The sequence below is a fragment of the Trachurus trachurus genome, assembly GCF_905171665.1.
Source record: "Trachurus trachurus genome assembly, chromosome: 3".
NCBI classification, from domain to species: domain Eukaryota; kingdom Metazoa; phylum Chordata; class Actinopteri; order Carangiformes; family Carangidae; genus Trachurus; species Trachurus trachurus.
Window position 1 is genome coordinate 26900125 of NC_139893.1, and position 72089 is coordinate 26972213.

At 45.3% G+C, this 72089-nt stretch overlaps 2 protein-coding genes across 2 annotated transcripts; both read left to right on the forward strand.

The window, feature by feature from the left end:
- Positions 1-8431: 8431 nt before the first annotated feature.
- fhod1 (formin homology 2 domain containing 1) lies at positions 8432-42335 on the forward strand. Its single transcript, XM_083994718.1, has 26 exons — positions 8432-8652; positions 13693-13799; positions 15615-15679; positions 23350-23417; positions 23544-23649; positions 23738-23832; positions 24163-24274; positions 24359-24453; positions 24572-24715; positions 31211-31605; positions 31981-32091; positions 32373-32456; positions 34031-34197; positions 34280-34330; positions 34505-34594; positions 34682-34842; positions 34963-35562; positions 36230-36385; positions 36464-36646; positions 36740-36859; positions 38533-38694; positions 38774-38964; positions 39293-39485; positions 39728-39896; positions 40692-40868; positions 41672-42335. The coding sequence occupies exons 1-26, from the start codon at positions 8488-8490 to the stop codon at positions 41752-41754; spliced, it is 4050 nt and encodes a 1349-aa protein (XP_083850844.1). The 5' UTR covers positions 8432-8487; the 3' UTR covers positions 41755-42335.
- Positions 42336-43373: 1038 nt separating this feature from the next.
- slc9a5 (solute carrier family 9 member A5) lies at positions 43374-56651 on the forward strand (the record flags this gene model as incomplete). Its single annotated transcript, XM_083998636.1, has 16 exons — positions 43374-43737; positions 46887-47189; positions 47282-47445; positions 48706-48784; positions 48861-49038; positions 50926-51146; positions 51256-51458; positions 51834-51923; positions 52055-52125; positions 52274-52400; positions 52618-52709; positions 53838-53964; positions 54158-54307; positions 54531-54600; positions 54734-54862; positions 56062-56651. Exons 1-16 carry the CDS (start codon positions 43398-43400, stop codon positions 56649-56651), a joined length of 2934 nt encoding a protein of 977 aa, XP_083854762.1. The 5' UTR covers positions 43374-43397.
- Between the last annotated feature and the right edge of the window lie 15438 nt (positions 56652-72089).

Genomic DNA, 72089 nt, shown 5'->3' on the forward strand with positions numbered 1-72089 from the left:
TGGACACAGCCTCCTGTCTTTTCCATCTAATGTAAATATCCTCATGCTCAGTCTGAACCTGAAGATTCAACTCCTGTAAACTTTCAGTGAGTCACACAAGTACGAACTTTAGAGGTGAAAGGTGTGAATGTCTCATTCAAGCCCCGCCCCCTCTGCTGCAGACAGGTTCAGACAAACGTTGTGCTCCTGCTGCTTGTAGAGCTCTAATAAATCAAATCAGTGTTGCCCCCCCACCCACCCCACCACCACCACCACACACACTCTTGTTTTTAATCTGTGACTTCACATCTCAGTTTTCTGTTACACCAAAACCCACAATACAACACTGGATGCTGCTCTCTGATTGGCTGTCAGAGTGGACACCTCACAGTTGTCCTCCGGTGAACTGATGTCTCTGTACCCATGGCGACCACAGGTTTCCTGGACTCTCAGGGCGAATGTCACCTGACGAGTCACTTGATCAGTCAACTGTCTGTCACTGGTTCCCTCCTCTCATGGTCAGTGTGACCGTTACCTGCCTGGTTTCACCTGGTTTCACTGAGCCACTGTCACTGGTTCTGTGACTGTGTTGTTAGTTTTCTCAGGCTCAGGCGGAGCAGGGATCCTGGTTCGGGACCAGGTCCAGGTGTCAGACCCTGGGTTGGTGTTGGCCCGATGACACCAGGTGTTGTTCAGGCAGGAACCCAATTACCGAGAGTCTTTTTATTGTAATTACATCAATGTCTGATTTAATGTGCAAATGATTTATCAGATGTTTCTGAACAACAGAGCAGGACGACCTGCAGGCTCACCTGAGGCCAACCCACCTGTGTGAGCCTGGCCTGGTCTCTACCTGTTTGTGTTTTATCAGCAGTGCTGCTGATGGTGGAGTTCAGAGGATTTCTGGCCTCGGACCAGAGGCACGTTCACACTCATCATGACTCCCCCCCTCCCGCTCTCTCTCTTTCTCTCACACAGGTGTGAACACAGCATTTAACTGGAAAATGACTCTCTACGGTTCAATAGCAACATAGGGGATCAACAGAAAGAAAAAATTCAAGATGGCTGCCATCTTGTTTGTTTGTGTAATTTTTAGTTTGTGCACAGATTCCCTTACCTTAATCAGCTCCAGGTGTCAAATTGAACAGCACTAGAAAAAATTACTGCGCTGTTCAAACATTTAATGAAAGTGAATTACTCACAAACCCCCTCAGGAGTTAGCAGGTTTGCAGGCTATATGTTTAGTAACCAGGTGACTCTCACAGGTAAATGACAGACAGTTTATCACAGATCACATGACAGCTCCGTCTATCACAGTTATGCGTTAACATTTACCAGAGCTCAGCTGCTGGAGTGATGAGCCATACACCCCCCCCACACACACACACACACACACACACACACACACACTCCCCTAATCGTATCCCCCCCCCCCCCACACACACACACACACACACACACACACACACTCCCCTAATCGTACCCCCCCCCCCCCCCCGCCCCCTCCCACTTGGGGGGAGGTCGTGCAGCTGAGGGTCCGTCCAGACTTTGCAGACCGTCCATCACTCCTGTCCTGTCCTCCCCACACAGCTTTCAGCTTGCATAACGCCCCACCCACCCCCAGACTGAGAGGACTGCTGTCAGTTTATCTGATCACTGTGTATTTTTGTCTCTAGAAACCAGCGATACAGAGGTTGCGAAACAGCTGGAGCTGATGTGTAAATTGCTGCCTCAGCACCAAGAACCACAACACTGAGCCGTGACTGACAGCTGCACTCAGCCAATCACAGAGCAGAGAGACCTCCAGTCATCTGGCCTCCTGTGGAGCAGCAGGAGTCGGTTATGTCACGGGAACAGAAACTGAACATTTCCTAAGTGTTATATTTTAATAGATGTTTACATAGTAACCATAGTAACCTGTCTCCATTTTATTTTATTTTATTTTATCATTATCACCTTGTGGTTTTCTCCGTCCTGACGTGTTTCAGCTGTGCACGTCACTCTCCTGGACTGGAGGCAAAGCAAGGCAAGGCAATTTTATTTGTATAGCCCATTTTTACAAACAGTTTGTCTCAAAGGGCTTCACATGGCATCATAACAACATCCTCTGCCCTTAGACCCTCACATCGACTGAGGAAAAACTCCCCAGAAGACCCTTTTAACAGGGAAAAAACTGGAGAAACCTCAGGTTGAGCAACAGAGGAGGGATTCCTCACCCAAGACAGGCAGATAGATGTTGTATTATACAGACAAGAAAACTGTTTTATAGCATAGAATATGCAAAAGGAGGACTGTGAATCTGAAGCAGCGTGTCCATGCGAAGGTCAAAGTTCAGCAGGTGGAGGCGTTGGAGCGAAGCAGAAGGTAAAGAGCTTCATGTGAGTCTGTGGTCCTACTAGTTTGGTCCCAGTCGTGTCACCGGGAGGAGCTTCTAGAGTTAGCAGGGAGTGAGGGTGGCCAAACAAACAGCTGCAAACGTTCACGTTGATCAAACCCTGGGATGGAGTAAGAGCCAGTAACCGTGGCAACCATGGCTCTCTGCAGCCAGACCGAAGTGTCATGAATCATCCAGTCGCTGCTGGACCCATTAACACCACAGGGCCAAAACCCAGGTCCAGAGGTCAGAGGTCAGGGAGGGACCTACATCATGCGGTTCAGCAGTTTTCTGTCTATTCACCGTTTCTAACCGGTTGCACAAAAAGACAGCTCCATGCAGGTCGAACCAGGTCCGACAGGAAGCGTAGGTCTAAACCGGGAACTGGACCTCGGGAACTCCAGTCCTGTGATACAGTTTATAGGGTTTCAACCTCAGGTGGGTCCTCACCTCAGGTAACATGGGTATAAAAGTGTTTTCTGTTGTTGAAAATCTGGATTGGGTCTTTGAGGTCAAACGAGTTCACTGATGTGGTCGTCATGGTTACTGTCTGACTGACATTCAAATCCTGGAGGTTGTTTGATTGACAGCTGACCTACATTATCAGTCCAGTGTGTGTGTGTGTGTGTGTGTGTGTGTGGTGTGCATGCGTGCGTGTGTGTGTGTGTGTTTCGCCTTGTTTCATCACTCGTCTTACGCAATACCAGTGCAACTCCAATGCAGACGTGGAGGAATGGCTCCACCTGCTGGAGACATTGCATAACTACTGTCAGCGAAGAAGAGTTTTGAGTTTTGAGTCTGTTACAGGATTTATCAATTGATAAAACTCTATCTGACCCTCTAACCCTTTCATCTTGAGCAGATGTCCAGTTGCTGGCTCCCATTTGTTGAATCGGTCACTCTTTTGGCAAAACCATAAGCACTTTTTACCAAGACACAACTTGCAAACACATTTTCACTCACTAAAACTGATTTTGCGCTGTGATTGTGTTGCATAATGGAAAGCACAGATAGCAATGGTTAAACACAATTAAAGGGAAACTTAGTTTTTTTTCAACCTGGGCCCTGTTTTCATATGTTTTTCTGTATACGTGAGTGATAGATAATACAATTATTGAGGTTGCTCCAGTATTGAGCAGGGCAGGCAGCCCGCAGCCCAGCTAACGCTCTTCAACCGGGCAAGTGGCTCCCATCAAAGTTTGCCCTATAAACGTGCATTTTTTTCACACTGACAGGCTCAGATAGTTACAGTGAGTGTCCGACAACATACTAGAAAGAAGAAATTGTAATTATAGCTGCTGCGCAGCGATGGGTCGGGTCCGGGCTACTTTTGGGCAAATTTAGGCAATTCTGAGCAACAAACAGGAGAATAGGAAGACAAGACAGTTGACCTTATAATGTTCAATTTGCATCAGTTGAGGATTGAACCCACAACCTTGGGAACCAAAGACCATTGTCTTTCGCACTGAGCTAATTGACAAGTGGCAGATCAACAGTGGCTTCACAAATTGAGTAAGCCATTCACTGTCGTGTAGGCAGATTTGAAACCACAGTAAAAAGAAAAATCAGTTTTTGAGGTAAAATAATGATATTTGTCAAACATCTACTATGAGTCTAAGATGTTAGGAGCCTTCGCGCATGGACCAGTCCAAGCTATTTGTTTTTGTTTTTAATTTAGAGGCTTACTGTGATGCCACCATTAGGACAATTGTCTTGTGTTTCATATTGAGGTCAACTGACATTTTGATCTGTCATCATCACCATCACCCTTGCTGGGTCTCGAACTCACAACCTCTGACACCAAGAACCAGCTCCTAACTCGCTGAGCTAATTGGCTGGTAGTGAGACCTGCTGTGTAGCTTCATTTATCCACTCAGGTGAGCCAGTGCCCAGGCAGCTGTTGTCAAGGCAGATTTCAGAAAGTCAGAAATTCTGTTATCTAAACAAAAATCTGTTAATACATAAATTGCATTTAGACAGCAAAACAGCTTAAGGACATGTGACATTTTGATCCATCATCATCATCATCATCATCACCCTTGCTGGGTCTCGAACTCACAATCTCTGACACCAAGAACCAGCTCCTAACTCACTGAGCTAATTAGCTGGTAGTGAGATCTGCTGTGTAGCTTCATTTATCCACTCAGGTGAGTCAGTGCCTGGGCAGCTGTTGTGATGAAATGGTCAAAATGTCAATAATTCAGTCATCTAAACAAAAATCTGATAATACATAAATTGCATCTTGACAGCATGGAAATGTTGGTGATTTGTTTTTAATGATAAGTGTTTTGCTTCATAAGAGAAAATATGATGTTTATAAATTCCACTCTCACATTGACTGCAGTTGTTCCCATGAGAGCAGAATTCAAAATGTTCTCAAAAATTCAGTTTTTGAGTTAAAATTCTGATATTTGCCAAACTTCATCAACCATGACTCCAGAATATTGTCATTTTTTTTCAGGAAGATTGAAAATGTATTTATCAAGAATTTGATGGTATATGTTTACAGTACTGTTTACAGTCAAACGTTTTCATGCACTGTAGGCTCAATTTTTGCTTAATCAAAAATCCGAGAAACAAGTTTTGTGGAGGACGGTCTGGAGATGCTCTGTAGCAAGTTTGGTGTCAATTGAGCAAAAATTGTGGGAGGAGATACATTTTAAAAGTTTTACAGTTATTGAAAAAAACAGAGTGATGGACTTCATAATTTGTAATAAGTTTAAGTGGACAAAAGTTTCAGCAGTATTGAGGCTACATTGTGGTGAAGTTTCAACACTGTAGCATCTACCGTTGGTTTGGTAGGAATTTTTAAAGTTTTTAAATTTAAACGCTTATTGTGCCCCCCCTAGGAGGGGGGGGCACATGTCCTTGGAGTTGAGTGAATCTGGCATGGGACTGAACCTTTGTGCAAAGTTTGGTGAGTTTTCGCCCATGGGAAGTATGACTTCCTTGGAAGAAGAAAGAAAGAAAGAAAGAAAGAAAGAAAGAAGAAGAAGAAGAATTCCTAGGAATACAATAGTGTCCTGTCAGCTGCGCTGCCCGGACCCTAATAACTATCTGAGCCTCAGTGTGAAAAAAAATGCACATTTATATGGCGAACTTTGACGGTAGCCACTTGCCCGGTTGAAGAGCGTTGGCTGGGCTGCAGGCTGCCTGCCCTGCTCAATACTGGAGCTACCTCACGTATACAGAAAAACATAATTATGAAAACAGGGCCCAGGTTGAAAAAAAACCAAGTTTCCCTTTAAAGCACAGTTGTCACATCCTTAACACAACAACTAAAAATTGAACAAGCCACACGTTGCTAATGATGTGAAAAAAAAACAATACAATCCAATACAGATTGTTGAGGGTTGTTCAATGGACAAAAACAATCTGAGAGTTAGGCTAGAGGAAGGGAGCAAAATCAGTAACAGAATTTCTCATTTGCTGAAACACAGACAGTAATTTCTGATTAAATCTGAGCTCTTGTGGTGGACAGTGACAACAAAGACCCCCCACCCCTTCTAATAGCACAGCTCCGGTCCTGAGCACCCATGAGGTCCGGCTCTGCTTGCAGAACATCAGGAAACCAGCAGGATGGAACAGCACGACAAATCATATCATGAAATTTGCTGATGATACGACTGTACTGGATCTCATTACTGACAACAGTGGGATTGCATAGGAATGAGGTTGAACATCCAACAGCTTGGTGTAACAGCAACAACTTGGTTCTCAACATACAAAAACAAGGAATTAATAGTGGACTTTCCCTCACCCTAACCCTATTTGTGGAAGTTGTGATGGAAAAATACAATTTTTAGAAGATTTTATATAGTTTTGAATCAAGTGTTTGTTGTCCGAGAGATGTCTGAAGTTTTTTTATTTTGTGTATATGTTTTGGGGGGGGGTTTGTCAAGTTTTGACAAAAGGGCCATAGTTTTACCAAAAGCAAAAATTAAAAAGTAAGTAAAAGTAAAGTAAAACAGTGCTAAATTCACAGAGGATTTTTTTTTTCGGCAAAATGCATTTAGCCTACTTCCTACGGCTTCATGTCCTGAACATTGTGTTTTGCTCAATTAAATTGTTTTCCCTATAGGCTCGAACCTCCTTGCTGCCCACCCCCTTCCTGTATTTGTGTTTGGATGGTGAGGCAGCCTCAGATCGGTCTAGTACTGGACCCAATTCAGCCCAGGCACACAACACCACACTCTTGGAAATCTAAATCTGCTTCCATCATCATGGACCAGAAGATTGTTGTCGTCTGTACATTTTGCACCAGAGCCTAGTCTATTTGTATTTATTTTTGTTTAAATATGCACTGTGGCTCTTCACAGATGAAGCTAACGGGAAAATAAAGTTTTTTTAATTGAATTGAATTGAATCATCAGGGTTAGGTGTAATATACAGCATTAGACTGATTGATTAATTACTGGTCAAATTAATTGCAACAATCAGTGATCCTCCAAGGGATAAGATTTGAAACAATTTATTCACTCAATGCTCTGACAGCATGGTCGTATTTCACTACAGCGATCATACACACAACCAACCCTCGCTTGAGAAGTGGCATACACATCTCTCAGACCATGTTTTGTGTGTACTCATTACTCAATGGTAAGAAGTTAGGCCTGTGTCACACCGTGTAACACTGGAGAAGACTATGGTCCTGAAGGAGCTCTGTGTCTCCTCCAGGTGAGTATCTGCTCTGCAGGGAGATAGTGGAGTCGTCAACACCCCAGTCAGCAAGGTGCACGAGCTGAGGTGGAGTCCAGGTGTGTACCTATGGGGCCTCAGGTGCTGCATGATGTAAAAGCCACAGGTCTCAAGTTTCTTGGAGCACAGCCATCACAGATCTGATGGAGGAAGGACCTCATTCCTGACTATTCCTGACCAGACTGCTGCACCACAGTGGTTCACCACCAGAGGACGGCACAGGATCCTCTATAAGGCCCCTGCAGCCTTCAGAGAGACTCTCTACTCCATAGACTGCTCTTCTTCTTCTTCTTCTTCTTCTTCTTCTTCTTCTTCTTCTTCTTCTTCTTCTTCTTCTTCTTCTTCTTCTTCTCCAGACTCCTGTCAGTACGTCACAGTGTTTCCATACTGGACTCACATTACACTGCTGGACTGTATTCCGTGAAGTCTTCGTTAATCAACCCAGATGTTCTGTGATGTTGCCTTCAGAATAAAGGTTTATATTTAAGTGGTGGCATCATTATTCAATGCCAGACTGGGGTGGGAGGACACGTGTGTTCACGCCTCAGCAGGAGAACATTTGAGATGGTCCATCAAAACGATGCCATTACACAAAATAGGACAAATGTAGCATGTGATGTTGATGAAGAGCTGTGGTCTGACCCAGCTCAAAGACAAGCTCAATGTGATCAAACAGCCTTTTGATTTTTCTACACTTTACATTGCCTCATAGGCTGTAGACTTTATGTATTGATCAATTTCAGGATGATGATGAACTTTTTTTTTTCACAGTATACATTACTATAGTTTATGTTTGATGTAGGCTATGCAGAGTAGGCTAAATGCAAAACAAAATCCACAGAGTTGTGAACTTTTTTTTTCTTTAGTTTTGGAGATGGAAAATGCATGTAGGCTATACTAACCTACTGTAATGTGATCAGCAAACACTTCTCCATGAGCTACATGCCCTGAACACTGTGTTTTCCATTTTTTGGTGGAGTGTGTTATGACTGTTCAGCAGTGTTTCGACTTTGAACGATTAGTGCATTGTTTGGTTTCACAGGTAAAACTATTTTGAGGCAATGGTATGGATTTGCAAAAAGAATCTGAGGTTTTGTGATTGTAGTGTTAGAAAAGAGTTTTGTGTTTACAATTCTGAGAAAAGGACAGGAGGATTCAAAAAATGTAGGTAATATATAAATTATTATTATAATTATTCTTACTATTATTAGCCTATTATTAGTATTATTATTTTGAAAGGTAGGACCGGATGTAGTAGGCCTGTAGTAGGTGTGTGTCTGTGTTTCCCCGGCTTCAGTGGCAGAGCAGCTCGCAGCAGCAGCAGCAGCAACAGCAGGAGCACCAGCAGCTCCTCAGTCACAGCCTCAACTCCGCGAGGCTCGCACCAACACCGACGCCCTCTCTCGCGCCCGTTGTGGGTTTGCGGTTACATTGCAATGGCCGCCGTCACCTGCAGGGTCCAGTACCTGGAGGACTCGGATCCGTTCATCTGCACAAACTTCCCCGAGCCCCGGAGACCTCCGACGGTGGATGTGGAGGAGAACCTGCCGGTCAGCGAGCAGATCGCCGGGATACACAAGCTGCTGGAGGCGCCGCTGAAGGTGGGTGAGCGGGGAGGGAGGAGACACCTGCGGCACGCTGAGCAGTCACGTCGGCCACTGGTCCACCTCAGATCAGCCTGAGCTGCAGGGGTTCACTAGCTAATTATATGAAAACACAGTAGCCTAAAACATATGTACAACACAGAAACAACCAGAATAACTAGAACCAAGCAAACCCCTGTCGAAGTCAGGTTCCTCCAGCTGAAGATAAAACACCCAACTCCCTGGAAAAGCAGGGAATTTAATTTCTCACGCGGTTACGCGCTCAACCTGAAGAACAAAAGTGTCGCGGATTAATTAACAGTCACGTTTAGACAGATTTAACGTTGTCAATCAGCCAATGAACCGGCTGAATCACTCGAGGACTGGACTCCGTTGACTCTGTTAACGTTAAAGTGTTGTTTTTATTTTAATGGAGGTCCCAGGGTTTTTTTCAGTCTGTGTCAGTTTAAGAGACTTCTATAAGGAGACAATTCAAAGTTCAACAAGACAAAGAAGACTTTAAATCTAAAAAGCAGAGATAAACATTAAATAGCCTACAGCAGGAGATTTAAACATATTCAGCTTTACATTTAATTCAGTTTAACTGTGTCAGCCACAGCTGATGATCTGATCCATCTGAACAACACTACAGAAACACATCAAGCTGGTTCACGTCTGACGGTGCTGACAAAACACACTAACATTGTGATGCATTATCATGGGACTTGGATGTTGACCTACATTGAGATTAATTGTGCAGCACTAATATTAACAATCTGGTATTCAGTGACCCCTCTGCCAATCAGTCCCGTCCTCAGACGTCTACAAGCTGAGACAGACTCCGTCTCCTCCAGGTTTTGTCCCTGTTTGGACATGTTTTGTCCTCAGGGGTCCTGGTTCCTCCCAGGTGGGCTCCTCTGTGGTCTGAGGATGGAGACATGGTCTGACAGAGTGTTGGATGATGTTGAGACCTGGTGCTGCTGGTTTAGTCTCATCATGTTGATAACCAACAGGTTTTTACTGTGGTGCAGTGATGGAGCATTATTAGATGGGACAGCAAAGAGAGACGGAGAGGCAGGAAGAAAAACTGGGGAATGACATGAGGTAGATCTCAGTCAGGAGTCGTGGTCACCGCTTTGGGATGTGCTCTTACCACTTGACCACCAAGAACCCAATCAGTTTTTTTGCCATAATGGAGCAGCTGTGTGTCAAAATACAGACTGATGTCATGACGACGTGAAGACGATGTGTGTCAGAATGAGTTGCTGTGTCCTGTTTCCTGTGGTCGACTCACTGATGATGTTTCTGTTGTCAAGTCGGCAGGCGCCGAGTTTTCCAAACAGGAAGTGAATGCAGTTCAAGTTGCTCAGCACAGCGAGTCACATGACTCACACTCTGCGAGGCGCTCAGGGGGCCCGCTGGAATCTGCAGAATCAGATAAAGACCAGAGAGATCACTAGATTACATTCCTCCACTGACCACTAATTGTTCCCATCATGCCACAGGGCTCAACCTGCAGGGCACAGCCTGTCGGAGGCAGAGGACTGATCAGTGTGGAGACGACACAGCACCTCCTTCGCTCGGCTCCTCCTGGCTTTGGGTGTGTGTGTTGGCTGAGCAGGGAGGGAGAGGAGGAAGAGGGTGTGGCCTGTACACAGGAGATAAACTGGTGGATGATGGACGGATGCAGAAATAACAGCAGCAGCTTGTTGATAAGGAGTGAACACACTCAAACTATTGCATCATCAGTTCTATTGGCTTCAAACAGGACGATTATGATGACGATGACGATGTGCAGGCTGATTTTATTTGATGGAAGTATGCTGGTCTCATCCCATCTTTAGTGAAGAAAGAAAACACGCACTCTGAAAATACAAGAAAAAGTCTGGAGGTGCTCGGCCACAGAACAACAGCATTAACAAGAAAAGGCCAGCAACACTCGGTGTCCTTTGTTACAAACTTTTAATACCTCACTGGTACAGGCGATCAAACACACAGGCCAGTTTCAACAAGTGTCTTCCTCTGTGTGTGAAATGACAGAAAACAGGGTGAGACATGCAAAAATACCCTGCATTCCCAATCTAACAGCTGCATGGCATTAGACAATCACTAGAGCACCAAGCAGAAACCTGATAATCATAGAAAATAATCTCATAGAAGAGAAAAAAGAAAAAAGTATGTATCAAAACAAGTATCAGTAGGTAAAAAGACCAATATCAAGAAAACATATCTACAATAAAGTGCCTAAGAGTAAAAAATATTTACTGCGTAGCTACACCCACAAAAATATAAATATATACAAAATACTGCTTGGCAGCAAATGGTACAGTAAAAAATATATAAAATGCCACAGGTCAAAGCAGTAGAACATCATAATAAAAGATTAAATGCTTATTATCCACCCTCCACTTCCTGGTTATGTCTCAGTGTACAATAGTAACATGGCAATGCATCATCTTCAGGAGAGGAGAGTCGGGAGAGAGGAGCTGATTGGCTGCTGTCCCTCACTCTGACATCTTTAACTTACAACCAGAAAAACTACAAACACAATGCTTTTATTTTGAAAACATTTCCTATTAACAGTCTCTATTAACAGTCTCATCCCATCTTTAGCCTAGCTTAGCACAGAGACGGGAGGCAAGGGGAAAGTGTCGGCCTCATGCTGTAGACGTAGTGGAGCTGAAGCCGTCATCACATGTTCAGACTGGTTGTTATATTGAGCAGAAACAATTATTCTCCTGTTTGATTCCCAGTGACGTTGTAGCTTCAGGAAACTCAGACGTTCTCACATCTCAACATTCATTCACAGTAATCAACAGATACAGTCTTGTGTTTGTTGATCCATAAAAACCAAAAACCATCTCAGTGTAGTTTCACATCTCCTCTGTCAGGCTTCTCTCTGCAGCTCTAGTAACAATAGGTCGGTGTTGGCCAATGAGAAGAGAGGAGGCTCTGGAAAATAATGTCAATGGTTCCCGTTTGTTTTCGGTTTGATGTGATGAAGCTTTTTGACTTGATTCTTTAAACGGGCTGAAATGTGAGTGGAGGTTGGTTCATGTTGCTCAGCCATGAAAATCAAGGTCAGGAATGAACCCTGGAAGGCAACGCATTGAGGTGATGTCATGTTGGTACACACACTTACACACACACCAACACACATAGAGCCTTGTTGGAGGAATGTGACTGTGCAGGTACAGTAGCTGCTGGTCACCGTCACCGTCAGACCTGATTGTTTTTTTTCTGTACCTGTTTATGACTCACTCTGTGTCTCAGCTCTATTAATAGAGTTAGTGTTCATAGTTTATCGCACGAGCTGTGCTCATGAAATATAACACGGTTTTGGATAAAACTCTTCCACCGCTGGGTCGCATTCAGAGAGCAGTCAGACTCTGCTTTGAGTTTTATCCCCTGAAAAACATGGAGCAGATCATTAAAGCACTGAGAACAACCATGTTCAACTTTGACACACGGGAGAAGCTAGCAGAAAAGTGGAGCTGATTCAAACATGTCGTATTAATAAAGTTTATTATTAGAACAGACACAGGCTTGATGTAATTTCACACCATTTTAGTTTTCAATGTGTTGCACAATAGCAATCCTTGGAGTTGCATGACCAAATAAAAGCTGTTAATGATAATATTCATATAACAAAATGTAATATATTAAAGTATATTGATGTCAATGTTACATATTGACATTAAAGCAGAAGTGAGTGATCCGGTCGTTTTCGCTAATGCTGCGTTCCAGGCAGGCTTTTGAAATCATAAATTACAGCTTCAAGTCACAACTTACGACTTTGTAGCGTTCCAGGCAACCCACTCGTGTTTTTCCGACCTGTTTTACCGGTGAAAGTCACTATAACGGCCACTCGTAACTTCCGACCCGTGAAATCGTACCAGTACGTCTTTTTGTACAGTCTATGTACCAGATCGAACTGGTATGACTTCACAGGTCGGAAAAAAACGAGTTTCCTTGAACGCACCATAACAGTCCTCGTCCCTACGTCACCACATTCACGGCGTCCCTTGGCTGCACACACAGCCCTGCATGCCGTTCTCTCTCCTCATTGGATAAAAACTGTAGGATACGATAAATGTTTTCTCCTCGACTCAGAGCAGAGCAGAGGGACTGGGAGACCCGTGTTTCAGACCAAACACTCTATGTAAGTGATTGCTGTCGGAAGATATAACTATTTAAGACTTATATTAACACAAATATATCACTTACTTCTGCTTTAATAGAAATATAACAAACATACATTAATATAAATATTGATATTAAAAGAATAAATGGATAATGGAATAAAGGAATAAAGGAAAAAGCTGTAACATATCTATACACATTTAAACATGCAAATTACACACACTGGCATCGCACTGGTGTCTGGTCACTGTGACGCATCAATACTCATCAGTGTGATGAGGAGGCTGCTGCTGCAGTTTTTATATCCCTCCACAATAAAGCTCCAGAGAAAGAGAGATTTCAGACCTTTACAGCGAAGTCTGCGTTCAGTCTCAGCATGATGATACACTGCAGTCAGGAGCTGGTCACATGATCCCAGACGATTGTCAACTGATTTAGGAGCTGATTGAACTTGTTGTCTGTCCTCTCTTTGCTTTTACTGTGCAGATGTGAACCCATTTGAAGCAGATATGCATTAAACTGTGTGTCCAGCTGTTTAGAAATGAGTTAAATGAGGCTGTCGACCTGCTCCTGTCTGATCTTCCCTCTGTGTGCAGGTGTTGACGAGGAGCTGTGAGTGTGTGTGTGTGTGTGTGTGTGTGCGTGTGTGTGTTGACCGAGTAAGGTGTGGAGCAGGTTCTGTGGGTTGTGTTTATGTGTCATCAGAGCAGCCGCTCAGTTTAATCCTGGTGTGAACTACACACACAGACTGAACTTTATTATGTGGGTTATTGTGAAGAGACTTATTTCTCTTTATTGATCTGTCACTTCAACACTGATGTGGAGTTGATTAATGTTGAGATGAGCTGGGCGGCGGGGTCAAACACGTTCATGCACATTGTGTCTCACTCTGTCTGTCTCATCTGTTTGTCTCAGTTGGAGGAGTGCACGCTTCAGTTGTCTCCTAATGGAAACTACCTGGACCTCGACTCATCTCTGGCCGAGCAGAGGGACGACCTGGAGAGCTTCTACGAAGACGTAGGGTAAGACTCCCCCGTTAGACCCGTTTGCACCTGTTCACATCCGTGGTCACCTGTGTGTCCATCCACTTGTTACACATTTTAAGTTTGTGTTTAAAGGGATAGTTCAACATTTTGGCAAATTGGCCCATTGCCATAATCTCTATAGTGTTAGGAGTATGTTTGTTACCTTTAATTGTCGGTGCAAGCTGTTTTTAGAACGGCGGAGCAGAGCCGCGAGCTGCTCAGAGCTACGCTACGGAGGCTCATGGGATTTCTTGGTTTCCCTCATCAAACTCATCAAATACGAGTTGTTTTCAAGGCAAATGCAGAGACTGCTTGCCGAAAAACTGACAGGAACAGCTTCACCGTGGTTGTCCTGAAGTTTGTATCAAACTTTATTGACAGTGCTCAGTGTGAACAGGTGAAGGTTCTGTGCAGCTTCTCTGTCAGTGCGGAGCTTCAAACACCAGCTCCCGCTGACAGATCACAGCTGGACTTAACAGCTGTGGTTGTCTCCAGCTGCTGCAGCTGTGGTGTGTTTATGTTTCTACTGTCGGCCACATGTTTGTTGGTTTATTGATCATCTGAAACTCCTTTGTTGAGCAATTCTTTATTAATTAGAGTCTGTAGAGCAGATGGATTAGATTTATTTTCATGATGCTGTAACTGATGATGAAATGTCGTCCTGTCAGGCGTCATTCTGCGTCATGAGACCAAACAGGAAAACATTGCTGATGGATAAAGGAAACTATTGTTCTTTTGTTGATCAGATTAATTTGGATGAACTGAAAACAGATCAAAAAACAACTTGAATTTGACGCATTCTTCTGTCATTAGTCCATTACTTCGGCTTCAGTGTTTGGTCACAGTCACAGTGTCCGTCAGCTTGTTGGTGTAAACACACAGATACTGACAGGAACTACTTCAGCTCAGAGGGCAGTTGGCTACATTAGCCACGTCACATTTTAGCAGACACATTTTTTTTTGCTTCTCAGCACAGTTAGGCTCTGGAAAACCTCCATAATGACACGTTTAAATGTTGTTATGTCATCGTGTGCATGTGCGCCTGTGTGTGCGCTTATTCCCAGCTGAGTCTCTGGCGGCTGTAAAGAGGTTCAGGGTTTAAAAACAGGGTCCAGACGTCATCTGAATGTGGACCTCAAAATGGTGTGTGTGCATGTGTGTGTGCGTGCGTGTTGTTCCTTATTTTAGCTCTTAGACAAACAAAAAAACTCTTCTCCCCTTTCCTTGTTTTTCGTCCTTCTTTCCTCCCTCTCTCTCTCTCTCTCTCTTTCTCTTTCTCTCTCTCCCTCTCTCTCTCTCTCTATCTCTATCTCATTCTTTCCATACCTCCATGCTGTCGTTCTTTCCAGACTCAGCCACAGTCTGTATTTGTAGGTTTATGTGGAAACTGATCCATTCTGGGATCAGTTCTCTGCCGTCACTCAGATGAGGAGTTAATATGAATTCACATAACGACAGCAGCTGTCAATCAAAGTGTCGGGAGGAGGAAGAGCCAACAGAAAGAGACGATGACTATATGTGAAGCTGGTTTTCTTGTGTGTGTGTGTGTGTGTGTGTGTGTGTGTGTGTGTGTGTGTGTGTGTGTGTGTGTGTGTGTGTGTGTGTGTGTGTGTGTGTGTGTGTGTGTGTGTGTGTGTGTGTGTGTGTGTGTGTGTGTGTGTGTGTGTGTGTGTGTGTGTGTGTGTGTGTGTGTGTGTGTGAGTTGGTACGAACTGGTCGCACTGGTCACAGCACAGTGAGTCTGAGTCTCTGTGGACGTGTCCCCGGAGACACTGACTCTCTCTCTCTGTCTCTTCCTCTGTTTTTCCACAGGAGGGGGAAGAAGCCGATCCTGATCCTTAGGACTCAGCTCTCCGTCCGTGTTCACTCCATCCTCGGTAATTACCTCCTCTGATTCTTTCCATCGCTGATGAGTCAGGGGAAACTTTCCTGTCTCGGTCCGCACTCTCACCACAGTGACGTATTCCTTGCTCAGCTAAGCTCAGCCCCTGCACCCCACTCCCCACCCTCTTCCTCATCTTCATTGAACAGCAGAAAAACCCCAAACATTTACCTCAGCTCCTCCTGGTCTCCAAACACACCTCAAAAGTTTCTACCAAGTGTTGTCTCCCATCCTCTGGAGGCGTTGGTCCTCTGACCGTGGCCTGTGCACGCCGCTGTGAACAGGAAGCAGAAAACAGCAGCGTCAAAGTCCCCGAATCGTCACTTATTTTTCAACTGTGTTTCCTGTCAGGCTACAAACAATGACCCGCTGTCTGTGTGTGTGTTTTGGGGGGGGGGCTCTGAAAACTTCAGTTTGAATTTGCGTCTGAGAAACTGAACTGTGCTCACACACCAGACTGAGACATGATGCTCTGACAGGTGACATGTGGCTGATGCAGGTGTGACCTCAGTGACCCCGCCTGTAACCTGCATCGCTCGCTGTCAACACAACTTATTGACACAGTGTGGTAGTGACATTGAGTTATCATGAATAACAATATGATTGTGGTCATATCACATAACAATTATAATATCAGTCAGTCTGACTCCGTCCACATGGGGAGGAGTCAGACTCACCTGGGGTGCGGGTGGGTCAGGTGAGGGGGAGGAGCTGCACCTGATCCTGAATCAGCTCTGTCAGAGTCCGTCTGAAGTTTTATCTCATCGTCGTGTTTACTGAATCAGTTGCTGCGGTAACAGTTTATTTCTTGTGCTGACATTCACCTTCCCTGGGAAAGATCAACATTCCCAGTGCCCCTCTCCTCCCTCCTCCTCCCCCCTTCACTTCAATGACTCCCTCCGCGCTCTGCCTGGCACGGCCCCGCCCTTCCTGCTCTGGTGGGGATTTCCCAGCATGCTCGCTTCCTCCTTCAAGGCCTCGCTCTGCTATTGTGACTCTCTCTCTCTCCCTCCAGCTCTCTCTCTCTCTCTCTGCCTTTTCTCCTTCCTCTCCCATCCCTCCTCCTCTTCCTTAGAGCAGAAGTGAAAGTGTGAAACTCAGAATCATCATTGATGTCGAGTATCTGACTCATGCTCCTTCACGTCCTGACCTCACCTCAGAGCTGCAGCTCAGATGACGGTGCATCCAGGTGAACCTCAGAAACGTAGCTAAACTCCCTCATGCCTCCCTAGTCTTTTGACCTTTGACCCTGAGACTGAGGCTGTCTTCATAACAGTGTCTGCTGCTGGAGTACAAGGGTTATTTTTTTCCAGAGCGGAGACACCGACACAGCAGTTTGTGTTTGTGTGTGTGTGTGTGTTTCTTAATCTGAACTCAGTCACATCCTGCAATGACTCAACATGGAGACACAAAATTGCATTTTCCTGCCTGGAACAATGTTGCCAAAGCTGTGTATGTGTGTGTGTGTGCGCGTACGTACATGCGTGTGTGTGTTTCCTTCCATGTCTCTCTTTATCGGTCAGTTGTTGTTCAGACTCAGCAGGACATGAACCAACACACACTGACTGAACTGTCCCCTTTGTGTCGTGGGTTTGATTCCCAGCAGCAGGTTTTGTACGTGAGTTTCTGACACATTCAGCTCAGACTCATCTTTCCCATCACAGGGAAACAGGAACACATTAACCACCCCACCCCCCGAACTCTGGATCTGACAGGAATGTAAACACAACATGATGACAGACTAACAGTGATGCTAATGATGCCTTCACTGACCACAAGAAAACATCCTGTGTATTGAGCTGAAACTGAAAATCCCGTATGCCAACACATATGTCGGCCGTTTTTTTTTTTTTTTTAGAGGAGGCTCCAACAGGTATCTCTGCTAGCCCCACCCACTGCAGCTCATCAAAACTACAATAACGGCATCTTTAAACAGAGTGAAGCGACTTAGCTCGTCACTTTAACTCCATTAGCTGCAGAGGGACTAACAGGAAATACCACACTAAGTTTATCTGGGTCACTTCCTGTTTCTTCAGGATAAACACAGGAATCCTTCCCGCTGTCACCCCCCCTCCCTGGACGTTACTCCACCTTCCCTGTGCTCAGTGCTCCTGCTGGTGGCCAAGGAACCACGGCAATACTGAAGTATTAAAGAGAAACGTAGTGAAAATTTCTATTAAGTCATCTCCGCGGTCGGAGGCCTAGTTCCTACTCCATCATCAATGGTCATGACCCCGACACCACCACGAAACATCTGCTGTTCCTGCAGCACTGCAGGACGGAGGAGACCATGATGGAGATGCGACCAATCAGATGCCGCCTGATGATGGTGATGACCAACTAGGTGTTTACTGTGAAAGCTGAGCTGAGTGGTGTTTTCTACTAAGCTTATTTTCACAGTGTGACGGACTGCTCATGAATGCACCACTGGCCTCGTCCCTGCTCGCAGTGTGAGGTCAGGACGGAGGAATCTCACACACTCTCAGCTGCTCTGTGTGTGTTGGCATAATAAAACACTTATAGCTCCAATAATCCAGGGACGCCCCCCGCCCCGTCCCTCTCTTCCTCCTCAGCTGTTGTGTTGAGGTGGTGTTTGTGCGGTGGCCATCTTGGGTCAAAGTGACTCATGCTGTCATGATGAGTCACTGTTGCAGAGCAGAAGTGACGCTGTCGTTGCTCAGCAGGTGAACACGCACTCACCTGGGCTGGGTCGTCCTCCTGGGGGCCGACAGGGGCCATGGGACAAAGGTTTGCTGTTGTGGCCCCGCTCCCCTCCCACCCATAGTTTGAACTCTGACCCACACTCACAGCAGCGCCGGCCCCTTGACAGGACTCAGGTGGAGTCGAGCAAACTGAGGCATCATGGGAGATAATGGGTGATGATAATAATAATGGTAGTTGTGGTGGTTATGAACAACCAAGGTTTGGTTCTGGTCTAGATTTGTCATTGGAGCCTCCTCCTCCTCCTCCTCCTCCTCCTCCTCCTCCTCCTCCTCCTCCTCCTCCTCCTCCTCCTCCTCCGCAGCAGCAGCAGCAGCAGCAGCAGCAGCAGCAGCAGCAGCAGCAGCAGCTCAATCTCAGCCAGGTGAAGCTGAGTCATCAGGTGTTTATCAGCTGACTGTGCGTGCTTGGTGCGTGTGCGAGCTCTGATGCAGCTGAGGGTCAAAGGTGACAGTGAATCCTCAACTTCATTAACTCGACTCACTTTTTCAAAAGTTTTACGATTTAAACACAGGTAATTAAATATAGTTTTCCTTGTTACAGCAGGTTTAAAGCACAAGAACAAAAACAAACTACATTTCCCATGATGCGGTTCAACTTCATTACATGAATTTCAGAAAATCATAATGAATTTCATCAGTCACATGATGACATTGTGTAATTACATAACTTTATGGCAGTAAACACCAACAACAGGTTATATAGTCTGCTTCATAGTTTATTATATAGTTCATAGTGTGGTCATCTGCTGACCACACAACATTAAAGTTTAGTTCAGTTTCCTCTGCTCTGTGTGTTGGAGCCTCATCAGCTGAAACTATAAAACAATGTCTGTCTCTGAGCTGAACTGAGATCAGCTCCATTTCGCTGTCAGTGAGTGGTCGGTCCAGATGAAGCTGTGTGTTCATGTGTGGAGCTGTGGCCCCTCCCCCAACATAAACATGTCTGATAATGAGTCTTGATTATGGTCATTAAGGCCGAGCGACTCCGACCTGAGATCAGATGTGTGGACTTTTTCTCCAATGTGAAACGTGTCCATTTTCCGTTTTGTGTCCTCAAACACACCGTCTGTGTGTGATATTTATATTTACTGATATTTATCTCTGAACAGATAAACTGATCAGAACATATCAGAGACAGGCTTCAGCTGCGTTTTCCTGATTGGACATCGAACACAGCGCAGATCCGTGTCCTGTGTTCAGCTCTAAACTCTGACGTCAGCTTTTATTTTTAGTTTCAACTCCTGTGGTGAAACATGCGAGAACAACTCACCAAACAGTGGTGAGTCGCTCAGGAACACGTTTCCACCAAGACCAGATGTTTTTTACACTGATGTTAAGTACAGCAGGTCTTTGTTCTCCAGTGACACCCGAACGCCTCGCAGCTACAGGAGGCTGCAGGTCTGTCAGGGTGGTCACAGGGATGTGTGTGTTGTTTGTTGAAACCTCTTCTCTTCTGTAATTTACACAGAAATAGCGACTCTGCCTGAATAAGTTAGAAGTGATTAAATGTTAAAGACATACGCTATACACACGCTCTGTGTAAAATGCAGCAACAGACATGTGGAATGTCTCTGTGGTTTCACGTAACAGAGCTGAGGACATGAAACTTACAGTAGAGATTTTTTAACCCTCGACCTGTGCGAGGTCATTTAGGACCAGATCGCACACTGGCCTAGATTACACACCGAGTCACATGGTCCTGGACTGCCTCTCTCTCTCTCTGTCTTTCTGTGGACACAGATGTTTTGCCTCTGTCTGAAATGTCTCTCTGTGCTGTGACCTTTGATACCAGACTGTGAAGTAGTCAATCACAACTTTATGACAGCTGCTGCTGTTTCTATTTCTGTACCTCAGATGCTGAGCGACGCTGTGACATCACAACGATGCTGAGTCTGAGTCAGTCACAGTTAATTTAAATCCCACAAACACCTCAATGGGGCCAAGAGCAACATCCAGATGTGTTGCTACGGAGACGCTTGACTACAGGTCAAATTCTCCAGGTGTAAAGGAACGAGACCAAACAAACATCATCGTCTTCATGATGATGATGATCATTCATTTCAGAGTCAGAGAGGCCGCCATGTTGTCTTCTGCTCATCCATCTCATTCTCAGTTTGGCCGAACGTATTCAGACATGACCTTCATACAGTGTATGGATATGACACATTCACTTGAACCCAAGGATGAGCTAATTAGACTTTGGTAGACAATAATGTGGTCCAAGAAAACACAGTAGGTGACACTGGTGTGCATGGCGGCGGCGGTGGAGGAGGCGGAGTTGAGTGTAAATGAAAAATTTGTATTTCCAGCTGAAATCACACTCGTAAATCGTACAGTGAGGGTAAAATACTGTTGGATCATCATGTGACCCTCTGCTGTGACAGAGGAGGCGGAGCTGTGTCCTCCACGGTAAACACTATGAATCCGATGAGGGGCAGAATGAGTCGATGTCTCATTGAAAGGTCTTTGGACCGAGTGAACAAACCCGACTCCGTCCCCACCCCCCCTCCTGTCAAGAATCAAGACATAGAAGTACATACGTTGTGAAAAGCTTGAGTTGGGGGCGGGGCTCCACAGTACGCATAAATAGATTAAAAAGAGACAGTAAATGAATAACAATCTGGTTTAAAAGGAAATTAAAGGAGTCCAGATCATCTTACAAGGCCGCAATGAGAGTTCATTGTCCATTTGGATTGATTAACTGTTAGGTTGGTTTATTTAGTAACACCACATCATCACTCAGCAGCTCTGCAGCCCGCCTCTGACCCCACCCCCTCTCCCTCTAATTATTCTCTCTGTGATGGAGGGATGGAGACTGATAATCTGAGTTTCTGTGGAGACAGCAGAGAGCTGACTGCACGCCATCCTCATGATAGGAAACTTTCAGCTTCGTCTACTCTGCTCATGCTGCTGCTTCCTCCTGGTAACCTTTCACAATAAGAGCTGATGTGAGACGCCATCATCTGTGAGGGTCTCTATGGTAATAGGCTTTGTGTTTGTTTTGAATGTTTGTTTGTGCTGCAGGAGTTGCATCCACGCAAACATCCCACAAGTTGTAGTGATGGAGAGTGCATGCGTGCGTCAAGTGTGTGTGTGTGAGAGAGAAATCAACAGAACAAACACTAGAACGAGTTCAAGTGCTGAAACGCTGAGTCAGCTCAGAGGTCACTTGCGGTCACACAGGTGATGGGAATCTGCCCTGTGACATGATGGGATTTTATCTTCTGCAGTATGAATCCCATTCAGGCGGAACAAAGCCTGATTTATGTCACGTTGCCATGACAACGCCGACCCCTAGACTTCCTGTTACTATGAGAGGCTGTGTGTGTGTGTGTTTGTTCATTTCTGTTTCATATCCCTTAGTTATTTTCTCATGGGCTATTTTCATGTTGTCATGATTCAAAATCAGTTTCAGTCAGACTTCAGGTATTTATTGCTTTTTAGCTTAGCTTAGTTTAGCTTACTGTAGCTTAGTTTAGCTTAGCTTAGCTTAGCTTACTGTAGCTTAGTTTAGCTTAGCTTAGCTTAGCTTACTGTAGCTTAGTTTAGCTTAGCTTAGCTTTGCTCAGCATAAAGACTAGAAACAGAGTTAAACCCCCATGCCTGTTGGCTAGGTAGCCTTGGTCTTCAAAAGAAACAAATACTTTGAACCAACTAATCTACAGGTGACTGCAGCTCAGCTCTGGTTCTGGTCTGGTTCTGTCTAGTCCCGCACCAGTGTCTCCATGGAGACTGTGGTATCTGCTCAGAGCTGAGAAACGAAGACAATGGAGACATTTGTGGAGCCGAGCGACAAACTGACTCCTAGCCTGCTACTTTAGTACTGTGAACTACTAACGTGCCTCCTGGTGGTTTGTGTGTCGTCTCGTTGGGCTTTATGGCTTCTGCAGTGTGATTGGCTGTCAGAGGGATCAGAAAAGATGTTTGTCCAAGTGATATGTAGAGTGAGGTCACGACTCCAAGAGAAACAAACAGGAAATAGTTTCATTGCTATTTCGAAACCCTCACCCCCAGCGCTCCCCAGAAACCTCTCCACCAGTGACCCCCCACTGCACACACACACACACACACACACACACACACACACACACACACACACACACACACACACACACACACACACACACACACACACACACACGTCCTGAGTAGGTTCCTTAGAATAATGACACACACACACACACACACACACACACACACACAGAGACCAGAACCCACAAGAGTGTGAGGAATGTGAGCGCAGCCACAGATTGTCCTGTTCAGGCCACTGTAGGATGTAATGACACAGAAGAGAAGTCACTGAAACCAGACAGAAGGGTGTGGAGGACCTGATCTACATCTCATAACTTGACCTAGATCTCGGGTTAAACTAGATCTCTGGAGTTGATCTAGGTCTCTGGGGTTAAACTAGATCTCAGAACTGAACGGATCACTCATTAGTCATAACCCAAGACTCCACAGAGGTGGTTGATATTGTCTGTGAAGTGGAAGTTTTATTTAATTTTCTTATTTAAACTTTATTTAACCAGGTAAAACCCGTTCTCATTTTCAAGGGCGACCTGGCCAGGAAGGCAGCAGCACACATTGTCAGCAAACATCCATAAAATACAATTACATTACAATGAATAGGGCCACAATTAAATACAAGTTAAAACAAAGTGCAAGGAGCAGGGGGAGTCGTGGTGGCAAAAATGGTTAAAAGCAGAGGCACCATTCAATTGATTTTTGTTGTCGGTCCTTTAGCGATGGAAGACATTAAAAGATACAAGTTCAGACATTTTCAGTTTGGCCTGGATTGATCCATGTGACATGGAGGAGGTGACGCGAAGTTTTGTGACACGTGACTGAAACTGTTGTGATGATCGAAGGTGTTTCACACATCTGCAGCTTCTACAGCTGATGGAGTCCAGGTGCTCACATGATGTCACATCCTGTGTTTCAGAGAAGCTGTACAACTCTCACGGTCCGGAGCTCAGACGGTCACTCTTCTCTCTTAAACAGCTGTTCCAGGTAACACACACACACACACACACACACACACACACACACACTCACACAGATTCTGGATAAACTCTGCAGAAACACCAGAACACTTTGTACAGTTCAGAAATCTCTCTCCCTCTCTGTCTCTCTCAGGATGATAAGGACCTGGTCCCAGAGTTTGTGGCGTCTGAGGGTTTGACCTGTTTCATTAAAGTCGGAGCGGAGGCTGATCACAACTACCAGAACTATATCCTGAGAGGTGAGACTCCACCCCTTCGCCCTCACCTTTCTCTCCCTGTCTGTAACTCTGTGTAACTGTGTGTGTGTGTGTGTGTGTGTATCCGCAGCTCTCAGTCAGATCATGCTGTTTGTGGACGGTATGAACGGAGTGATAAACCACAATGAGACGGTGCAGTGGCTCTACACACTAACAGGAAGTATGGTGAGTCCAACAGAGCTTTATTCTGACGAACACTAGTTCAAAACCTTAATCTGAAAAACATCAGGATTAACAACTACAGAGCTTTATTCTGAAAAACATCAGGATTAACTGCAGAGCTTTATTTTGACAGCTGCTTTATTTTGAAAGGGTGGCCGAATTCTACTTGTAAATTCTGTAGCTTTGACAGCGTGTAGTTTATAATGGTGTGGCCTACAGTTGGAGGAGGAGGAGCGGACTCTGCAGGGTGGTAGAGAGTCAATGAGTCAGTGACATCATTGTGGAGCGGTGGAGCCCCCTGCTGGACGTTCACCGACACATTTGTCTCCTCAGTCTCGTCTGGTGGTGAAGACGTCACTGAAGCTGCTCATCGTCTTCGTGGAGTATGCCGAGTCCAACAGCCCTCTGCTGATCTCAGCTGTCAACAGAGTGGATGCTCAGAGAGGTACACACACACACACACACTCCAGGTACAGTATAGTTGCCTGCACTTTACATCACATATTTGAACTGTGTGTGTGTGTTACAGGTGTGAAGCCATGGAGTTATGTGATGGAGATCCTGGAGGAGAGAAATGGCTCTGACACAGAACTGCTCATGTTCGCCATGACGCTTATCAACAAGGTAAACAACCAGTCAGGTAAACAGTAAACAGTAAACAAAAAGACTGAGTAGACCAACTCGTGAAGAAACCGGTCCAGCTATCGTAACGTGTGTGTGTGTGTATGTGTGTGTGTGTCAGACTCTGGCCGCCCTCCCTGACCAGGACTCCTTCTACGATGTGACTGACAGTCTGGAGCAGCTCGGGATGGAGACCGTTATCCACAAACACATGAACCACAAGGGGACAGAGCCGGACCTGAGGGCCCAGTTCACCGTGTACGAGGTACTGACAACAGTTACACAACAACAGCAATAAACACAGAGCTAGGACCGAGCTCTGAACTACAAAGCAAAGTTTAACACACCCAGGTTAACTCTTATCTGGTTAACTGGTCGTCATGGTTATCTGTGCTACAAAGCTGGTTCTCGTCGTCTGGGTCAGGTTACCCCGGTTTAACCTCTCTGTCTACGAGAGCGCTCATCTTTAGAACCATGAATAATGTTCTTTATATGATCTAGAAACAGACTCAGGCACAGACACGTCAACTAGGAGAAACGTGAACAATATGATCAAAAATCTGATGTGTCTGTTACACGAATACGAATATGAATAACCTTATTATGGAGTTAATGTTTGTCTGCTGCAGGCAAAGAAAAACTAGTTCATGTTTCATTTGTTTGACATGTTAAAATCAGATTCATGACTTCCGGTGGTGACGCTGAAGCGAATGGCAGCCTAAACACCCCGCTCCCAACCGGTTGGATATTTATCCCCTTTGAAGAACATTAGATTTAAAAAACTGCACAGAAAGTTAACATGGAAGGGGATAAGCAAAAAAAGACTAAAAGTAAACAAGGCTCAAGACGTGATAGAGGAGAGAATGCCGAAGAAAAATACTACAGCGACGAGGACAGCTACGAGAACAATGGCGGCGCTGACGAGGAAGAAGCTAACCCCGTCATGCAGGCCATCTACAACGAGATTCGTGCGCTCAGGTCGGATGTTAAAAGTGAAATGAGTGAGTTTCGACTTTCCTTTCGTAACGACATGAAGAAGGAGTTGAACGAGTTTAGAGGAGAAATCAACCGAAAACTCGAGGAAGCTACAGGTGAGCTACAAGCTACCATAGCAAGAGTGGGCGAGGCCGAACAGCGCATATCCGACATTGAAGACTGGGACACGGCAGCGAAGGAGGCTCTCACCCAGGCGCTAGAGAACCAAGAGGCCCTGCAGGCTAAGCTAACCGAGCTAGAAGCACGCTCGCGCCGCAACAATCTCCGTATATACGGAGTACCGGAGGAATCAGAGGGGTCCAATGTGTCGGAGTTTATAACGAAGCTAATAAAATCAGAAGTCGGCCCGCCGGCCGCGGACATGGACCTCGGAATACAGCGCTGCCACCGGGCGCTCGCCCCAAAGCCTCCCCCAGACGCACCGCCGAGATCACTGGTGATTTGCTTCCTCGAGTTCAGAGTGAAAGAACAGGTACTGCGTACGGCGTGGAGAAAGAAAGATGTTCGTTACGAGGGGAAAAGGATCTATTTTGATCAAGATTACCCCCCCGAAATATTGAAGAAAAGAAAGGCATATGTGGGGATACTGAGAGAGCTTAAAGCTAAAGGGATCCGCTTCCAAACGCCACATCCAGCCAAGTTGAAGGTGTTTTTCGACAGCGGCACACAGATCTACGAGAGCGCAGCAGAGGCGGCTAAAGACCTGAAGAAGAGAGGATTCCCTATGGAGAACGTCAAGGAGCCTGACTCTACAGCGCTGAAGCAGCGGAGATTGGCGACGTGGGAGAGGGCAGGTGCAGATCGCCGCAGACAGGTAGTGGACCAAGGGCGGATAAAAGAGAGACTACGGAGCTTTCAGCGTGTTCCACCTGGAGCAACTGCTGCTGGCGAGTGAAAACACCTGAGGGTAAACATATTCACACATTGCGGGGTGAGTGACTGGAGCCATGTGCCTGTACAGAAGTTGAGCCCAGTGACTGTTTTATTATTTTATTTTATTTTATTTTTTAATTACACTGGGCTTAAAAACAAAAGTGTTATTAGCCCCCATGTAAAGTGGATGACTTATCATTAGTCAGTTTACCAGGTGAGGTAATACTATAATAATTACACAGATTTGTTTAAGCTGAACCTTATATTTAAGAGTTAAATACTACAGTTTGCCGTTTCTACTTAAATTTACCTATATTTGAACTATATAGCCTACATAAGATGGCAACATTTAGGCTTCTGAGCCTTTAATTTTTGTTTACTTACATAAGGAGAGCTTAAGAAATTACCCAAACTCACTTATTTTGAATTTCTATACCCGAAAGAAAATGCTTTTACAACTTAATTTTCAATCTTCTAAGGAATTAGATTTTTCTAAACGTTTTCATTATATCCTTTTACCTGAGAAGATAATTCCTGTGTTTCTCAACTCTCTGCCAATTTACAAAGAGAATACATATTATTTTTTACTGTACTTGACAAGATGGAACTTTATACCGGTCTTGGAGAAACTGACTCAGAAAGAATGTCACTGGTGCACAGTATCTCTTCTGATACTGATGAGAGGCCCTCGACGGACACGAGGATCTCCTCTCAACTTGAAGTTTTATTTGAACTTCGGACTTGGAAGTCTTTGATTTTTGTTTTTCTGTTTTTTGGTTCACTGTTCTTGTTCGGGATATCATGGGTAATGTTACACAGTTGTACACAGGTTGAAAAGAGTATATGCATCATCAGGAATATAAGATAGTCACACTAAATGTCAATGGGCTGCATAACCCGATCAAAAGGAGTAAAATTATAGCTAAAATGAAACGAGAAAAGCTGCAGGTAGTTTTTTGGCAAGAGACTCATCTGTCCTCTTTAGAACATGAAAAATTTAAAAAACTGGGATTTCAAAATACCTATTACTCATCTCATAAATCAGCCCGTAGGAGGGGAGTGGCTATACTGATCCCTAATGCAGTAAATTTTGAATTTATTTCAGAAGTGAAAGACAAGGAAGGGAGATTTGTTTTAGTAAAGGGTAAATTAGACAATGAAGAAGTAACTCTACTTAATGTGTATGCCCCCCCAGGGAGCAAAAAAATGTTTTTCAAAAAATTATTTGAATTGATAGTTTTGGAAACACAAGGAATTCTAATTTGTGGTGGTGATCTTAATGTCCAACTGCAACCAAAATTAGATACATCTAATCAGCGCCAAAAGAAAAGTCCTAATGCCGTTCTAGTCCAGAGGATGCTTACAGAGCTGGGTCTGATTGACGTGTGGAGAGAGTCTCATCCAGGAGAAAAACAATTCACATATTATTCCCCGTGTCACTCTGTATATTCACGAATTGATTATTTGTTTATGTATAAGTCAGACTGGCACAGAGTCAGGGATTGTAAAATAGGGATTAGAGATGTATCTGATCACTCAGGGGTGTACCTAACCCTGCACCTAACTAAGCAACGGAAAAATACTCTTTGGAGACTTAATACGAGCATTTTAAATGACAAAACGGTGCAGAAACAGATTCAACAGGAATTTGAAACATATTTACAAAATAATGATAATGGGGAGGTGTCTCCAAATACTTTATGGGATGCAGCAAAGGCAGTTGTTAGAGGCAAAATTATTGCCCTCACAGCTTTTCGTAAAAAGGAAAAACAGAGAAGACTTGTGGAACTACAAGCGGAAATGAAGTCATTAGAAACTAGACACATGGAACAAAGAGATCCACAAATATTAATTAAAATAAACAAAATTAAACAGGATATAAATGGCATATATGATGAAGAAATTGAAAAACAACTTAAATTTACCAAACAAAAGTATTATGAGACAGGGCATAGGGCAATGAAACTACTTTCCTGGAGGATTCGAAAACAACGTGGGAAAAATATGATTTATAAGATTAGAAACCCCAAGACACAAAAGGTTTGCAATGAATCAGAGGACATAGAACATGCTTTCGAACTATATTATAAAGAACTATATAATCAACCGGCCATGGTAGATATTACAACAATAGATACTTTTCTAAGTTCACTAGATTTACCATCTATAGGAGAACAACAAAATAAAGAAATTATGGCTGAGATAACAGCAGAAGAACTGAACAAAGCCATTTCGAGATTGAAAGCTAATAAGGCTCCAGGTTCAGACGGCTATCCGTCTGAGTGGTATAAAACATTTAAACAACAGATAACACCTGTTCTGCTTAATTGTTTCAACCATACACTGAGAACAGGAGAAGCCCCCCAATCATGGAAGGAAGCAGTTATCTCTATCATCCTGAAAGAAGGAAAAGATAAAAATGAATGCAGCTCATACAGACCAATATCAGTCTTAAATGTAGACTATAAATTATTTGCTTCAATCCTATCTAGGAGACTGGAGTCCATTGTCCCTGAGCTGGTTGATTTGGACCAAACAGGCTTTGTATTAAACAGACAGACACAGGATAATTTAAGGAGAACACTACAGGTGGTGAGTCATATTACATCAGAAAATATCAGTGCAATGTTAGTCAGCCTAGATGCTGAAAAGGCATTTGACTCGGTGGGTTGGGAATATTTATACAGGGTACTTGCAAGATTTGGCTTCAAAGATGGTTTTATTAAATGTATTAGAGCGCTATACTTTACTCCAACGGCCAGGATCAGGGTGAATGGACACCTGTCGCAAACTATTCATTTGGAAAGAGGGACACGCCAAGGCTGTCCCCTGAGTCCGACCCTATTCGCATTATTTATTGAGCCCCTCGCTCAGGCAATTAGAGAGGACTCTGGGATAAAGGGGACTATGATTAGAGGAGAAGAACATAAGATTTGTATGTTCGCGGATGATGTTTTGCTTTTTATTACAAGCCCAGACTCGAGCATCCCTAAATTGATGTCCCTGCTAAAAAAATATAATTTATACTCTGGGTATAAGCTTAATATCCAAAAAACCCAAACCCTTACATTTAACTATATACCCCACCCAGATATTAAAGGGAAATACAATTTTAAATGGGACTCGTCCAAAATAAAATATTTAGGAATAAACCTTACTAAAGATATGTCAAAACTTTTTGAAAATAACTACGGCCCCATTAATAAAGAGATCAAATCTGATATTTCTAGATGGACCCTCCTCCCACTGGATATGAGTAATAGAATAGAAATCATCAAAATGAACGTGTTGCCACGGCTTCTTTATCTCTTCCAGTCTCTGCCTCTAGAGGTACCCCAAAAACAATTTGATGAGTGGAATGCCTGGATCTCAAGGTTCATTTGGAACAGTAGAAGACCTAGGGTTCAGTTCAAGACTCTGCAGCTAAAAAAAGAGAAGGGAGGGAGAGCTTTACCATGTTTACAGGATTATTATTATGCTGCACAGTTGAAACCCTTAGTATACTGGTGCTCTCCAAATTATGAATCTAAATGGAAATGCTTGGAAACTACACAGTTAAAAATTCCAATACAATCTATAATAGGAAACAAAAACCAAGCAGAAAAATATTATAACAGCCTGAATCAATGGACTGTATTCACTCTGAAACTATGGTTTAAGGTTTTGAGGAAGTTACAAATAGAGAAACAGGTTAGAGTCTTGAATTGGATAGCATATGATCCAGAATTTGAACCTGCTAGATTGGACGGGGGCTTTAAACAGTGGGTTAGGAGAGGGATCACGTCCTTTTGTTCCCTCATCTCAAACAGTAAATTTCAGAGTTATGAGTCAATTTCAGCCACATTTGGACTGGAGAAGCAGGACTTTCATAGATACCTGCAAGTCAGAGACTATTATAATAAAAAATTACAAATCAAGGAGGAGAAGGAATACAATTTAATTTCTATATTTCATGAGGCATATAAAAAGAAAGATAATAAAAAGTTGGTCTCAAGAATATACGGAAGTATACAAGCTTCTAAGAATCACTCTACGTTATACATTAAACAAAAATGGGAGAAGGAGTCAGAAACACAAATATCAGAAGAGACCTGGATAGAAATATGTGAGACACAAGCGACCACTGCAAATTCGAGATCTTTAAGAGAGTTCGGCTGGAAGAATGTAGTGAGATTTTTCATAACTCCTAAATTAACAGCACTACAAACAGGCACACAGAGCCGAGGCTTTTGTTGGAGACAATGTGGAACCCCTATGGCTAACCACTTTCATGTTTTTTGGGCCTGTCCGAAAATCCAGTTATTTTGGAAGGAGGTGTCAACCGAGATAAATAGAATAATAGGGGTGGATTTAGATTTTTCTTTTGTTATTTTATATCTCGGTAAAACTCCAAAAACAGTCTTGCATAAGGACAGGTACTTGTTGAAGATTCTTCTGGCAAGTGGTAGGAAAGCCATAACCAGAAAGTGGTTGCAACTAGATCCTCCAACACTGATCCAGTGGCACGGGATCATTCACGAAATTTACTGTATGGAGAGACTTACTTTTGTTTTAAGACTTCAGTTGGAGAAGTGTATGGAACGCTGGGAAAAATGGATTGAATATGCACCTTGAATAGTGTGACATTTGACTATGATGTATGTGTATGTATGTATGTATGTATGTGTAATAGAATATTTTGTCTATAACTGTACCACCCATGACGATCTCATGTTCTTTGTTCATGTACGTAGATAAATAAAAAGTAAAAAAAAAAAAAAAAAAAAAAAAAAAAAATCAGATTCATGATCATGAGAACATAGATCAGTGTAACATCAGAGGATTCATTTTGTGAACAGCAGACGAAGGAGTCACTGTGATTGGTCCTGACGGTTCTTGTGCGTTTGTGCAGAATGCTCTGAGGTACGAGGACGGCGAAGTGGACGACTCCGCCCCTCAGCTGCGTAAAGAGAGGAGGAAGACATCGGCAGGCGACCAGGATGGACGGAGGAGCCGCCGCTCGTCCAGTCAGAACCTCCCCGACCTCCTGTCCTCCTCCGCAGGCTCCTCGCCACGCACCTCCCCCACGCCCCCGCCCCTCCAGTCCACCGCCACCCCCCTCTCACCACCCATCTCCTCAGCCTCCTCCCCCAGCCCCACCAGGGGACTCGGCAGTAGGGCGGAGTCCCCGTTGACCTCCGACCCCGGCAGTCCCGCCTTCAGCCCATCCGGATCTCCTCTGCCCCCTCATGCGGCCCCGAATGGAACCGCCCCCCCTGACCAGGACATGAAGTCACCGACCAGCCCGTAAGTTACAGCCCGAGGTCAGGGGTGAACAGGTTATTCAGTCTGCACCTCATGTTGCTCCTCCTCATCTCTCCTCTCACCACTCTGTCCACTAACGACCTGCAGCTTTAACTAACTGACACTTTTCAGTCATTGATCAGATTCCACCTGATCAACTCTGGTCCTGGTCCAGTTTTCTGAACAAGCAACTGATAGATTAATTAAGATAGTGGTGTAGACTCACAAAAAACTCTTTGTTTAAATTTAGGATAATTGAGATTAAATTACGTTACTTATCAGAGTTCTGGTTCTGGTTCTGGTTCTGGTTCTGGTTCTTTCTTGGTGGTGGGTTCACTGTCTCTGACCGGGTGTTTCCCCTGTTTCACCCCCTACCAGCAACACTCGCTCCTTCCTCAGTCACCACATGTCAGCTCTGGGTCTGAGCAGGAAGTCCCGCCTCTTCTCCAAAACCAGCTCCATCTCTGAGGAGCCGACGGCTTCCTGCAGGTCTGTAGAGCCTGACCTCTGACCCCTGACCCCTGACCCCAGCTCTAACACTTCAGATGATGGTGGTGATGTGTTCTGGTCTCATGGGTCACACTGCGGTGATGACCTCTGACCTTTGAGCTCCTCCATAGAGAGCAGAGGATTCCCTTCAGATAGCAGATCAAAAATCACACACACACACACACACTGGTCACAAGCATACACATAGTGTGACCTGTCAGAATAACAGAGTTTAATGTTTGTCTTTGTGTGTGTGCGTGTGCGTGCGTGCGTGCGTGCAGTAGTTCTCCCTCCTCAGATCCAGATCTACAGGAGAAGTTGAGTCCAGAGCCAAACAACAAGCCGGAGACTAAAACCATCTTCAAGTAAGTTGAGCAGCTGGGCTTGGATGTGTAGCCATGGTAATGTAGCTATGGTTACCAGGATGCTGTAGATGAATGGCTACTGTAGAAAAACAGGACAAAGATGAACGCGTGATTCAGCAGTGAGGAACCATTGGTCCTGATCCCTGGTTGTTTCATAACCCCTCCTGAGTTGTATTCTTTATCGTCTCTGGACCAGCTCTCTGGTTCTGGGTCTGAACCTCTAATGAAGTGGAGCAGATTTAACCCTGATGAAGAGTGAGCAGGACAAGCTGCAGTGTGACTGGCTCTCTCTCTCCCTCCATTATAACGTTATAGTATTTAGTCCGTTGCTCTAATCTTTCCCTCTCTCTTTCTTCTACCTCTTTCCTCCTTTTCCCCCACCCACCCCCACCCCCCAGCTCAGGGGAGGATGACAGCCCCTTCTGGTGAGTACATGTATCTCCCCCCTCCCTCCCCCGTGTGTCTGTGGTTCAGTACCTTTTATTTCTTCGTATCTTCCTCTCTATGTCCTCGTCTCCACAGACGTAGTTTGATCTTTATGTTCATCTTCCTGGTGTCTGTCTAACCCAGGACGGCTCGGTTGGTTCTGGTCTGGAACCAGTGTTCATGTAAACAAACTTCCTGCAGCATCAGAGGATGAAGAACTCATAACTTTAGTCTCAATCCAGCTCTGGTTCAATTGAACAGAGCTGTTCTTCAGCCTCTGATTCTGGTTCTGGTGACATAAAGGACTCTGAGGTGCAGCTGTTACCTGTGGTCAGTGAGGATGATGGGAAACTGGCTGGTGGAGATAACATGTCTGTGTGAGTGTGTGTGTGTTGTTGCCTCCACGGTGACTGTGGCTGAGGGACATGGAGTGAACAGGTGTGAAGACACCCTGGTTGAATCCTTGGGTGCGTGCGTGCGTGTGCTCAGCTCTGTATTGTGTCTCTGCAGCTCTGACGACTGTAAGGTAAATCTGGACAAGCCCGTCCTGAAGAGGTTTGAGTAAGTACCGCTGCAGCCCCACTGCATGCTGGGAGCTGGAGAGAGGATTTTCTGGGAGCTGTTGACGGTGCCTCGCTGCAAGCGCACGTGTGCGCGTGTGTGTGTGTGCGTACGTGTGCCTGTGTGCGTGTGTGTGTGTGCGTTGCTGGTGGCGGGGCAGGATCTGGTCTGCGGTGTTTAATCTGGTTTGGTTTTGCAGTGAAAAATGAAAATGAATCAGGTTGTTTGTTGTTTTTCTTTGAGATGATTCAGTGCTTGGGTTTCTTCTCTGTCATGTTCATATTCAAAGTGCATTCTAGCTGACCATATTTTTAATGAATGATGTGTGTGTGCCAAGGAGTTTTTTTTATATATAATGTGTTTTTTGCCTTTTATTGTTATGTGGTGCTGGGACAAACAAATTTCCCTCCTCTGGAGATCAATAAAGTTCATTCAATTCAATTCAAGTGTGACAGTGTGTTGGTCCATCTCCATGGAAACAGAGAGAGTCGGAGGTGGATGTGATGTGTGCAGATGTCTGTTCTGTGATGGAGACACCTGAACATGTTGAGCTGCTCTCATCACCTGTCTCCCCTCGCCCCCTCCAGAGGTAACTTCCTACGCAGCCTGGCAGCCACACAGTGGGAGAAGAAGAGGCGGAGCAAACAGCTCGGCCAGGCCAGGCTGTCATCTTCTGATGATGTCATAACCCCGGGCCCACAGCCAGCTGCAGAGGAGGGAGGGGCCTCCCCGACTCCAGAGCCGTCACATCATGGTGAACAATGAACAACTACAAGATAAGACATCATGTTGTTGACAGATTTATATATTATTTATTTTTTCCCCTGTGTTTGCAGTCGCCAGCAGCTCGGACGCTAACGGACACTCAGACTCCCACAAGGAGCCTGGTAAGAGACTCATTACCCACAATCCTCTGCTCTGTCGCTCCTGCTTCAGTGTCCAGTAGGCGAAGCTATGTAGAAACTTTGTTCAGGAAAATCTTAAGTGTGCATCAAACCACTGGTGAAACAGGATATATAATCATATGTGTGTTTGTGTGTGTGTGTGTGTGTGCACAACAGTGCAGCGTCAGTGCAGCACTCTTTCCAACGACAAGAAGTTCCTGCTGGACATGCTCTACTCCAAGACTCCAGACACCACAGAAGAAGAAGGTGAGCGTCTTACTGTCAACTTGTGATGTCTCTTTTCATTCTGTGATTGTGTCAGAGTGACACCTCTGTGTGTTTGCCTCCTCTTAGACCTCGGCCCCCGCGGCCGTGTGTTGGAGCGTCTGTCCAGCTTCAAAGCCTCAGTGGAGCCGTGCAGCCCCAGCGACAGCGCCGCGTCCCGCCGGGCGGAGCTGGAAGGACTGGAAGGCTCCACGCAGGCCGCACGGGCCCGACTGGCTGAAGAACAGCAGGTGTGTGTGTGTATGTGTGTGTGTCTGGTTCTGGGCCATGTGGGCTTGACCTGGTTGTATTAATGATGTCATCCATATGTCCATCCTCCTGCTGACCTGTGTGTGGCTCCGCCCCTCTAGAGTCGTCAGCTTCGCCAGCAGAGCAGCATCGATGTGGAGAGCCACGCCCGTCGCCTGGAGACCACCCAGATGACCCCGCTGGGCGCCGGGGGCCCGGCCGACGCCTGGGACCAACTGCAGCCGAGCGCAGAAGCCCTGCGCATCAAAGACCTGGACTTCTCCGACCTCCTGGACGAGGAGGACATCGACGTCTTGGACATGGACACGTTCGACTCATCCGCCGCCTGTAGACTCTCTGGCATCCCTCCCCCTCCTCCTCCTCCCCCGGGCCTGGGCGCTCCTCCTCCTCCTCCTCCTCCGCCCCCTCCACCAGGGGGTATGTGTCTTCCCCCACCCGCACCTCCACCTCCACCTCCACCTCCACCAGGTGCGCCCCCCCCTCCTCCAGGCCCCCCACCCCCGTCCTCGGCGGGGGCGTCCGCTCAGAAGAAGAAGAAGACGGTCAAGTTGTTCTGGAAAGAGCTGAAACAGTCCGAACGCCCTCAGAAGTGTCGCTTCGGCCGGGGGACAGTGTGGGCGTCGCTGGACAAGGTTGCCGTGGACACTGCGCGCCTGGAGCACCTGTTTGAGTCCAAAGCCAAAGAGCTCCCCGTTGCCAAGGTAACCTCACCTGTTGGTAATGAACAGATTTATTCTGGAACAAACAAACCAAACTAAGAGCGTATTCACACCAAGAAAGTCTGATAGTATTCACATTGCATTTTTTACAAGCGGACCAACTTTGTAAACAAAAGCATGTGTTGCGTTGTGTGTGATGTGCGGGTGTCCTGCAGAGGGCTCATATTGTGCCTCTTCTCTTTTGGCTGGCACGTTGCTAACGAGTGTTGCTAATGAGCATTTTCTGACAACAACGGAAGCCTGTTGAATCCAAAAGGATTTTGCATTTAGTTCGGAAAAGGTTCGGTCTGCATTCACACCACAAACAAATTGTACCAGGGTTCTTTTCGGACTCTGGTGCGGACCAAACAAGTGAACCGAGTCCCAGCTGCAGAGGTGGTCTCGGTTCACTTGTTTGATCCGCACCAGAGTCCGGTAGATTGTATACACGCCTCCACAAAAGGTCCGCACCAAGGAAAAAGTCAGTTTCAAGTGAACAAAACGAGCCTAGTGTGAATACGCCCTAAGCTTTCAGCAGTTTTCAGTGTCTGTTTTGTAGTATTGTCTCTTGCCACAAGAGGGAGATGTGAATCATGACCACCTGAGTCAGAGGCGGCAAACCTACAGGGACATACTCTGAGTGTGTTTGTGTGTGTGTGTGTGCGCGCAGAAGGGACCTGAGACCAAGAAGTCTGAGATCCTGGTTCTTGACCCAAAGAGAAGCAATGCCATCAACATCGGGATGACCGTGCTGCCGGCCGTCCATGTCATCAAGACCGCCATTCTCAACTTTGATGAGTTTGCCATCAGCAAGGAGGGGATCGAGGTACGGGTCACTTCATGTCCGACTGTGTGTGTGTGTGTAACCAGACTGAGCTGACCCCTTCCCATCTGTCCTGAGTAGAAGATCCTGACCATGACCCCCACTGAGGAGGAGAAGCAGAGGATCCAGGAGGCTCAGCTGGCCAACCCCGACGTCCCTCTGGGCACCGCCGAGCAGTTCCTGTGCAGCCTGGCCTCCATCAGCGCCCTGACCCCCCGCCTGCAGCTCTGGGCCTACAAGCTCAACTACGAAGCTCTGGAGAAGGTAACGCAACGTAACTGCACATCTGGGGGGTGGGATGTGGCAAAACATCTGTCACATTTTTGCTGAGCTCAGGTGGTGTCGCCCCCCCTGCAGGAGATCGCCGAGCCGCTGTTCGACCTGAAGCTGGGGATGGAGCAGCTCGCCTCCAACCAGACCTTCAGGAGGATCCTCGCCACGCTGCTCGCCATCGGCAACTTCCTCAACAGCTCCAACGTGAGGGTGCACACACACACACACACACACACACACACACACACAGATACACACCTGCCAGTATGTCTGACTCTGAACACACCTCACAGCAGTGATGTAGTTCAGACAAGTATGTCAAATTTAATAGGTGTGCCAGTTGTGATAAGTGTGACAGGTTTGACAGGTGTGTGTTTATTCATGTTTCTTTTGCCTGATAATAATAATAATAATTCTTTATTTGGTAACACTTTACAATAAGGGTCCCTTAATTAACGTTAGTTAGTACATTATTAAGCATTAATATATAAACGAATGTGTTAATTAAAGGGACAGTATGGGACTTTATTGGCTTTTTATTGACAAAAATCAAATATCGCTTTCATAAATACGTATTTCACTGAAGTGGAATCGCGCCCGCATACAAACGAGCGCTTTCTCGTACCTTAGAATGAGATGTTACAAGTCGTTACAAACATACAGGGGGGGGTTCACTGAACCTTCTCTGCCATGTTGAATCGCCATGTTTTACGTTCAGTGTCACCGTGGCTGTAAGTAACCTCAAACTCGGGCCGCCGGAGCTTCTCGGCTCGGGGAGAAAGTTTTCCAGACAGCGCCTGTTAAAACTGTCACCACCGTGTAGCTAGTGTGAGGAAGGACGGAGGCACTGGTGTTGCCTTCAGGTGCAGTCAGACACCTGAATGACGCCGTGAGTGACGCCGTCGGCAAACCAACTGGATGTTATTTTACTCTACGAGAGAAAGCCGGTAAAACGTGGGTCAGGTAAACAATACGACATCACCATGACAACATATTGTCACGCCTGTATTGTTTTGCCTCGTGCTGGCGGAACGTTTGTTTACATGGAGGCTTGTTTATCCTGATACATGCAGCGTGTGTTGTCTGTCTGACATCTGCCCGATTTTACGTAAACGCAACAGCAAGAATACGTGCCGACATGCAACCGCACCGCTAGATGGGGGTAAATCTCACATACTGTCCCTTTAATGCTGAGTAATGCATACATAATAATAACTAATTACATAATTCAACTTTTATTATTACTTAATAATTTATTAACTAACTTTGAGTGGTAAACATTAATTAACTGCTTACTAATAGGCTACATTAATTAATGTGTTTCCTATTCCTAAGTAATACATAATAATGATTGTTAATATATCTGTAAACAGTTAATTAATGCTTAATAATGTACTAACTAGGGGACCCTTATTGTAAAGTGTTACCCTTTATTTATATAGGACTTTTCGCAGCACGAGGTCACAAAGTGCCTCACAAACATTTTAAAACAGAATATAAATAGAAAACGGAGAAAGACAAAATAAAACAGTGACAGTGAGCACAATAATTAGTTAACATGCAATTCAAAAGCCTGTTGAAACAGGTGAGTTTTTAACTCTGCCTTGAAAAAAAAAAAGAAAAACGATGCAGAACCTCTTAAGTCCAGGGGAAGCGTGTTCTGATGAGGTTCTGACCCTGCAAATTGTGTTTGAGTAGACAACAGCTGCTTTAATCTCATACTCTTGTGTGATACTACTGTGTGTGTGTGTGTGTGTGTGTGTGTGTGTGTGTGTGTGTGTGTGTGTGTGTGTGTGTGTGTGTGTGTGTGTGTGTGTGTGTGTGTGTGTGTGTGTGTGTGTGTGTGTGTGTGTGTGTGTGTGTGTGTGTGTGTGCAGGCTAAAGGCTTCGAGCTGGGTTACCTGGAGAAGGTGGTGGAGGTGAAGGACACGGTTCACCGTCAGTCTCTGCTGCATCACACCTGCAGCCTGGTGGTGGAAAATAACCCAGAATGCTCTGACGTGTACTCGGAGATTCCCGCCATCACTCGCTCAGCCAAAGTACGACTCTCCTGCTCTGTAGCTGTGTTGGTGTTGGTTCAGGTAGAGGCAGGTGTTGACCAGGCCATGTTTTCTCCAGGTGGACTTCGAGCTGCTCTCAGAGAACCTGGTCCAGCTGGAGAGACGCTGCAAAGCATCATGGGACAACCTGAAGGTGGTGGCCAAACACGAGACAAAGGCGGTGCTGAAGAACAAGTTGACGGACTTCCTGAAGGACTGCACGCAGAGGATCATCATCCTGAAGGTGGTGCACAGGAGGGTGATCAACAGGTGACACACACACACTAAACTAGATGTAATATCCAGAGCTGCTGTTTTTAAGTTTAGTTTTAGCAACATGTAACCGCTAACACCCTTTAGTTGACTCCTGATTAATTGTAATTTTCTGTACAAAGTTCATTATTTGACAAATCGATCAGTAATATTGTTTCCTGGATGTTCCTTCTTCACATCTGTCCGCTGTCAGACAGATGTGGTGCTAAGCATTCGTTTCTGTGTTTTGGTCGCCTTGGATCTTGGGTTCTTAGCTGCATTTAGAGTTGGGTCACCATCAGACAGAGGGTTCACTGCAGTGACCACTGCGCCCCCTCCCCTCTAGGTTTCACTCCTTTCTGCTGTTCCTGGGTCAGCCGTCGTCCTCGGTCCGAGACATCAAGGTCACCAGCTTCTGTCGCATCGTCAGTGAGTTCGCTCTGGAGTATCGCACGACCAGAGAGCGAGTCCTCACCCTAAAACGCAAACGCGCCGCCCACAGAGAGAGAACCAAGACCCGGGGCAAGATGATCACTGAGGTAACCCTGACCCACAGAGGTCACAGAGGTCAAAGGTCATAGGCACAACACAACCCCTGCAGAGCCAGACCAGTAACACAATGATCAGTGGTCTGGATCTGGATCCAGCTGTGGATGATGTCTGCGTAGTTTAATGAGGATCATATAAAACCTTCACTTCCCATCATGCACCCTGTTCTGATTCCTCTCATCGTAGCATCTGTAGATCTGTTGACTCCTCCTCTTCCTCATCTTTCTCTCAGACGGAGAAGTTTTCGGGGGCAGTGCCTCATGAGGACAGTCCTTCCCCTGTGTCCGTGGCAGCGGAGGCGGAGACTGGTCAGGAGGAGGAGCATGAGAACATGAAGAACCTGCTGATCAGCAGCAACAACACAGACCCCCGAGGCCTGAGGCGCTCCAGAGCCATCCGCAGTAAGACGTTTCTCTGTCTCCATGACAACGGCCTGTCAACAGGTCACAGAACTGTTTCTATAGAGCTGATGACATCACAGGGACCTCAGACATAGGTTGTGTCCGAAATCACTCACTACTCACTACTACACACTACGCCATTTTGTAGTGGTGTTCGAATGTTTAGTGATTATTAATGTTCCCTATATAATAATAATAATTCATTTATTTTATATAGCGCTTTTCAGTGACCCAAAGACGCTTTACATACAGAAAGTAGAACATAGGGAAAGACAAATACAGGATACAGAAAGTAGAACATAGGGAAAGACAAATACAGGATAGAGAACACTATCCCATCATGGATTGTGGTCACGGATCATGGTTACAATCGCAGTCACCATTGATCTGGAACGTTTTAATTACGCAACGTTAATATGTAAGTAATTGTGCGGCAGAGTAGTGTCCGAAAGTATTTTTTCATTTGAAAAAGTGAGTGAGTTCACTAATAATAATAGTCCTCACACTATATAGTGAGTAGGGAGTAGTGAGTGAGTGATTTTGGACACAGGCATAGAGACAGACATGTGACCAGAAGAGAAACTACTTCCTATAGTTACAGTGTCATAGTAAAAATACTTGCTGAAGTTACAGTTAATAAACCACATTTGACTGTTTAATCTTCACCTGTTCAAGGCTAGAAGTTCTGCATCGAAGCAGGAAGTTGAGAGGCACCGTTTCCTCAGGTTCACCTGAGACTTGGTTTGGTTGAGACCTGGTGAATAATCTGGTGCTGGTTGTGGTGTGGGTCTGCAGGTATGGGCAGGGTGAGTCCACCACAGATGTCTGTAGCCAAAGAAGACGGGACCTCCCCCCAGGATGACGCCACAGATGAAATCATGGACCGACTGGTCAAATCTGTTACCCAGAATCCAACAGACAGAGCATCCAGTCCCAAGACCCGCAAACGGTCCAGACTCAACAGGAAGTCATGTGAGTGCATGTCTTAATCGTGTGATGGTAGTTGACTGTCCCAGAATGCTGAGTATGAACCCTGGACCCGAGACCAGGTCCTGCGTCTGGTCTCAGGTCTTATGAAGGTCACGGTCTGGTTCAGACTCTGTTGAGACAACAGCAGCACTGTGTCCACAACAGGACACTATCTTCATATCAGTGTTTTCACCTCCAGAGTAAATCTGATAATAACCCCCTCTACCCAACTCCCTCTGTGGTGGAGGACGACCCGACCCTCAGAACTCGGTCTGCTCCTTATACAGGACGGAAATGAGTCGGACCAGAGGAGTCTAGGTCACCTGCAGGTCGTGTTTACCTGTGATTATCAGCTTATCATCGTTTCCTATCAAAAAACAGCAGAAGCTCTTTCTGTGGACCTTCCCCTTCTGAATTCAGTAGAATGTATTAGCACTGTGTTTACTAACACAGTGCTAATACAAAGTGAAGACACTGCTAACTTTTTTTTTGTATATATTTTTTTCTCTGTGTTATATTACTTTTTATATTATGTATATTCTGTGCTGCTACTGAATACTTGAATTTCCCTTGGGATCAATAAAGTATCTCTAAGCCTTAGTGCTAACACAAGCTGCTGCTAATGATGTGTTTTCTAGACTCCAGAATCAGAACAAAGATGTTTAAGGAAAAAGTTTAGTAACTCAAACACGAGACATGAAGCTGCTTCCTGTAGGCGACAGTTACTGGTAGTGACAATGTGATGATGCAAAATATAAAAAACTGCTTCCTGTCTACTAATGTGTGTGTATGTGTGTGTGTTTCAGTGAGGAGGACTCTGAAAAGCGGCCTCAGTGTGGACGTGGTTCAGGCTCTGGGACTCAACAACAAGTCAGGAGACAGAGTCTGATCAATTGATCAGTCTAATCAGAGACACTGAATCCAGACCAGCCCATGGAGTCATCCTGTGTTCATCAACCGGATTCAAACTGAACAAACTTTTTTTTAGCTCCACTTTTCAGGCACACTCGGCTTCAAACATCCTGGAAACTATAACAATTGTGTTGTTTAATAAAGTTTTACAGGTGATGTGAGCAGGGGGCGGCCCTTTTAGACGAGTCGTTAGAGGTCAGGAAGTAGAATAACCCTTGTCTGTTACTGCTCCAGCCTGCATGGGGAAGTCCTCGAAAAAAACCTTTAAGAGTTTGGAAAGTCAGGGTGAATGTGTCACGTCACAAACTTCAACTTAAGTCACGAAATTCACTTATGAGGTACAAAATTGATGAACACAAATCACATGTCACTGCTTCAGCACCGCATATGTGTGTGTGTGAATGTGTGTGTGCTTACAGTCGTTTCTTCTGAGCACAGTTGTGGTGTTTTTTGTTTTTTTTTGTACTTTGCAGTGTGTGGTTTCATTCCAGGTGTTCTCTCTGACCTCTGACCTCAAGTCAGTGTGTGTGTGTGTGTGTGTGTGTGTGTGTGTGTGTGTGTGTGTGTGTGTGTGTGTGTGTGTGTGTGTGTGTGTGTGTGTGTGTGTGTGTGTGTGTGTGTGTGCGTGCGTGCGTGCGCGTGTGTGTGACTGGCAGGTAAAAGCTTCCTCACTGTTCACACACACTGTTTTAACTTAAAGTTGTGTAAAGATGATAATGTGTGCAGGTAACATTAATAAAGACAACATTTTAATTTACTTATTACGTTGTTATCTGGTTATTTCCAATAATCACGTGTCAATAATGACTTAACAATCATGAAACATGAGGCACAGTCAGTGTCTGACGATGGGGGAGACTGGTCCACGTGCAGGAGACACCTGCACCAGGTGGTGTACTAATTAGTTATTAATTGAGTGCTGACTGCTGATGTGATCGATCCAAGGGCATCACGATTATTATTATGTTTGTTCATTATTTCTAATCCAACAGTTTATCTCCTCCTAGTTATCTGGTTATAACAGGCTCACTATCACCTGTGATGTTGTTACTGTTACAATTAACAACCATCTGCTATTCATAGTGTCTCTCTCTCTCTCTTTCTCTCTCTATCTATCTATCCATCTGTCTGTCTGTCTATCTATCTATCTATCTATCTATCTATCTATCTATCTATCTATCTATCTATCATTAAACCCGACAATAATGAACTGATGTCATCATGTCAACTTGTAAAGAAAAGTGGCGAAATATAAATAGCCTAAGCCTAAAAGTGACTTGACGTGACTCCAGCTCCATCACCGGACAGGTTTAGGTGATGGTTCATGGTCTGTGTCGTGTCTACACCTGTACTCTGCCTCCGTCTCTTTAAAGTGGAGCGGGGCGGGTCACGTGTCCAGGCCCGGTGCCCCCTCCCCCTCCTCCTCCTCCTCCTCCTCCTCCCTCTCCTCCTCCGTGTCTTACCGGAGCCTGTGTGTGTGTGTGAGTGAGAGTGTGTTGATGTTGTAAACCGGCTACCGGCCTCCCTCCCTCCCTCCGCCGCTCCGCGTCCTCTCGGTGTCTCGGTGTGTAGCTATATAAAGGACAGGGGGATGTCCTCCCGCTGAGCTCCGCGGGGAAGATGCTGCCGCTGGGTCTGACGCCGCTGCTGCTGCTGCTGACGGCGGCCGCCGCCGACCTGTCCGTGACGGGCTCTGCGCCGCTCCGGGGGCCGGGGCTCGGCTTCTCCCCGCCGGTCCCCGCCTCCGCCTCCGCCGCGCCGCCCCTGCTCCTCCCGCAGCCCGGCATCGCCTTGGCCCGGTCCGCGGCGGAGGAGCCGGCCGGCCCCGCGGAGGAGGAAGAGGGGGGGCAGCAGCATCACCACGGCGGAGGGTACCGGGTGGTCCAGTGGGAGTGGAGCTACGTCCAGACTCCGTACATCATCGCTATCTGGCTGCTGGTGGCCAGTGTGGCCAAGATCTGTAAGTGTGTGTGTTGGTGTGAGTGTGAGTTTGACCAGAGTGCAGTTTCAGATCAGTTCAGTCCGTAAAACTTAGTGAGCAGGAGCTAACATGGAGATTACAGATCAGATAGGATGTAATGTTGTAGGCTAGCTATTGTGTTTACATGAGCTAATGATGTAATAATAATAAGGGGGACTGAAACTCTTGGGATAGATGAGTTGAAGTGAAACAGTGACACTGAGTCTGTCAGAGCCTTCTTCAGGCTGTTGAATTGTAGAAGGACAACAGGTCCAGATGGACACTTCTTCACATTCATCACGTGATCAGACACATCTGAAGATCTTTATAGTTTCTGCAGCCTAACTCTGCGTTATTTACTGATCAACTCTGAAACAAGTTTGTAGAACTTGTGTATCAGACCTGATGTGGTCTGATGGAAGAGTGTATAGGGAAGATGTGGTGTTCACAGTAAGGACGTAAGCAGAGCCTCAGCACCTGACAGAAAAGTGTCAATAACAGAGAGAATCAAACAGAGAAGAGCAGCTGATCAGAGCCGTTACACGTCTACAAACAGGAAACATTATGATGTCTCTGCGTGAAGCTAATCTGAAGTCAGTCTGATGATCATCGAAGATGAATCGTTCACTGTCCGTTTTAAATCCCAGTTCCTGGTGAAGGAGCAGTGGCCGTGACATTGGTGAAGAGTTTAGACTCAAACCAATGAGTTCCTTTAACGCCTCAGGAGTCAGAGCAGAACAAGACCAACAGGGCTCCACTGTCTGTCCGACCCCAGTCCTCCTCACCCCTCCTCCTCCCACCTCCTCCGCTCTTCCTCTGTCTTTTCTCTTCAAACATCTTGTTCCTCCGTCATGGCTCCATACACACACACAGGCATACACACAGAGTCGTGTTTCCTGAGCTGCTGCCTGGTGAGTCACTGCAGCAGGACAATAACATCCTATACTCGCTGCTTATTAATGTCGACATGTTACTGACACACACACACACACACACACACACACACACTGAGGCTCTGTTCATTCAGCCGAATCTCTGGTCATGTGACCACGACTTGAGCTGCCAAACCACTGGATCACTGACGGCCTGATTTATATCAAACTTTGATTATTCTTAATCATTAAGCTCAAGCAGTGACACAGAGAGAGAGGAGGTCAGAGGTCACAGTGTTACAGAGCTACACACCGAGAGTGAAGCGGAGGACCAACTCACTCCTCGGCCTCGGCCCGCTGCTCATGTCATGATGTGCAGCTGCTGGAGGTGGAGGTGAGGGAGAGGAGGTGGAGTTGAGTTGTCCTGAGTCTCTGCAGCTTTAACGAAACAGACCTGAGATCAGAGAAATGTCCATCAGGTGCTTCAGAGTCAGAGTCAGTGGTGACCTGAAGATGAAGGATGAGAACGTGTATCTCCAGCCTACTCACTGTTTATTCAGATACTTCACCGTGACGTGAACATCTCCAAGTCATCTAGTTTCCCTGTGTGGCTGTTGTTGTCGCTGTTGTAACTGTTGTTGTAGTTGATGGTGTGACGTTTGTGGCTGTTGTTGTGACTGCTACAACTGTTGTTATAACTGTTGTGACCGTCGTGACTGTTGTTATGACAGGTAACACTTTATTTTAAGGGGTCCTTGTTCCTGTGTATATAATAAGAAATGCTTGTGCAAAGAGAGAGGCCACTTTGGCATTTCTTATTACAAGTGTAACAACCTGTAAGTACACCAAAATACACTATGTATTTACAATGTAAGTACATGTTATTACATACGGTTACATAGGTAATTACACTGTAATTAATTAGGTAGATACACAGGAACAAGGACCCCTTAAAATAAAGTGTTACCGACTATTGTTATGACTGTTGTTACTGTGGTTCTGACAACGTACTATTGTGACTGTTATCGTAATGGCTTTTGAAACTGTTGTGACTGTTTTTGTGCCTGTTATTGTGACTGTTGTAAAAAAAAAAAAAAAAAAAAAAAAGTTGTTGTGGCTGTTGTTACTGTTGCGACCATTGTGAGTGGGCTATTTGTGGCAGCTATTGTGACTGATGTTGTAACAGTTGTGTCTGTTGCTGTGTTTATTGTGACTGTCGTTGCGACTGTTATCACAGTGTCATTGTGGTCTGTAACACGCCTTCATCACACAGCAGAGACAGACTGCTGTGTGATGAATCTCATGTTTGTTTGTGCTTGTACACGTGTTGCGTGTGTGTGTGTGTGTGTGTGTGTGTGTGTGTGTGTGTGTGTGTGTGTGTGTGAGAGAGAGTCAGAATACACTACAGTCTGTGTCTCCATGGTGATGAAGGATCATGTAACTGATTTGTGTAACACTTTGTCTGAACAGCACAGTGACCATCTGTGTGTGTGTGGTGTGTGTGTCTTTAGTTGTCTTCTGTTGCCATCATGATCCCCCCCCCCGTCTCTATCAGCTGGGTGGAGTTCATAGATATATACTGTATATATACTGACTGATATATATCTATGGGTGGAGTTGAGCTGACACAGGAAGTCGCTGTCAGGTTCATCTCAGAGTCACACACAGGCCGTGATGCTGTGTTTAAGTGTAGATATGAGAACAGGAAATCCCGCTTCCTCATACAGTCACAGACTCGCTTTCAGCTTCACATCTAGATATTTGTTTAGGATTCATACTGGCATTAGATCATCTACAGATACTCACTGTGTTGACATCTGGCTCCACCCACTCGCCACATGATCGTGAAGAAACTTTTATTTTCAGTCACCTACTGGAAATGAGCTTCAGAGTAGACCAAACGATTTTTCATTTAGAGCAACATCAGAGGTCGGAGGAGGAGACACAGACTCTATGAGTGGATTTACATCAAGCTCACAACATGTAAACACATATAAACAGACGTAAAAGTCAGAGCTCATTAAAGCATCAGCCGTGTCTGATCTAAGTTAATGAATCACCAGCTCCTCTTTCATCCTCCTGTGATGTATGAACACTGTCACTGTGTGTGTGTGTGTGTGTGTGTGTGTGTGTGTGTGTGTGTGTGTGTGTGTGTGTGTGTGTGTGTGTGTGTGTGTGTGTGTGTGTGAGAGAGAGAGAGAGCAAGATCACTCGCAGCAGACCATGAATGGCTCCTCACACACACACTTACTGTGACATGTGCTCCTCCTCCTGCAGTGTTCCACTTCTCACAGCGTTTCACCACCGTGGTCCCCGAGAGCTGTATGCTGATCCTGCTGGGTCTGGTTCTCGGTGGGATCGTCCTCATAGCCAATAAGAAGCAGCTGTATCAGCTAGAGCCCGCCCTTTTCTTCCTCTTCCTGCTGCCAACCATCGTGGGCGATGCCGGCTACTTCATGCCGGCCCGCCTCTTCTTCGACAACCTGGGGGCCATCCTGACGTACGCCGTGGTGGGCACGCTGTGGAACGCCTTCTGCACCGGCTTCTGTCTGTACGCCGCAAAACTCCTGGGGGTCATAGGTCAGTCCCAAAGGTCATAGGTCACTGAGACCATGGGTCAGCGGGGTCATGTCTTAGTTACTGTATCCATGCGTATGTGTGTGTGTGTGCAGATGAGCGCGTGCAGGCCGATCTGATGGACTTCCTCTTGTTCGGGGCGTTGATCTCAGCTGTGGACCCGGTGGCCGTGATCGCTGTGTTCGAGGAGGTTCATGTCAATGACATGCTCTTCATCATTGTGTTTGGAGAGTCGCTGCTCAACGACGCCGTCACCGTGGTGAGAACACGACACATTCACACACCCACACACACATGGAAGAGAGAAGAAATGAATTCAGTCTCGTTGTAGTGTTTCTGTGTGTGTAGTTGTGTTTGTGTGTGTCCACAGGTTTGTCCACAGGTGTCTTGTCTCGTCTCTCTTCTCTCTGGACCTTCTCTGTTCTGAACCGACCCCTCCATAAGGGGCGGAGCCTCTGGGCCACTCTCTGAAGCTCAGTAATCCATGAATAGTTGGTCAGAACAAGCAGCGACATATTTGGTATCAGTTGTGGGTGTGCACGCGCGTGTGTCCGTGTGTGCGCGCGTGCACATTTGTGTGTCAGTGACAGCAGCTGGATCATGTACCTCACACAGATCCAGATGTGGTCAGCAGATATCCTGACAGGGTCAGAGGTCAGATGTCAGTGTGTGTGAGATGAAGCGGCAGCAGTGAGAAGAGCAAACGGTTACATTGAGTCAGTACTGTGAGATTAAAGCAGATTAACTGTGCAGCGCTCTAATCCCCCGCAGCACTCAGAATATGAGCTAATCCACCACAGATGGAAAATAACAGAGTGTGGGAATCAGGAGCAACTGAGAGACGTCAGAGACGTGAAAGACATGTTAGAGTCGTTAGAGACATTAGAGACGTTGGAGATGCTAGAGATGACAGAGACATTACAGATGTTAGACACAGACCACCACACCAAGGAATCATGGGAAACAATAACAGTGATTTTAGTGTTCCCACGGTGACACTGTCAGTCTCATGTGAATCATAACTTTCTCTATATTATGTGATGTGATGTGGTGTTGTGTTACATTATACACTAACTCACACACACCTGCTGTTTGTAGTAACAACTTCACAACCACTGGATCTTGCAGAAACTCTTGTGTGGAAACATGACTCCAGAAAGAAAAACAACAACAAACCCTATTATGGTTTGTCCTGAGACATCATAACGTCACTGATGTTGTTCCCATAGTTACACTAGCTGCTCCTCTTCTTGTATTTTCCATCTGGCTCTGGTAGCAGCCAGTTTGTGAGCTGTAAAAGTAGCAACAAGAAGTCGGTGATGCTTCCTGATCGCTTTGCTGTTTAGCAGGCAGCTCATCTGGAATCATTGATATATAACATGTTTGTACCAGGCCTAAAGGTATTGATTCTTATAGTGAAATTCGAGACTTTATCTTCTCAACAACAACAGCTGATGATGACCTAGTGTGTGAAACTGTCCGCCAGTTTCCCATGATGCTCTCTGTTTCCGTGCTGCAGGTCCTGTATAAAGTCTACATCTCCTTTGTGGAGGTGGGACCAGCCAACGTTCAGACAGCTGATTACTTTAAAGGAGTCGGTGAGTCCATGGGACAGAGCACCATGACCTCTGACCTCTGACCTGTGACCTCACCCTGCCTCCTCTTCCTCCTCAGCCTCCTTCCTCATCGTCAGTATCGGGGGGACTCTGGTGGGTCTGGTCTTCGCCGTCATCCTCGGCTTCATCACTCGCTTCACCAAGAAGGTTCGAATCATCGAGCCGCTCTTCGTCTTCCTGCTCGTCTATCTGGCGTATCTAACGGCCGAGCTCTTCTCACTGTCCGCCATCCTGTCGTAAGTCTACCACTCAAACCAGAGTGACCAATATGGCCAGTTCAACCACTTCAAACCAGTTCAACCAGAGTAACTACCATTGTCTCTATTTGTTACTGAATCATTTTGCTCTTTATCTCTCCATTTGTTTCTCATTTTTGTTAATTTTGCTCATATAACGTTGATTATGTATGCACTTTATCTCCTTTTTTTCTATGTTTATTTGTTAGCCATAGAAATTTGTTTTGCTGTAATTTGTTATAGGGGTGGAACTTATGTACAAGCCAACTGGCTTCGTTCCCTCCGTGCACCATTGCATTTAAATGTGTGCTACATAAATAAACTCTAAACTCTACCAACATTATATATAACCAGCATGACCAGTAGGCTAACAGTATAACTAGTTAAACCAGTGCAACCAGTTCAACCAGTTCAACCAGTATAACCAGTAGAATCAGTAGAACCAGTGCGGCCAGTGATCACACACTGGTCTCATGCTTAAAGGAGAATTCCGGTCATTTTTGACCCCTAAATCGTTAGGGCTCACCCAGTGTTGGGTGAGCAAAATACTCGACTAAAATTGATGCAGGCAAACCGGAGTTACACCATGGCTACCCGGCGCTAGCGCTAGCGACAACGCTAAAGTATGGGGGCAATTTTTTCAACCACACCAAACACTAAAAAAACAATCAAATATCTATGGTACATGACTCGAATTCTTATGACACACCACTGAACTCATAAACTGTACGGTTATACTGAGTATAAACAGTATAAACTTTGTGTTTTTGCATGTAATCACTCAGCCGAACTCTGGAACCTCCTGGAAAGACATTACTAGCCGATCGCAGAGCGCCTTCTCCCTGCCACAGAAACAAACACTTTTTCCTTGTTGTGATGATTTCTTTACAAAAATAAACGGTCGGAGATATTTTGGACAGTACCACTGCACTGCTCGACCGTTTATTACTACTGTAGCCATGGTGTAACTCTGGCTTGCCTGCATCAATTTTAGTCACATTTTTTGCTCCCCCCAACACTGGGTGACCATCAGGACAACGATTTAGGGGTCAAAAATGACCGGAATTCTCCTTTAACATTTCTCTCTTAAAGGGATAGTTCAACATTTTTTACCTATTGCCATAATCCCTATAGTCATAGCAGTAGGTTGGTTCATTACCTTTAATTATCAGTGCATGTTGTTTTGATATCTGCGGGGCAGAGACGTAAGCTGCTCAGCTAACACGATTGAGGTAACGGTACAGGTCCCCTGTCCCTCATCAAACTCATCAAATACACAATCCAACAACTCCAAAACCCTCTCGTGGACAAGTTGTGATCTGCACATTCACCACGCTATGAGATAACAATGTAACGTCACGAGACGGAGTTGTTTTAGAGGCAAATGCAGCTGGAACCACATTCCAGACACAGATGCTCGGCAGAGTGACTTTAAAAGCGCAAGTAGTTCTGCTTCATGTGTCGTAATGTTACATAATTATACATTATCTCATAGCGTGGTGAATGTGCAGGTTACAACTTCTCCACGAGAGCGTTTTGGAGTTGTTGGATTTTGTATTTGATGAGTTTTGAGGGACAGGGGACCTGTACCGTTCACCTCCATTGTGTTCACTGAGCAGCTCACGTTTCTGCCCCGCTGATCTCAAAACAACATGCACCAACAACTAAGGGTAATGAACCTACTGCTATGACTATAGGGATTATGGTGCGCATTTGCCGAAATGTTGAACTATCCCTTTAAACCTTTTTAATCTGTTAATGTTTGACGTCAGAGTCATTAAAGTGGTTTTACTGGCATCACTGGTTTACCTGGTTTTGCTGCTGCCTCAGTAACCCTCTAACAGCTGCTGGGAGTTTTAACCTCTGACCCCTCTGACCCCCCCTCAGTATGACCTTCTGTGGGATTGGTGCCAATAAGTATGTGGAGGCCAACATTTCCCAAAAGTCTCGGACAACAGTGAAGTACACGATGAAGACCCTGGCCAGCATCGCAGAGACCATCATCTTCATCTTCCTCGGCATCTCGGCTGTGGACAAGTCCAAATGGGCCTGGGACACGGGGCTGGTGTCCTGCACCCTCATCTTCATCTTCGTCTTCAGAGCCATGGGTCAGTCACTTCCTCTTTAACCTTCACCCTCTCCTGCTGCAGAGACTGTGTTGATCAGCTGATCGTTTAACCCTGACTCCTCCGACCTCTGGTGACCTCTGCCCTCCAGGTGTGATCGGTCAGACCTGGGTCTTGAACCGGTTCCGGCTCGTTCCTCTGGACAAGATCGACCAGGTGGTGATGTCATATGGTGGCCTGCGGGGGGCAGTGGCCTTCGCCCTGGTGGTGCTCCTGGATGGCGAACAAGTGAGAGCCAAAGATTACTTTGTTGCCACGACGATCGTGGTCGTCTTCTTCACAGTCATGTTCCAGGTAAGAGCCACTTCCTGTGTGTGTTTGTGAGCTGATGATGAGTGTGGTGAAAAAGACCAGATTCCACAGGTGCTTGTTGAAGGCCACTCTGTGTGGGTCAGTGTAGACTGGAGCATCTCAGGTATCTGATCAGGACGGTCATGTGACACCTGTCCTGGGCACGGAGGGAACAGACACAGGTGAAGGTTCGTCCTCTGAAGGTTATTCGTGAGAACTACAGACTACAACACTGGTCTCTGCAGGTTTAAGTCTGGTTTAGGTTTCAGTCCCATTCAGATCTGGTTCAGGTCTGGTCTGCTTCTATATGTTGAGACTGAGCTTCCGGCAGAGGATCATGGGACATATGTTTATCGTGTGTTGATGTCTTTGTCTCAGGGTCTCACCATCAAACCTCTGGTCAAGTGGCTCAAAGTTCCTCGTTCCACCAACAGGAAGCCGACAATCAACGAGGAGATCCATGAAAGGGTGAGAGCTTCTCCTCTTCCTCCACCTTCTCCTTCTTCCCTTCTCTCTGTGACTCAAGACAGTTTCAGGTATCAAAAGAACCAAAAAACGTGATCCATCCTAAACTGCATGTGTTTGTGTGTGTGCTTCAGGCCTTTGACCACATCCTGACAGCTGTAGAGGACATCGCCGGGCTGCAGGGATACCACCACTGGAGAGACAAGTGAGTCATAATGACATCACTGTGACATCAGTGATTGATTTGTTACTGGTGCAATGACTGACAGTGACCAGCAGGGGGAGCTGTGGTCGTGTGATTGAGCTGGGTCATCAGTTCTTACCGTGCCCTCTCTCTGACTCTCTCTCTCCAGGTGGGAGCAGTTTGATAAGAACTACCTGAGTAAGCTGCTGCTCAGGAAGTCTGTGTACAGGAAGAGTGAGCTATGGGAAGCCTATCAGAAGATCAACATCAGAGACGCCATCAATGTCATCGATCAGGTGAGTTAGGGACATCAGAGGAGCAGCAGACTGAGGACAGTCTCTTACACACATATATACATACTGTTCAAAGAAAACGGGCATGGAGGGAAACACATGAGTGGGAAAAGAACCTGCAGCTGGTCTCCAAGACGACCTCAGGATGAGGACTGACCTCACAGAGACACGTTAGTGCTGTACAGGTCTCCTACCCTAACCTGTGTGTGTGTGTGTGCAGGGTGGGAACGTCTTGACCTCAGCCAGACTGTCTCTGCCCTCCATGGCCAGCAGAGCCTCCTTCCCCGAGGTTACCAATGTCACCAACTACCTGTGAGTCAGTGTGTGGGGCTCAGTCTCAGACTGTCTGTTCTGTATCTGGTTCAATGATGTGTCTCAACAAGTGATGTCACGATTATAGATTTTCTTGGTACAGTTATTGTCAGAGAAATAATTACGGTATTACGATTATCACGATTATTATGCATTAATTAATTTCACAACACTATGTATGTGTAAAATCAAATATAGTCTAAATAATTACGAAGCTAATTATTTACACAAAATATTTTAAGTATCTATTAATAAAGGACCAATTATATTCCCCAGGGGAATTAATTGTCATCTTAACCAAGTGTTTAAAGCATTAGTAAACGATCTGGTCGTTTTGGCTAACTTCTTGTCAGCCCGGTGTGTGGCGCAGTGGTTAAAGCGGCCACCCCATGTCGAGGCTACAGTCCTCAACGCAGGCGTCCCCGGTTCGAGTCCCGCGTCGGGCAGACCTTTCCTGCATGTCATTCCCCCTCTCTCTGCCTCCCCCTTTCCTGTCTATCTCTACTGTGCTATCAAATAAAAAAAGGCGAAAACTACTTGTCAGCCAATGGAGTTAGCAGTCCCTGCCCGTCACCACATTCACGGGCATTCCTTGGCTGCACACACAGAGAGGACCGCCCCTTTATGCTGTTCTCTCTCCTCATTGGATAAAGGTTGTAGGATACAAGGAAAGTTTTCTCCTCGGCTTACAGCAGAGCAGAGTGACTGACAGACCCGTGTTTCAGACCAAACACTCTATATAAGTGATTACCATCGGAAGATATAACTAAGACTTATATTAACACAAACATTCCGCTTACTTCTGCTTTAAGTTTATTTTAATCTTTTTTTTTCTTTCTTTTTTTTAAATTACAAATGACACACAAACTTTTAAATTCCTACCGATTCAATGTTACATTAGGTAACTGGACCAGTATCTGTGCATTTGCCTTTACTTTGGCGCACATTTGCCAAGATGGTTCCGATATAATCTATTTTGGAAAGTGACGGTATTTAGGAATCTTTGCGATAAATTAATTGTGGCGTTTAATACCACAATTAATTGTGAAAGCAAGTAATCGTGACATCCCTAGACGTCATGTCAGTGGGATCATGCTAACAGGCTAACGTGATGTTGGCGTGTTCCAGGCGTGAGAACGGCAGCGGCGTGTGTCTGGACCTTCAGGCGATCGACAACGTTCCCGGAGCCAAGGTGGAGGAGGACACAGAGACACATCACGTCCTCGCAGAGAACCTGTACAAACCCAGGAGACGGGTACACACACATACACACACAATGTGCTGTAGGTGGACACCCCCCAGTGAGGTCCTGCCACCAAAGGGTCCTTGAGGATTCTGGGTGTCAACCACGCATCATGACACACATCTTTCAAACCTCTGTGACCTGGATGAACACATCAGGACTGATCATATGTGTGTGTGTGTGTGTGTGTGTGTGTGTTTTACAGTATCAGTCCCACTACAGCCGACACTTCATGCCTCTGGGGGAGAAGGAGCGTCAGGACCGTGAGGTGTTTCAGAGGAACATGAGGAGCCGCATGGAGACGTTCAAATCCACCAGATACAAACGACACAAGAAGGAGCGCAGCCTCAAGAAGGTCTCACACACACAGCTTTATTCTCTCTCTCTTATTTACGTCTCGTTCTTTTTTTTTAGGCAACACACATGCATTCAGCCCTAATGAATGGCTTCATCTGCTGATTACAGTCTTGTTGCCGCTCTCTGTTATGACAGAGCGGCATGCTGATTGGCTTATTGAAAGTTGTCTGCTTCCTGTTTTGGCTGCAGCTGAACTCGTGTGTTTATTCTTCCTCCAACAGCGCCGAGGATCCGATGCCAAGGAGGACGGCAGCGACAAACCCAGACGCAACGTCAGCTGGCAGGACAAAGGTAATAGGTTGTGGGGGTCACTGGTCTAAGATGTGACCTCACCTTTTCATTTAACACCTCTGTTGCACCTGTACTCACACATCCTGTTCTGGATTAAAGGTCTGCAAGTGAGTGTCTGTGTGTCTGTGTTCAGACCCAGTGGTGGTTCCTGTGGAGTCAGAGGAGGATAAGGGCGGACACTCAGACCCAGAGAAGGAGGATGACGTTGGGATCACCTTTATAGCACGGAAGGCTGAGACACCCAAACAGAGACCAAAATCAGGTATAAGGCACTGCCTGACTCCGCCTCTAACTCTCAGCTAATCCAAACATGGTCAAAGAGGAGGGGCCTGTGGGTGGAGCAGAGACTTCAGTGCATGATTGTTTAATTACTGTGGCTAGCGTATGCCTCTGTAGGCACAGTTGGATGTCTTTGCTCTATGGCTAATCTAAGGCTAATTCATCTGCTGGCTAATTAGCTAGTTGTTAGGAGTAGAGGGATTGTAGCTCCTCCTTTTCTTTCTTTTCTCTTCCCCCCTGTTTTTTCACAAATAAATGGACTGGTTTTCATAAGAGAACTAAGAGGTGTGGTTAGGTGAAGACTGAAGACGCACCTTCCCCTCCTAAATACCAGCCTGTTGCACCAACACACATCCACCATCGTTCTTTTTAAAACCCTGAACTGAAAGCCACCCAGACGGAGCTCTCTGCTCCCAAGAGAGCCGAGGTCTGTGCTGGCGGCGGTGTCATCCTGGAAGACCAGCTACCTCCGATCGGCCGACCCACCTCCACAGTCCATCCCTGCTCTGCTTCTTTTCCCCGGTCTTTCTCCTTCACACACACTCCAGTTTAGGACTAGCATCTGCTAACAGTAGTAAGGTCCAGTGTGTAAACTGGGGGGAAAACCGTGACATCTAGCGTTCAGATTCTAGATTGCAACGCTCACTCGCTCGCTTTCTGGCCGGCTGGATTTTCCGTACAAACATTGCAGCACAAGATGGCAACTCTCTCTAAAACAAGACCCTTATTATGTATATATAAAAGAATATTTATAAGGCTACGAAAAACCAAACAAATTTTATTTTATAGTGATTAAACTTATACACATTATTCATGGGTAGTATATTCAGATTTTGCCAATAAACCTTGAGCCCCCCAATCTCCTGATTGGCCAGTTGCATATGTATTATTGTTGAGATGTTTTGATATGCCTGATGAAGGTCACATTGACTGAAACGTTGCTTTAATAAAACGATAACTGAGAGTGAGACAGTGTGCGGGAGCTTCATCTGAATTTTGGGTTATGCCTTCAGGCGTGCTGAGACCTTGCCCTCATCTTTGGGGCCAATAAACCTTGCCAAATATTACACACTGGACCTTTAAATCTCCCTAGCCCCAACTAGTCTGTAGCATTAGTGAACAAGCCAGCTAGTAGAGGAGCTTTTTGTTCATGTTTATGTCCTCCTGTGTCTCCTTCCTCAGTCCCAGCAGCTCTGGAGGGGAGTCAGAGTCCGCCCCCCGCACCCCCCTCACCCACCAGTGGAGACAGCCACCTCCCATGGAAAGGCAGCGTGGGATCCCCCCCTCCCTGTGTCTCTGTTGAGGCCACAAAGATCATCCCTGTGGACCTGCAGCAGGCCTGGAACCAGAGCATCTCCTCCCTGGAAAGCATCTCTTCCCCACCTGCCCCTGCCGAAGCCGTCCACCCCCGGGTGAGCGCCCTCTCCAGACTGGGTGGCCCCCGCCCGGCCTCCTACACCCCGCCAGGAAGCATGGGGGGTAGCACCTCCTCCATTGGAGCCCAGGTGTCGCAGGGCTCGTTCCACTTCCCCGACAGGAAGAAGAAGGAGGAGGAAGAGGAGGAGGAGGAGGAGGGGGGTGCACTGCAGGAGATGCAGCCACTCATGTCGTCTCTGAGGCCTCCCACCTCCCTGTCCCCACCCCCACCTCCCCCAGGCTCCGCCCCTGGCTCAGGGAGGAAGAGGAACCCCTGTGTCTACCTGAGGAGCCTGGTGACAGCGCCCCCGCCTGGCAGCAGTGAGCCATACAGCCGAGGCCCCACCCAGCTGTGACCACAGGTCCAAGATCAGTAACACACACACACACACAATCGCACAAACGCACTTGTCGGGCCGTCCAATCACGAACCAACTCTAACCTCCAATCACACCCTCCTCTGGGATCATGTGGTCATTAGGTCTGATGATGGCAAAGCATCGTCATCATCCTCACATCACCAGCTGCCGTGACCTCTGACCCTATCTGACACCCAGGACTTTCAGAATAAAAGTCCACACATCTGAGAGGGGACATTTTTAATTAAATCTTATATTATAAATTATATGACCTCATGTCAGAAACATCCACAGAGATTCTTCATTACAGCTCTCTCACATACACATGCACACACACAAGCACACATACTCACATTTCATTCATAAATCTGATTTATTCTATATTTTCTAACATCAAATCTCACGTTCAGACTCAAACACCAGTTTGTGTCCATCTGTCCTCTGATTGAGAAAAAAGAAAAGAAAAAAAACATCATTTTCTCAAACAACTGTTGTTCCTGGGGACTCTGTTCAGCAGCAGATGAAAACGTGGTGCTGTAGTGAGTGTTTGGAGCAGTAGGATGGTTTGAGTCAGGATAAACTGTAATGTGTGTTTCCATTGTGATGAAGGAACAAGTAATTGTTGTGTATACCAGTTTGAGTGTGAACATGAGATTTGAGGACAAACATCAGGTTCATGTTGTGTCTGGTGTTGTCGGCACTGGCGGCATCGTCAGCTCTGATTGATCACTGATGTTTGACATTCAGTTTACAGCCGATCCCTCATCACTACCCAGTAGACACTGTCATCACCTGTAATCAATCACGTCACGGACACAATCAACATTGCTGCTGCTGCTGCTCCTCTTTAGGTCCTCATAGGAGAACCAGTGTTGATCAAATCTATAAATTAAAATATGTAATCAATCAAAAACTGAAGCATCATATCAGTCCTGATGATGGACGCTGAATTGTGGATCATCTTAAAGAAGAAGTTTTGTGCATCACTGTGAACATCATCATCATCACAGCTGATTTAAGGGGGTTGGGCTGAAGACCACTGTTCTAAAATAGTGGACTTGTCCTTTAATGGGGTGGGTGGGTGTGTGTGGGGGGGAGGGAGGGGGGCAGTCTGAACCTCGTGATGAGTGAAACAGTTTGACTCTGTCGACTTTAACCTGAGCTGGTAAAAGCTTCTTAAAGCCTCGTTTGTGTTTCATCACTAGTGGTGAAACGTGACTGAGGTGTGTATTTACTCCCAGAGCTGCTCATATCAAATCTATAATGTATTTTGTAAAGCTGCAAATATATCAGATCTATAGAGTAGTTTATTTTGAAAGACCAAAGTGTGTAAAAAGAGCCTAAAGAACATTTATACAGTGTGTGTCTGTCTATAACTGCCTTACTCTGTTGTGTAGCTGTGTGTTGTATCTCGTGTGTGTGTGTGTGTGTGTGTGTGTGTGTTTAGTGGGGGCCAATCATCAGAGCGTCCACAGGTTTATCTTCCACCAGCAGGCTGTTACACACTCACACCATCCATGTCTGTGGTCATCTGTCTGCTGTGTCTTTTGTTTTGCCAAAGAGTCTATTTGCCTTAATGTCTGAGCTGCACTCACACACTCAGCTGATCCTAGACCAGCAGCTGCTGCAGTAAGCACAACTTGGTGTATTGGTACAACAGACACACAGAGCTTTACAATCAGAGCGAGGAAAATCAGATTACAATTACAATTACAATCAAATGAATGCAATGGTTAAAAAAACAGCACATAAAATATACAAAAGAACAGATGAGACTGTTTAAAAGCAGAAAAAAATGTCACCTAAAAGCCAGTGGATTCTCACTTTAACACAGAGGTGAATGTCACATGTTTGTGGGCGCTAGACTAGAACAAGGGGGCGATATAGCATGAACCAAGAAGAGGAAGCTTACTTTTTCTGCGGGGAAGGTTTGTTCAGGCGGGTTGAAAGAGAATCACAGCCATCTTATCGTGGTGAGAAGTGGATCCAAACAGAAGAGGACAGCTTCTTGTGGTTTTGTCTCACGCTGTACAGTAGCACCCCCTGGTTGCAGCAGCAGTTTGAAGCATTTTTGTTCACTCGTTACTGCACAGTCACTGCAAATTCTTATTGGTATCAATAACAAAACAACAGAAAGAAAAACACAATCATGGCAATAAACAGGCACAATTTCTCACTGTTATATGTAATAATTTGTGTTACGAATATCTATCTAAAAACACTGTGCACAGATAATTTGACATTTTATCCAATACATTTATGTTTAAGTATGTTAACAACAAACTTAATTCTGTTGCCCACGTTTCTCATGCACTTCTTTATTATTTAGCCATTGTTCTGGTCAAAATCAAGATTCCCTGTAAAAACTAATTACCAGCTACATGTAAAATAAGTCTGTTAAATGAATCCATTAATCAGATAAATGTTCTGGTTGCCCCGGTCAGTAACAATGGGTCCTTCACATCCTTCAGTCTTGTCTACCCCTGCAGGGAATCTACATTTGCCCCCTCACCTGGACAGGTGACTTACTCCCACCTGGCTTAATGATGAGTGACTGTTGAGCTGATGCAGCAGCTGCTGGTGACTGGTCGTCTTTCTTGTTGCCTCAATGTACCACAGTGACTGTAGTAATACACAGAAACAGACCCATGCTGCTGCTTGTAGAAAGGCCTTTACTGTGAAGCTACTTGAACTGGAGCTGACCCCAGACCAGCTGTTAGGAGGGTCCACAGTCGTGCTCCAGCACAGAAACTGAACCGTGTCCTATTGATCATCACTGCAGTGTCCCATACAGTCATCAGCTCTTTTCTCTGCTTCATTTCACCACAGACGCACGAATGTCAGCGCCAAATCTGAGCTTTTTGTTTCATATGTGATTCAGGTTGTCGCGTCGCGTGGAAATTCATACTATGTCTTTGTGCCAAATGTTTGTTAGCCACAGAAATACAAGTCAATAAAAGTGTTTTTTCTGAATGAACTTTGAGTCTTTACTGAGTCTGCTACAGTGGGAGTGTATAGGTAGATATTCAGTATATTTAATTGGGAATTAATTTACTTTGGTAAAGTGCTCTGGACAATGTAGCATGCATTATTTTAAGTGAAAGTGCTGATGAAAGAGGGTCACACATCACACCCTTCTCACAGAGCAATGTTACAGCATGTACCAACTGCATCTTCTCTGGGTGAAAGAAAGCCCAGTCAACTGTACTTGAGTTCAGTACTTAGAGTATTTTATCAGCCCCCAGCTCTGCTAATAGCTTTCAGAACATGGATTTATACATAGTCAGGTACAAATATGACTTGACCCTAAAAAAATTCTAACAAAAGGTTTCTCAGCTGTTTTTTATAGTATTAGATGTCCTTAATAACATACTAAAAGTTTACCAAAATTTGACCACTAGAAAGGTGTTATTTTCAAGATGGCGTCCAAGATGGATAGGAAGCCTGAGGAGACACCACAGGTGAATAGGGTAAAATTTTTAACTAACAGATATCACCATGAAACTTCCCAAGTTTATCACTTACATTAAGACAAATATTTTTTGTATTACAAGTTTTGTCAAATTGTATGTTTAAATATGTAAATTAGGCAATATCTCATTAAATATGCGCTAATTTGCATATCCGAAATCTGAACAATGGATAAAAGCCACTTTCAAAATTCTTGTTTTATTTTGTTGACATACTAGAGTCAGAAGTTTTTACAGAGGGGATTTTGGATATCTCTCTTTATCACTCTGTAAATGAGAAAATACTGTCACCAGCCCTAAAAATTCAAGTTGGTCGTGTTTTTAGGAGTAAAATGTTGTATAAATCAGGCTGTGAATGATATATCAACAATCCCCTCTGTAAAAACCTTCAGAATATAGAAAGGGATCAAACTGGAAGGTTTGGTGTCTGTAAGTGCTGCTGAAGTGGAGATTTCGGGCTCTTATACAACATTTTACTCCTAAAAACACGACCAACTTGAATTTTTAGGGCTGCTAGTATTTTCTCATTTACAGAGTGATAAAGAGAGATATCCAAAATCCCCTCTGTAAAAACTTCTGACTCTAGTATGTCAACAAAATAAAACAAGAATTTTGAAAGTGGCTTTTATCCATTGTTCAGATTTCGGATATGCAAATTGGCGCATATTTAATGAGATATTGCCTAATTTACATATTTTAACATACAATTTGACAAAACTTGTAATACAAAAAATATTTGTCTTAATGTAAGTGATACACTTGGGAAGTTTCATGGTGAAATCTGTTAGTTAAAAATTTTACCCTATTCACCTGTGGTGTCTCCTCAGGCTTCCTATCCATCTTGGACACCATCTTGAAAATAACACCTTTCTAGTGGTCAAATTTTGGTAAACTTTTAGTATGTTATTAAGGACATCTAATACTATAAAAAAACAGCTGAGAAACCTTTTGTTAGAATTTTTTTAGGGTTAGGTGTTTTTTTTTCATATATGTACCCGCCTAACAGTTCAATGAATCAACAGGTAAAACTCCTGAATCCTGAAGGAAAACTAAAGTGTCAGGCTACAAAAGCACATTCAACAGGTAACAGGTAATGTTGATCAAACTAACATTGATAGGCTAAAAAACCATAACTTTGGGCTTATGTTATAAACAAGTTAACATTAGTCAGCAAAACTGTAACTTCAAACAGATTTTATAAACTAACTAAGCTGTAACTTCAGGATTGTTGTAAAACTACATAAATGGCGCCACCAGCTGTTTTCCCTCCCATTGTTCATAGCGCGCGCATTCTTTTATTTTGAAATCGTCTGGTGTCTCCTTGTGGTGGGACAGTGACTCATGGTGACCCCCGACTGTTGATATTGATCCAGTGTTCATTCGGTCCATTTGAATGATAAATATCGCTAACCACTAGTCAGCAGAGAGGTGTTTATGTAACGAGTAACGGCTCCTTGGAGTTTTCGTGTATTTTTTAAAACGTCAGAGGATTCTCGGCAGTTGAACCGTGAGCACCTCACCTGTTAGCTTAGCTTGCTATCGTCCTCAGCACCTATATATCTATGCTCAGCACCGCCCGGGAGACCGGGACACTCAATTAACAGATGAACATGTTGGGTAAGTTAATGTTTCGTTTTCAACACGGAGCTGTTTTAGGATTTACACCTGCCCATGAGGTCAGACAGGCTGAGTTTAACTGCTGTGTACATTTGCTCCCGATGCTAGTTAGCATATTAGCATTCAGCAGGGTCACAGTTGCCGGTGAGCTCCACTGTATCAGACAGCTGGTAGTTTGTGTTGGGCGGTCTGTCACCAAGGGGGTGACAGCTCATTAAAGGTTCGACCAAGCCCACTCTCTATGGCCCTTCTTCTCTGGAGGAGGGTCTGGCAAGTGACCAAGGGGGTGGATCGGACTGCGCGCAGCCGTAACTCACAGGCGGCCATATTGGGTCGGTCGACTTGCTCAGATCTTGGTCTGAGGTTGTGGTTCAGTGGGAGGTGGACATGTACAGTACTGGATCTGAGGGTCTCACCAGGGACAGGTCTCTACAGATCTGCAACATGAGCAGGTTCAGCAGGTTCACCTTCACAGCTGAACTGAAGCTGATGGTTTTCACCTCTTTTCTTCAGCTCAGACTTTGGCAGCAGTGTCCTGTATCCACTGTAGCCAAATAAACACACACACACACACACACTGTCCCGGTTTTGATGGTTATCCCGTCCATGTAAGTCCATGTAAACGCAGTCACAGTTAAAAAATCCTTCTCTCTGTGGAGCAGAGTGAATCTTTTACGGAGGCTCAGAGTAGTTTTTACCCAAATAATAAAGCAGTTAAACTGCTGTAATTTGTAAAAGATAGTTTTTTTTATGAATACACCTTCTTTACGTTGATGATTCATACATAGGGAACAACTTGAAACAAACAAAGACCAGGCTTTATAGTAATGTTCTGTAAATGACAGAGTGCTGTTGATTTCACTGTCGGTGAGATGAACCCTGTGTTCAGTCTGTGGTATGTTTGGATGTTGTAACTGTAAATTCACTTCCTCAGATTTGTGGAAATTCCTCCACCCTGAAGCAACTTTCATAGTTTCCCTCCAGGCTCACTCTGCCTTCTTATTAGTTTTTTCTGCATCGTTGTCTTCACTGTTACAAAATCATCCCCCCCCCCCCCCCCCCCATACCTGCATGCTCTGACTGACACTCAGTAACTATGTCCTGCGGGCTCAGCGTTGAGCTCCTCCAGTGAAACCGTCTGTGTTTGTGTTGATGTGTTTCCCCCTGCAGCTACATGTGTTGTGTTGTGCACTCTGTCAGTTCTGTATCAGCACGTCCTGACTTGTACACACTGTATGAAGATCAGACCTGTCATTACCCTGAGAAAGTGATGTACAGATATTGTTACATAATTACTCATCAATTTAAAGTTTAAACCCTGTTGTAACAGCACTAACAATTGTTCAATTGTTAAATATTACAACTATGGGTAAAATTACATTTTTGAAAAAACAAACGATGTCCGCACAACTGCTATAATCGAGCTCCCAAAAATGTATTACAAGGACAACGTTTCGACCACTTGGGTCTTCATCAGGTCATCTGATGTGTAGGGGGGTGGGGCACATAAATAGGGGGAGGTTGCCAATAATTAATGTCACCTGTTGCCCTCCCAACATAATCACAGTCGTTATATCAACACATGTTTACATATCCATAACAATCCATATACAGGTCACAGTTTAAAGTAGCAGGCCTGAAACAATTAAAACATCAAAAGACATATCATGGATTGTGTACATCAAAAATCTGTGCGATTACAAAACACATAATGAGATGAGACCCACATATTGCCTACACGTAACCAAAATATTATCAGATACTAAACACGAGGCAATCAGTAACAAGAGATACAAAAAATATATGTACGCTAACATAGAGAAGATCAATAGAAAAAATATGTAGAAAGATATAGAAAAATATATATTTTATAAAAAACTATTTCGACATTATAGAAGAACAGTTACAGCAATCAAAATGTTACCAGAGAATAGCTATCAAAAACCCTTCAAAGGAATGGTTTAATGTCAAACTCTTCGTTTAAACCATTAGGCGACAGAGTATTTAAAGCATAGATGTGATAAGCCTCTCGTTGCAGAAGCAAACGCTCGTGGTTGCCACCTCTGGGTGGTTTATCCACTCGTTCGATGCCCACATAACGAAGAGAACTAATGTTGTGGCCAGCTTTTTTGAAATGAGCTGCCAATAAAATTACATTTTTCCCATGATTTATAAATATCCACAAAAGATGAGTAAGAAAGATAAAATAATAATATTGATAAAAATAACACAACATTTTTATTTATGTAGCTTGAGTCAGAAGGTGGACGTTAACACCCACCACAGTTGACCTAGATGGTTGTTTTCATAGACGTCTGTTTGTTCTACTGCAGTAAGTTCCCTCAGACTCTGAGCTTTGTCCTGCAGTGACGACGACCCTCCTGCAGTTCAGTTGTCACACTCTCAGACCACAGAGTGATGCAGCTGGTTCCATGATGTGAAACTCTGCTGTGCTCCCGACAACCCTCATTATTTCCCTCAGTGCTCCGAGAGGAGTTCTGGATGTAATGTGAACCCCACCTGTCCTGCCGACATGGAGCGTGACACATCTGTTTTACAGCAGTTGTTCTCAGATCTCCCTCCTCTAAACTCCTCAGCTGTTATCACTGCTCAGAGTTGATCCTTCGTGTCACGGCCTCGCCCTCTGCAGCCCTCTCCGACGGCTTGACAGACGCTGAGCTTCAGTGAGAGCACATACCAACACCTCAGCAGCCCGGAGCAGGACCCTCCATTGGAGCAGCCACCTTCAAACATCAGAACTCGCTGTGTTCGTCATCACTGTTGTTGTGGAGGATGTCTGTGGATCATCGCTTCAGCCTCTCATTTGTATATCAGAATGATCAGATTCTTTATTGATCTCCAGCGGGAATTAGATTTGGATAGAAAATTTGAAGTGAGTTATAAAGATGAAAATGTACAAATACAAATATAAAATATTATAATACACTAACTACAATATGATAAAAAACAGAATAGAATTTTTAAGATTGCACTTATTGATGTCAAATAATAAAAAATTGGATGTGACTATACAAACATGTCTTGTGAGGCTGTTTTTAAAGCGACATAAGTCTGACCTGCTGCTCTGCCCTCTTAACTGTCTCATGACGTGATCCAGTTGCTTCACTGACACCGACTGGAGCTGAGGACTAAGCCGTGTCCGCTGCCCTCGTCCTCCAACCTAACACCATGCTCCATCTTTCTTTCTGCTGTCATGTATTAGCAGATATACAGTGCCTATAACCAGTCAGTGTAAATGCGGTAAACCCAGTTTAATTTGATAGTTGCGTTTTCTGAAGGTTGACTGGTGATTACAGCACAGCTGCAAACATCTGCTCCACACCATCCTCCTAACTGATGTTTAGTGGGCTCTCTCTCTGCTGTTCATTGAGCTACCGAGTCTCTCAGTGTTTCCAGCTTTAATTTTCAACCTCAGGCCCGTTCATGGAGAAGTCGTGTCCTGATGGTTAGTTTTAGAAACTAAGGCAGCGTGTAATTGCTGATCCCATGTGGTCATTACCTGCTCCTGAAGCCTGTGTGTTACTTTCTCCTGCAGGACTGTGATCTGGTCCTGGTTGTTGGTGGAGCTGCAGGTCTGAACTCGACCAGGCGTCTCCGACTAGAGGAACAAAGACTCTGGTAAGAGATGGATGTTTATGTACTGTGGGTCGGCCGGGTCACCTCAGCTGTCTCTCTTTGTTTCTACTCAGTAGCTAAATGGATGTAATTGTTTGTGTAGTCGGTGGCTCACCTGGACCCGTGGGTGTAAATCACAGGTTAATTGTTGGTTGTGAGACAGCAGGTCGACCATAAACATCAGGCTGAGGAAATGGGACACACCTACTCAGATCTGATTCAGCTGCCTCACTCTGAGCTCGTAGGACGCCAAGAGAAGTCACATGTTCATCAGTGAATATGAGGTTGTGTCAAGAGACTGGTGTCTAAACGAGCTCCTCTGATTGGCTAAAAGTTTTCTAGTGAACAGTTCACCCCCCCACCCTCCATGTCCAACGATGTGGACCAAATGATCATCAGCATTACAGACTGCTGAGCGCTCTCTGCCATCTGATAGCAGTTTGATCACACCTGTTTTTATATTCCTTCATCAATAATTACTCCTCCAGCCCCAGGGGAATGTGGCCGCCCAGCTGGGAGGTCCCGGTCTCTCCGGGAGCAAGGTGGCCAGCCTCCGGACCAGCCGGCCAAGAATGAAGCTATTCTGTGAGGGCTTAGCTCCAGGCCTGGCCCCACTCCTCATTGGCTGCTGTAAATTGTTCTGTGAGGTGGAAAACCTGCTCACATTCTTCTCTGATGAGCCGTGTTGTTGCTCAGAGAGCTCTGCCGCCGTCTGACTCAGTAATTTTCCATCAGAGCAGGAGATGTGTGGTTGTGTTGTCATCCTGTCGATGCCTCGTCCTCCTCAGCTCACACACTAATTATACAGAGCGAGGTCGGTCCTAGCCCAGCGAGGCTGGATAATCACCACCTTCACTCAGCCTGTAGAGGCTTAGGCCCGCTGCATGTGACTGCACGCTGGACGTCCTGCATATCATTGTCCAACCGCATCCAGAGGAGTTCACACACTGTGGTTACATAAGACACACACTGCACAGTGACATCAACATGTGATCAGGTGTTAGACTGTACATAATCAATCAATAACAAATAAACGCTTAATGACAGAGCTGTGAGGTGTGGTGGTCAAGAGGGTTCAACCTGCAGCAGTTGAGGAAGTGAAGAGAGTTCAGAGCTGAGCTCCTGGTTTCTTCTTAGGTCTGTCAGTTTTTTATCGATTAGTGTGATTGATCACAGGAAACTAAACCAAGGAAACATAATGGTCCTGAAAGAAGCACCTGCCTGTGAACTCTGCTCTCTAATTGGATGTTACTGTCTGGTCCGATTCAGGCATGAAGACGGGTCAGAATTTGCAGCTTCAGGGTCACACACAGTGTGGGAACTTAGAGTTCACACAGTTTTCTGCTTAGGGCTGCACAATTAATCGAATTTTAATCACGATCACGATTTTGGCTGCCACGATTAAATTAAGATGATCGTCACGATTATTAACATGTAAAAAAACGGGCTGTGCTGCATATCAAATCAAGCGCTTTCTCAACCAATAGTCCGCCAACCACCAGGGGGCGAACGAGAGGTTAGGGCTTCATGAAGCTGCCTAACTAACAAGGAGCGCATCCTCCCTTTACATGTTGTTTACAGTCCAGAGTGTGTGTCCCAGCCGGTCAGTCGGCACCTTCAAATGCTGCCGTTCTGTCACCTTCTGCGCCCGATGTTACGTCTCACTCATAGACTGTATGGATCTCACTCTGAAGTGAGACGATGTCGGGAGCAGACGGTGACAGTAGACATGACGTGTGTCTGTGTCTGGTCAGTCAGCACCTCAGGCTGTCTACTGTCGCCGTCTCTCTCTGGATCGGATCGAGGTCGGGCTGCGGGGTGGTCTCGAAGCTGGACCGAGACCGAGACCACCCCGTCACCCCACACGGCCGTTTTGGTGTTAATTACATATTACGTTGTGTAATTAAAATGTTCCGACCGTGATCATAACGGCGATCTATGGCCGTTTTGGTGGCAGCACAGTTGAGCTAGGCCGACCTGCTGGAGGCTGCCTGTGTGAAAACACTTTGTTAATTGAATGTTTTTAATTCGTTCCAAATTGCTGCTGAACCGTCCGTGCTGTGCTTTGGTCCATGACAGACTCTTGCCCACACATCTCTGTGTATCATTGATGGCAAAAATTAAGTTTTACCTATAGCCTACTTTGAAATTACATTTCAGAGCCTGTACTTTCTTACTTTTATTTGAGTAAAGTAGTTGAATCAGCAGAGCTTCTACCAGATTTTTTTTTTTTTTTTGGGGGGGGGGGGGGTTTACACAAGTATCTGTACGCTACTGTACAGAATGACACCTCTGCACTCTGCAATGGCATTTATTTTTCGCTAGCCCTTAGTCTTGGGTAAATTTTATTTTAGGCTATTATTTATTTTTATTGTACGTTTTATTTTGAACTGAAAGCCTTGTTTCAAATAGAAAGTGCAATAAAAACATGTTTTATCTAACATAATGTATAATCGTGATTAATAATCGTGATTTCAATATCGACAAAAATAATCGTGATTATCATTTTGGCCATAATCGTGCAGCCCTATTTCTGCTCAGTGTATGTTCACACCAAGGGGGCAGTTGTCAGTCTGAGAAGTGAAGCTCATTTCCGCGTTCAAAAAACTGCAATCCCCTCGGCTTCCTCTGGGGGCTGGTACCAGAAGGGAGCATTCTCCATAGACCCCCATGTTAAAATAGCCGACTTTACATCCTCAATAAACATGATCAAAGCCTGGTACCATTACGTTTTTTGGTCTCAACCGATAGTTTCTACCCCCGCACACACTCTGAGGGGGGTGAATTTTTTTAAAACTCTACCGTTTTACTGTTATTAGGTTTAAAATTCTGTCCAATTAGGACGCGGAAACATTGAGTGACAGGTCCGGAGACCGTTGCTTCGAGGCCAGTGGGCGGGCCCTCGGCCGGCTAACGGCCGCACCTCTCCAAATATGGCAAGTCAAATCCAACATGGCGCGGTTCAAACCCCCGTAGTAGCAGCACAAAACAGACTCCCCCAAACCAATGGGTGAAGTCACGGGTGCTACGTCCATTCTTTTTACAGTCTATGATTCACACACACATGTTCACACATGTTCACCCAAGCTCAACTGTTCTCACAGTGACCTCATCTCTGATGTCATCCTACAGATTTATTATACATAACTTTAGAATAATTAGTGATCATGACTTTATGCACTCAGAAGTCAGTGTCATGTTGCTGCTCCCCACCTCTTTGGTTTGTTGAATGTGTTTTTGGTTTGATTCTGAAATAATGTTGATCGTGGTGAAATCATGTGACTGTATGAGCTGTTTTATAGCCTTACGTTAGCTCCTAACTTCTGTTGATTGTACTGAGGTTTCAAACTTAATAGTCAGTGAAGAAGATTATAATCTGTTTCAGAGTTTATCAAGGGAATAGAGTGACGGCAAAACATGTCTTCACTGTAGCTCTGTCTGTGTATTGAGCCTCACCTCATCTGAAACAAAACTGTTGAAATGAGTTTTCTGTTAGTTAAGGTTAAAGGCTATTTCGTGTTGTTTGTTTTGATTATTATTTAGTTTGTGTAATCATATTGAGTAGCGGGTCACATGATCAGGGATAACACTTAATATGTGCACTTGTTGTTTTTCTTAAGTTTGAGAGAGGGTGAGCTAGGGTCACCGTATCTTTTGTTGACCGCTAATTTTCTTAGTTGTTTTTTGTTGATCACTGTGATTACTTTGGTTTAAGTCCGTACACTTTATCTTGAGTAGATCTTCTTTGTTTTTTTAATAAACAGTTTGATATTTAGTTCAGAGATCCCAGTGAGTTTCTTTTGTTAGTGTGTCGGACATCCGGGCCCATGCTCCTTTGGTTGAAGTCGCTATAATCAGTATTGTTGCCTGAATCTGATCTAAGAGCGGACAGAACCAGCATCTACAGCAACAAAGACCACAGCAGGACCGAAGCAGGATGAACTACAATGTGTGTCTCCATGGTGATGAACAACAGTGAGGCGCTGATGAGTTTTCAGTAGTGGCCTGAACCGATGGAGCTCTGTGACTGACAGTGTGTCACAAAGCGTCACAGCAACCCTAACGCTAACCTTTCTAAGTGACGCTGCTGAACCAGAATCGGTCTCCAAGTCAGCTTCACCCTTTGCCCTCCTGCCCCCCTCTCTCTACATATTCATCAGTCAGATAAAGCAGCCTGGTCTGGAGCCATTGAAGCTGCAGTCAGGTTGAAGTGTGTGGTTCAGGAGCCCCCCAGGGAGGCCTGGCCCTCACCTCAAAGGGTTGGATTCAATGCAGACTCCACAGAGGCCCCTTCACGGCCGGGGCTCACAGCCTGACCGGAGCTGTTTGTAAATGTCCCGGACGCCACAACAGAGCAGCAGGACGAGGCTTTCACCGACAACAAGAAAAGAGCCCAGGCAGGGAGCCGTCTCAATGTGGGGGTGTCGGGCATGAAGGCTTTGAAGCCACAGAAGAAAAAGATGCTGGAAGAGGACCAGGAGGAGACAGAGACGACCTGTCCCACAGACCCTGTTAGACTCTCTGGCAGCTGAGACTTCATCTCCCCATGGCCCCGAGGAACCTTCACCTGGACTCAGAGATGGACTGATTAGACTCTGGTGGTCAAAGTTCAAAGGTCAAGTTCACAGTGGCCTCACAAAAAATGCTTTGTATGTAGGTGATGGATGTAAAGGTGATTGGTGACGAGAAGCCTTATTGCTGATGATTTGCTTATCATATATCTTTATGAAAATTGGCAGTGGAAGCAGCCCTAGGTCAAAGGTTAGCTTCACCGCGACATCATGCTCTGTAAAAACACTGGTCTCACAGAAACAGACTGACGGTTTTCATCTGATGATGTTTATTTCTTGCGAGATGAAATCACACTATTGTAGCACTGAATTCTGGGTAAGTTAAAGAGACCTCGAGGAGTTTGCTTTTGGTTTATGGAGTCTCATATTAATGTGGATGAATCTACATTACCCACACTTGTTAATGGATCCATTTTCGATAAATATATCGTTTTGTCTTTATAGTTATTTTGATATTATTATTTAGTGGTCGGCTCGCTCAGCATTTCCTAGTTTCGGTTTCCCAGACGCTGCCCGGCGGGTCATGGGAACAATGCCGCCGGATCGCTAGTCGGTCGGAACTACGACAGTATCTGATCGTCTTCGAACCAATGATCAATGAAAACATTCTTGGCAAATGTTTTGCTTTCGTCTGTCTTGCGCCAGTCCAAGAATTTCACCATGCACGCGGAGGCTCATGGGAAATGTAGTGTGAAAACACTTCACTTTCCAAAACTCCTTGTTTGTGAAGATATTTCTGAAAGTCAAAACATTTGCTGACAGGAGAAGCAATGCTGAGCTCAGATCAGCAAAACACGTTTGTCTGTGAGAAACAAGAAAATAGAAACGTTCTCTGACGATCGTGACTGATGATCAGATATGTTTCGTCTTTGTTGTTTCGGCCGTCCCTGACTGTTGCAGTTACTAAAATAAATGTTATGTTATTTTAGTCAGTCTGTCTCACTGCCCCCACCGCCCACCCCCACTCCATTGAGCTTTTTACAGTCCATGTGAATCTCTGTGTCACAGCCTCCATCAGCCATTGATAAAGATAAAGATAGCGGAGGCTCTGAGGCAGTTGTAGAGCAGTTGATTCTAGGCTCATTAATGGTGTGTCATTGTGTTTAGTTGTGCAGCCAACAGTTATTAATAAAAAGCTGTGCCAGCGTTGGCGCGACGTCTGTGAGCCGCAGGGTGTGTGGGAGGAGCCACGCCTCCTCAGCTGGTTCCTATTGGCCCCGGGTTCAGGCTCAGTTTGGCTGAATCCACAGATTCCTGCTGCTCATCACACACAGACAGGAAGCTGCAGCAGGTTCACAGACGCGGGGCAGGGCAGGGCGGGGGCAGGGGGGTCATCCTCATTCATTCATTCATTCATTCATTCATTCAAAGGATACTGTAGCAGGAACTTTAAAATGAACAGACAGTAAAAAAAAAGATCACAGACGTCATGATCGATTACCATGGCAACAAACGAAGCTTCGATTTCTGGGGAGTCAGCCCTACAAATTATGCATTTCCCTTTAAAAATTAAAACTATTGTTATGTTTTTATAAAAACACTAACACACGCACAGTATACATTCAGATGCTTTGGTGTGGCTGCAGCCTGAAGTGTGTTTTACTCTGCTGCTGCTGATGGTCGTACTTGAACTCGTGTTTGTCCTGATGTCTGTTCTGTACAGTATAAACCTCCCTCTCCCTCCTCAGTGATAGTAGTGGAGACAGTAGGTAACACTCAGACTGGACTGTTGTACCTGTACTTGTCTGTTGATACTTTCACCTCGGAGCTGATGTGTTGTCTGTCTCAGTGTCACTGTGAGGCTCTCATCTCTAATGGAGCCCAGCTGTGTACACACACACACACACACACACACACACACACACACACACACACACACACACACACACACACACACACACACACACTCGTAGTTCCTCATTATTGGGTTCCCTATGCTCCTTAATATTCATTCACATTCAGTCTGTTTCTTCCTGGCATCTCCTCCCCAGAGACCCCTCAGAGTCCCTGTGCGACCACTGAAGACCCTCTGAGGTCAAAGGTCACCGATGCTTGCGGGACCACCTGCCACTTAGCGTTAGCAGATACAACACCAGGAGTCACACATCGGTCTGTGTCTCCAGGTTAAATTGAGTTTCACT

Excerpts from the sequence above, each read along its gene's own strand:
- fhod1 (XM_083994718.1), top strand. The coding sequence starts at position 8,488 with ATGGCCGCCGTCACCTGCAGGGTCCAGTACCTGGAGGACTCGGATCCG. Across the intron at positions 15,680-23,349 it reads CCGTGTTCACTCCATCCTCG|AGAAGCTGTACAACTCTCAC; the intron begins GTAATTACCTCC and ends CCTGTGTTTCAG. Across the intron at positions 31,606-31,980 it reads ATGAAGTCACCGACCAGCCC|CAACACTCGCTCCTTCCTCA; the intron begins GTAAGTTACAGC and ends ACCCCCTACCAG.